At 31.1% G+C, this 72,089-nt stretch overlaps 3 protein-coding genes and 1 long non-coding RNA gene across 19 annotated transcripts; 1 reads left to right on the top strand and 3 right to left on the bottom strand.

Moving 5' to 3' along the window:
• Positions 1–25,553: 25,553 nt before the first annotated feature.
• LOC112797438 (sucrose transport protein SUC1) lies at positions 25,554–32,827 on the bottom strand. Of its 9 annotated transcripts, none has more exons than XR_011881423.1 (9): positions 32,278–32,819; positions 31,601–31,682; positions 31,395–31,485; positions 30,826–31,030; positions 29,845–30,487; positions 29,623–29,686; positions 26,261–28,320; positions 26,040–26,103; positions 25,575–25,745 (listed from the first exon to the last, which is right to left on the bottom strand). XR_011881423.1 is itself a non-coding variant. In XM_072236024.1 (9 exons), the coding sequence occupies exons 5-9, from the start codon at positions 30,283–30,285 to the stop codon at positions 25,684–25,686; spliced, it is 666 nt and encodes a 221-aa protein (XP_072092125.1). In that variant the 5' UTR covers positions 30,286–30,487; positions 30,826–31,030; positions 31,395–31,485; positions 31,601–31,682; positions 32,278–32,819; the 3' UTR covers positions 25,575–25,683. The 9 variants fall into 9 exon arrangements, 7 of the variants coding, with proteins under 7 accessions (XP_072092123.1, XP_072092122.1, XP_072092121.1 ...); XM_072236024.1 differs by having other exon boundaries at positions 28,286–28,320; XM_072236022.1 differs by lacking the exon at positions 26,261–28,320 and having other exon boundaries at positions 25,554–25,745; positions 31,601–32,133; positions 32,278–32,827.
• Positions 32,828–46,430: 13,603 nt separating this feature from the next.
• Positions 46,431–47,591, bottom strand: LOC112795254 (protein FAR1-RELATED SEQUENCE 5-like). The gene has a single exon (XM_025837193.1). It carries the CDS (start codon positions 47,589–47,591, stop codon positions 46,431–46,433), a length of 1,161 nt encoding a protein of 386 aa, XP_025692978.1.
• Positions 47,592–51,058: 3,467 nt separating this feature from the next.
• Positions 51,059–52,413, top strand: LOC112797437 (uncharacterized). Its single transcript, XR_003199775.3, has 2 exons — positions 51,059–51,488; positions 51,887–52,413. It is a non-coding gene; the product is annotated as an uncharacterized lncRNA (long non-coding RNA).
• A 2,550-nt stretch (positions 52,414–54,963) lies between these two features.
• On the bottom strand, positions 54,964–69,785 carry LOC112797435 (uncharacterized). Of its 8 annotated transcripts, none has more exons than XR_011881419.1 (4): positions 68,743–69,477; positions 68,568–68,646; positions 68,347–68,486; positions 54,964–55,289 (listed from the first exon to the last, which is right to left on the bottom strand). XR_011881419.1 is itself a non-coding variant. In XM_025840352.3 (3 exons), the coding sequence occupies exons 1-2, from the start codon at positions 69,158–69,160 to the stop codon at positions 68,573–68,575; spliced, it is 492 nt and encodes a 163-aa protein (XP_025696137.1). In that variant the 5' UTR covers positions 69,161–69,483; the 3' UTR covers positions 68,114–68,486; positions 68,568–68,572. The 8 variants fall into 8 exon arrangements, 2 of the variants coding, with proteins under 2 accessions (XP_025696137.1, XP_025696138.1); XR_011881422.1 differs by having other exon boundaries at positions 68,568–68,631; positions 68,743–69,466; XR_011881421.1 differs by lacking the exon at positions 54,964–55,289 and adding an exon at positions 57,946–59,848 and having other exon boundaries at positions 68,568–68,631; positions 68,743–69,785.
• Positions 69,786–72,089: the final 2,304 nt, after the last annotated feature.

Genomic DNA, 72,089 nt, shown 5'->3' with positions numbered 1-72,089 from the left:
TAAAGAATTAATCATAAAACATATTTATTTTTATATAAAATAATCTTAAAATTAATCATGAAAAATATTAGTACATAATATGAACAGAAATCAGTAAAATGCATATTAGACCCAGTGTACATGTATAAAAAAATTCGCAATACAAATTCATATATAACTTCATCAACAAAATTGCAACACAAATTCACATCTTCACTAAGTATAGATTCAATGAAATGCAAATCCAGTCATTCATAATGTGTGTGAGAGAGAGGGAAACTTACCTGTGGATAGAGAGATAGAGGAGGAAGACAACGACACACTTAGGAAAAAGGGGCTCCAATGACAGACTCACACAAAGCTGCATCGACGACCAAGTGATAAGTATGTGGAAGAAGAAGAAAAGAACTTAACAGACTCATAATGTGATGGGGAGAGAGAAAGGGAGAGGAATTTACCTAGAGAAAAGGGGCTCAACAGGAGGAAGGCAGCGATGGGTTTAAGGAATTTACCTAGAGGAAAGGGGCTCATTAGCCGAAAGGTAGCGACAGGCTTAGCAACTACAGTGGCAGACTCAGTTTGACAACTAGAGTTGTGAAGGTAGACGGTGAGCAGCAACGGCAATGGGCTCAGTATCGAGACAACAGGAGCTGTGATGGCAAAGAGGGTTGTGAGGTTTTCTATAGAGAAGTCGAGAAGAAGAAGACTCTGGGTGAGGATGATCGATCTCTCTGGCGTGGCTATGGAGTATGGACTGAGGCTATGAATCATCAAATTTGTGATATGAGGCAAATCATAATCCCTAAAAGGTGTTTATATGTTAGGGAGGGTATACCCTAAACCCGACCCGGTTTCACTCCATTCAAACACTCGTCCTAAATGAAACCCACCTAGCCTCGAGTCGGGTACTCACGGGTTTCAGTACTCTTGTTAAGTCTAACCACGTATTGATACTCCATTTATTAAGGGTCAACCACTAACTAATGAATTACTACGCATGCAAAGTGAGATTTGAATCCCCTAATACTTACGTACGTAAATGGATAAGTGAGTTGATCACTCAATAAATTAAATTCAAATTAGTTAAGATAAATAATAATTATTTTTAATATTAAAAATTCTTAGAGTTTGATTTTAATTATAACTTTATAAAATATTTATAATAATAATTACTATATATATTTTTTATTTAATTTTTTTAATAAGAATTTTTATATAATTTTTTGTATTATTCGTACAGGTACGACACTAGTTAAATTAAAGAGTCCGTTAACAAGTGCTTTAAATATAATAGTTAAGTGCACCAATAATAATAATTTTTGAGTTTACAAATTAAAAAAATTTTTATTTATTTGAAAATTTAAAAGATTTAAGTTTCTAATACATTTGTATTAATGAAAACATTTAAAATTTTTTACTAATGATAACATTATCATGTATTCTAAAAATACATGTTAGCTAAACTCATAAATTATTTTATATTTTTAGTGTATTTAATATATTGAAAGTACATTAATTTACATTTTCAAAAAAAATAACATTTTTATTTTTATTTTTTCTTAACTAGCACCCTTAAATTCAAGACCAAACCCTTAAACTAAAGACCTTAATCCTTTGAACTAAGGTAATATCGAAATAGATGCGTCTTTTGTCTTTATTAGATGAATAAATGTATACTACTTAGGTTGAAGAAAAAACTATATTTGCTAGTCTTCTTGGTTCTTGCCCCACTTTGGAGATAGATTGACTATAAGTTTAATTAACTGAAAAAATAGCTCCAATCATGCATGAAGATAATATTATAAATTTAGAAAATTATAAATTATTTTAAGAATATTAAATTATAAAAAACATAGTCTTTATAGATAGATAAGATTTTGATATTTTAATGATATACGTATTAAATATATCATTAAATATTGAAATAATACATATACATTAAAATTCAACCACTATATATTTGTATATATTTATACATATTAATTTATATATTTTTCAAACTAAATAATCCACTACCATAGCAATCAAACTTGTCGTAATAAAATAATCAAATACGTCACAGACCAATAATAATTAAAATAGTATATAAATTCTTTTATGCGATGTCCAATATGTAATTTTTATATCCGATGGCTAATTGATGATTGATTTTTTATTACATTATTTAGCGTGATATACTGATATCAATCTTTTTTTATATAAAAATATTTCATATTTTTATTATTAATAACAAATGGCCTTTATAAGTATAAGTATGTCCTAAAACATATTTAAAATTTAAGAAAAAGATAAAAAAAATTTCTCATCAAATTAAATTATAAATTTTATAAATAAGTCTTTTTAGCGATGATTTGAATTTAATATGAAAGAATCTATATGTTTCTCTCTTACAAGGATCAAAAACTTATTTGTAATTAAATTTAGTTAAAAATATATTTATTTTTGAGATAAAAAATTAGGAACCAATTTATTATATATTTTCTTAAACTTTTTTCAACATTTGTAGAAACTCTCGACCATAAAAAGATATAGCACAAAATAATTACAAAATAACAAAACAAAGAAAAATAAAAGGATAGAAGAAAAAAACTCTCATCGTATGACCCTTGAGTATTGTCATCACTCATTATGACGAAATTAGATAAATTCAGATTTGAAATTTTATTTTAAGCTAGTATGTTGTATTTTCTTTACACTTTCCTCCAAAATGAGTTGCATTACTCTTTTCACACCTTCTACTCCTTCCATGTGTTTCATTCCGTGCATTCACAAAATCACAAAACAGGAGAATTATCTCATTTTTATAGTCAAACGTATTTAAATTGAAATAAATATGTTATATATCGGTGTAAGTAGTAGAACTTTGAATTAAGATAAGGTTGTTAGACACATTATTAAACATCATCAAAATCAGTGTGAATTTAATAATCAAAGTCACCTTTATATATATATAAGCTAGCGATAGGATCTTACATGTTTATTAATATATGGTTACTTGGAAATTGGAATGACAATCAATCCCAACAACAACTGCGACTGAGGTAGGTATGCAATAATCTCAGTTCTATCTCTTATTATTGTTCATCTCTACGCGTTGTATATAGAATAATATCAAAACCTTGACCTAAAGCATAACATGTTATAGTCAGCAAGAGAATGTATGCTAATATAAGCCTGCAATTGGTTAGATTTATATGCTGAAAAAAAAGAAAAAGATAATGAACTTATAAGAATTTAAATTTAGAGATAGACAGAAATTTTTTTATATTTTTTTGTCCTTTTAAAGGTAAGAATACTATAAATAAAATTCGAGACAAAATATTTATTATTCTACTTTATAAAACTGCAGTTAGACCACCATTGTCAAACCTCTACCATTGGTAATTTTATTGGTGGTCGAGGAGTGTTCATGGATCGGATTCAATCTGTATATTCGCGGTGTTTATCCGAATTCGATATAAAAATTGTCGATATCGATCCGATCTAAAAAACTATCGATCGGATTGGATCTAATCCGAACACTAATAAAATTGGATTGTGAATTTCATGTAATTAGTATCCGCATATTCGCGGATCCACAAAAATAAACAAATAAATAAGTAAATATTTTTTTATATTTTATTTTAATTAATAATTATATATGATATATATTTATTTTATTTTATTATTTAAAAAAATATGTTTAATAACATTTTAAGAATAAACATGTTTAAAAGAGTGACAAAAAGAGAATTTGTTGTTATTTTTTAATTAAAAAAAGCTTTTTAAAATATTTATATATTTTGCAGATATATCCAAAATCTAATCCAATCCGCAAATGTGTGGATTGGATCGAATCGGATTTAAACTTAAAAATCGCAGATATTGGATCCGATCTGATCCGAAAATTCTAGTGTGGATCGGATTGAAATTTAGTTATATCCGATCCGATCTGATACATGTTCACCCCAACAATAACTATTTTGGTAATAGTCCAACTACATATAGTATTCAAATATAAGTTTCTAGAGTTAGATTTTTTTTTCCATACAACTCACACCCACTCTACTTAAGGGTTCATCTATTATCTTCATTGAAACTTGAATTCGAGTGTAATCTGTTGAGTTTAGAAAACAATAATTATATTTTTGGTGATAATAAACATATATTTGATTGGGTTAAAAATCTAAAAATTTGTTTAATACAATTCTTGATTGTGCATGCCCATATGATAGTTAAATTGACAAAATAGACTAAATTATTTTAGGCTAATTAAACATTGAATGGAGACACAAGCTGCTGTCTTTTCTGAGCTAACAAAAACATACATTGAGACTCATTGATGTTGTACTGTGTCTAAATTAGTTCGAATAGTGATAATTTTGAGAAACAAAGTTACTTATCTTTAACCAAAGAAAATAAGAGTTTTATAAATTATTGAAGCTAGAGTCTTACCATCTTAGGCTCATGTTTTATTGTGCTGCCCAAACAAAGAAAACCAACTGTCAAATAAGAAAAAATATGTGCATCCAAGGCTGTTGATTGAGACCAAGTCCACAACCTAGTTTACTTGTTTCAGAGTTATTCAACATCATCTCTTTTATGATCTATCATTGATTATTCTGTTTGTATGTTTTATCTTTTTTTCTTTTTTGTGTTCACTTTAGTGATAAAAGACATATATTTGAGGCCAAGAAAAAGTCATCGAGAGAAAAGGCAAAGAGAGGTGACTTGGAGAGAAAAGCCAAAAATTATTTCATATCTCCTTTGATTGTATTTCTATTTTGTATCTTGTATTTGAGAAGTATCTCTTGCTAAGTTGGGTGAGCACTTAGTGGTTGTATCATTATCTTGAGAGGATTCCCTTGTTTGCTAAGTTGGGTGAGCACTTAGTGATTAAAAGTCTAGAGAGTGAACCTAGTCAAATCAAATTTGGGTAGAAGTTTAGTTTGTCCCTGATAGAATTAGGTTGAATCCTTGAGAATTAGTGTATATAATACTTGAAAAGATAGTGAAAATTTCACCTGTGTTGTGATAAAAATTGGATGTATGCTATATTGCACAAGATAGTTAAACCAGGATACATGGCTGAGTCATTTTTTTTCCTCTGCTCTGTTTCTATTTTCGATTATTATGAGACAAAATGAAATTGTCTCCTACATAATCCATCTCGTAGTCTGAACAGAAGCTTAGTTTTATTTTATGGTTTGATGATTAATTAATCAAATTTAAAAGAAGGCCATATATTCAATTCCCCTTCTCTAAGCCATCAAGAACCTTCAATTAGTATCAGAACTTGGTCTCAAGAATCAAGTTTCATAGCTTGGAAAAAAGATTCAATAGCCAATAAATTGGGTGCAAGAACTACAACCTACATGCTCACTGAGGATCAATCCAACAACAGACCACCTTTCTTTAATGGCAAGAACTACATCTACTGAAAATAAAGGATGCGAATCTTTGTGCAATCTATTGACTACAATATATGAAAGATCATTGTAAATAGTCCTCAAATTCCAACAAGGCCAGTGTCAAATGAGTGATGTCTCCAAAAGAATAAGCCGAATGGAACAAGGAGACAAGAAGAAGGTGGAGTTAAATGCCAAAGTCATCAACATGATGCATTGTGTTATCAACTTCGAGGAATATCGAAAAGTATCTAAATACAAAATGACAAAAGAAATTTGAGATAAACTCCAAATCACTCACGAAGGTACCAAACAAGTCAAAAAAACAAGAATAGATATGTTGTAAAAAGAATATGAAATGTTCTCCATGAAAGAAGGAGAAGAAGAAGAACTTGATGAAAAACTTGATTGCGATGCGCAAGTGTACTTCATGGCCGACAATGAACAACTACAAGAGGTAAACTATTTTGATTTATCCAAAGAAGATTTATAGTTGATGATTGATAATTTAACTGCCAATGTTAGAAATATTTTAGAAAATATGATAAATGCATAGTTGAAAACAATGTCCTAAGAGCAGAAAATGATTTTTAAAGAAAAGATGAAGGAAACTGAAGTTGACTTTGAATTAGTTGAAAAAACATATATTTTAGGTTTGAAATTGAAAAGTTTAAAGACAAATGTTTGGTGATTAGGCTTCACTTAATCTTATTACAGAAAATGATAGATTAAATGAAGTGATTAAAAGTCTAAATTAAGATTTAGTACAATTTGCACAAAATTTTCAAATTGCTAACTAATTAAAGACTATTATTTAAAAAATCAGCAAATTTTCAAATTGCTAACTAGTTAAAGACTATTATTTAAAAAATCTGATTTGAGTAATATTTTCAAAAATAATACAGCTTTTGAAAAATTATTTATTAAAATCAAGACATCAACTTCAAGAACTAAACCCTCATTTGAAAAATTTAATTTGGGTTACTTTAATAAAAATGATATAGTTTTTAAAAAGTTAATTGTTAAAATTAAAACATCAACTTCAAGGACAAGAAAGTTCAAAACTTCAAATCATTTTTAAAAATCTACAAAAAACAATCATTGTTTCAATTGCAAAAAATACGGTCATTCATCTTATCAATGTTTTATTATTGAAAGAAAAATAAGAAACAAAGTATATAAAATGGTAAATAACTTCAATGTACTTAGACAACTAAAATGAATTAATATGAAAGAATCCAAATTGAGAACATGTAAAGTATGGCTCTTTTCGCTTTCAGGTTTTCATTTCTTGTTTTTGAAGCCAAAGTACCAATGTAAAGTATTATTTGCTTTGCTGAAATTTAACAAAAAGAAAAGAAAAGAAAAGAAAACTACAACCTTCATATCAAGTATCAACTAACAAGTAGATAGATTACTAGTATTAACTGAAAAGCTCTCAGGTACCTACATATTTGGAGGGTGAGGCCATTCTCGTTTAGTAACCTGGTTGCTTATACTTTGCAAACATCATAGCAAGTTTTTTTTTCTTCTGAAATGATTTGTTTAACAGTTCAAGTTTAAGGCAATGTGTGTTGGGATTTGGATCTTTTCCATTTCCTTAGAATTAATATTTATGATGTCAGATTTTATAAGGAGAAAATACAAAATTACATGCATGCATTTCCTCAGTGAATTTTCCATGGAGTTCTTCTTTCAGACTTTTAAAAGAGGCTTCTATTATCTGTGGCAAGGTTGAAATTACCAATTAAAGATACTTCCTCTAACTTCTCTTGGCTTGTAAACTTGCACAGTTGTTCATATAACAATTTTAAGTTCCCATCAATGCTTGCTTTGATTTTTTTTTTGTCCTTTTATCTGGTTTAAAACGTCTCTCAGCTGAATGAACACAGATCAGTTAAGAAATAATGCAAGACAAAAGAGAAATTAGCTATTACCATTAATTACAGTGAGTTATCATGAACGATCAACTTCTGCGGAATGCATTCCACTGAGTTGAAAGTGACAAGTTAAAATTATATAATTGTGAATCAAACTTACAAGTAACAGATGTGGCTGCAAAAATATACTTAGACTATAACTATTTGAAATTAGATTTAACTTGGTTAACCAAACAAAGTGCAGGTTGAGCAAACAGTAATTATGACTTTAAGGTAAAAATACAACAAGATATGGTTCCTTTTCTATTTATATTATTTTACTTGTATATTGAATATTCAAATACAACTTCCATAAATTTTTTCATAACATTAAATGAATCACTTACTCTCTAAATTATTTTCCTTTGTTCCTTTGTTTACTTGCATTACATCACTTTGAATAGAATCTAAATTAAAATCATTGCAAGCCTGCTCAATGAAGTTTCCATTATCCCAATTCTGTGTTCAAGTTTCTTCACTTAACTAATCTGCAAGAGCAAATAATGGATTCAGCTTTTTCTTCCTTTATTTAAGAACACATAAGCAAATAAAAAGACATTGACTTTTGGATTGATACCGTTAAACATTTCTAAGTCCATAGGCTAAGAATTGAGCTGTAGAAGCAAAACTCATACTTTCATGAAGTGCCCTTACTTTTAGGATCTGCAGAATTCTATCTAGACAAGAAATTGGATGAAGATATCAACTTAGGTTGTTGACTCTCTTCCTGTGAGTATGTGAGACGGAGTAAGCAATAATTTCTCCTGGTAGATTTTTGATGTTTTTGAGAAAATGCTCTCTAGTAGAATTAAATAGTACAACAACATAAGACTAAAACTATGTAATGTAAACGTTCTTGTTTTAAAAATCAATTAAAGGCAATAAATAAAACAAACAAACAATCTTATTTTACTTAAAAACGTCTAGTATCTAGATAGTGGTGTTAAACCATTGTTTTTACCAACCAAAATAATTAACATGGTTCTATACTTATAGCACGTTTCAAAAATCTAAATAGGATAAAATAAATATTGTGAAAGGATTTCATAAACAAATGTTAGTTTTAGAAAATATGATTATAAATTTATATGTCAGTATAATCTTAATTATTTTTATTGATGGTCCAAATAATATATGAATAAAAAGAAAATATTACATCCATAAATTAAGTATATTCTAAACTCAATGCTAAACCAGCTTCATTGAATCTAAATAAGAGAACAATACAAGAAAATACACCTAATAGAAACCACCGATGGGGAGAGCAGCTTTTTTAGCCACTTCTGATTACGTCTGGTTGCGTCGTAGAAGGTAGCAAAAAAATGACCATTATGCCGCCGATGTAAGCCAAACATCGGTTTGTAATTTCATAAAATAATTCCGTTGCAAGTATAGTTCTAAACCAACAAATAACCTGAATCAAAGTTTAATTTTGTTTGTCACAAGTGCAAATCAATAAAAAATACCGAGAGTATTAGATCTCAGGTTGTTCTCCTTAGGAATTGCAATCACTTACTCATCATTGGCTATGGGAATTGTGGTTTTAGATCACAATTGACAAGAAAATTAAAGGACAAGAAAATAAATAAGCATGCAAAGAATTAAACTCAAAGCAATTAATTAAGGAAAAGGAATTCAAATGCTAAAAAGAACCTCTTGACAAGGGTTAAGATTCAAGATTTTCTATTCTAGTCGTTGACCACAATCATGGCAATTATAAAGAATTAATCCTATTTAGTCAACCCTAACATCGATGATAAGTCAAATAAGCATAATTGATCTCAATCCAAAAATTCTAGTCAACTCGCTAATTAACTTAGTGAAAGACTAGTGTTAGTGGAAACCAAATCAACTAACAACTCTAAGTCACATTAATATTGGACATCAATGACTGAAGGTCACCTACGTCCTCAATCCCAAGCTAAGAGTGTAAAATCTACACTAAAATTAGAAGAAACATTTTATTGAACACTTAAAAGACATAACAGTAAAATATGATCAATTACAAAAATTAATAGAAACTATAACTAACCAATGCATGAAATCATTACCAACAAGTTAAGCAAACATATAAAACTCAAAACATCAATTTCATTAATGAAAATTCAAGATTCAAAGGTTCAATATTCATAAACTAAAAAAACAAAACAAGCTAAATAACACAAAATTCTAAGAGAATTAAGGTGCAAAAATATAAATTCAAGTATCAACACTATTATTAAACAAAACTAAAACTTAAAACTAATAAGAAAATAAACTAAAACCTAAGAAATTTTAAAGAGAAGTTGGAGCTTCTCTCTCTAGAATCCTTCTAAAACCTAAGAAAAAAATGTAAAATGTAAGTGTATATGTATGTCTTTCTCCTCCCCTCTTTGGCACTCAAAATACATCAGAATATAGCAATTGGGGCCTTTTGGAAACTCAAAACGAAGATGCACGTGTTTCATTAAACCAAGTACGTGGAGGATTTTAGCGCACACGAAATTGGCTCGCTCAAGCGGGAATTTCGCTTACGCGAGACTTCAGCAAACTCCAATCCAAATTGCATCTCGAACTCGCTTCTTCGCTCCATTCTTTTTTATCCTTTAAATCCAATGAAGCACCTTAACCTTAAAATACTTAAACAAAATTGATCACGATATCGAATGGTATAAAAAAGAAATTAAAAACTAATGATTAAGAGCATACAGAGCATAATTTTCACTCATGAGTTCATTGGAAGCAATAAATGAAAAACTCCATGAATTAAACCAAATTGTATAATTTGGTTGATAAAATTCATACTTTTCAATACAATTTATAACAATAAAATGGAGTTTCACAAAGGTGAGCAAGTTTCCACCTCCAAACACGTTGTTCTATGGCAGGTTAGTATTGCACTATAATATGCATATATCATACATATATATATTTTGCTGGCCAATTCAGTTATTCCAAATAAAAATTTTTTAGGAGTAGTTCTAAAAAAAATTTAGTATATTTGTCCTGATAGATTAATTAGCTTTTATATCAGTATTAAAAATATTTTCAAATAGATAACATAAATAATACAAATTAAGGATATTTACTTGTTCTAATTAATATATAAGTTATACAATTAATAAATATATTCTGACCTTCGAAACCCCAATTGCAAGATTGAGAGGTAAACTTGAAAAGTTTTAACATGAAAAATGCTTGAGTATGTGAGACGGGCAGGGACGGACCTATAGGAGGCGAGTAGTGGCCTCGGGCCCCCCAAAATTTTTAGAAACTATATTTATATATGAGATATGTATTTAAAAATAAAAAATATTATATAATTTAGTATTTTTATATGTATTATTTTTTATTATGTGATAGATTTATGTCTTAATTATTTAATTCACTAATATTTTCAGTTAACTAATTTAATATCATACCCTCAAGTCTTTGTAACTTTTAAATTAATTTTTATATAATAATCTCTATATTTATTTAAAAAAAATAATTTGTTTATTTTATATTAACATATTTAAAATTTATATTATTATATTAATAATAACTTACGTAATTATTATGTACTTTAGATATTCTTTTTTTTTATTTTTCTTCTAAATTACGTTGTTGGAAAAAAAAATTTTATAAAAATATCTTATATCTTGTATTCTATAAAGATATTGTGTCTTTCAAATAATTAATAATTTATCATTTATTTTTAAATTTTTAAAAATTTTTAAAAGAATTAATTTTAATTAATAAGATATGTGATCATTTTTAACTAAACACGCTATAAATTATTGGTACTTTATAATTTTATAATGTACTATTGATATTGTTATATATTTTTTTATGTAATTATTATATTAAAAATAAAATTGTAAAAAAAATTTACAATTATATATATATATATAGATAAATTTTTTAAAAAATTAACTCTAATAACTATATGTTAATTATTTTTATGGAATAAAAAAAATTATCTAAAATTTGGCCCCTCCATACTAAACTTTCTGGATCCGTCCCTGGAGACGGGATACGCAAGAATTTCTGTTGGCAGATTTCTAATGTTCTTGAGAACATCCTCTTTTGTAGGACTAAAATAGTACAATAATATAAGATCAAAATATTTTTGTTTAAAAAATTAATTAAAGGCAATAAATAAAACAAACAAACAAACTTGTTTTACTTAAAAACGTCTAGTATCAGGATAGTAGTGTTAAGCCAGTGTTTCTACCAACCAGAATAGTTAACAAGGTTTTATACCTATAGCACGTTTTAAAAAGCTAAGTAGGGTAAAACAAATGCTATGAAAGGATTTCATAAACAAATGTTAGTTTTAGAAGGTGAGATTATAAATTTATATTTTAGTATCATCTTAATTACCTTTATTGATTATCCAAATATAATATTAATATAAAGAAAATATTACATCCATAAATTAAGTATATTCTAAACTCAATCATAAACCAACTTCATTGAATCCAAATAAGAGAATCACAAGAAAATACACCTAATAAAAACTACCAATAGGGAGAGCAGCTTTTTTAGCCGCTTCTGATTGCATATGGTTGCATCGTAGAAGGCAGCAAAAAAAATGGCCGTTCAGCCGCTCACGGCGGCCGCCACTGCACCTACCACAAAGGTGGGTAGGTTTCCACCTCCAAACACGTTGTTCCATGACAGGCTTAATGTTGTCACTGTAATCTGCATACATCATACATACATACATCTTGTTGGCTAATTAAGTTATTCCAAATAAAATTTTTTTAGGGGTGGTTCTGAAAATAAATTAATATATTTGTTCTGATAGATTAATTAGCTTTTATACCAGTATTCAAGATATTTTCAAATAGATAACATAAATGACACAAAGTGAGGATATTTACTTGTTCTAATTAATATATGAGTTATACATTTAATAAATATATTCTGACTTTCGAAATTCCAATTGCAAGATCGAGAGGTAACCCTGAAAATTTTCAACACAAAAAATGCTTGAGTATGTGAGACGTAGTAAGCGAGAATTCCTCCTGACAGTTTTTTTATGTTCTTGAGAACATCCTCTCTGGTAGGACTAAAATAGTACAATAACATAATATCAAAACTATGCAATGTAAACATTCTTGTTTAAAAAATAAATTAAAGACAATAAATAAAACAAACAAACAATCTTGTTCTACTTAAAAATGTCTAGTATCAGGGTGACTAAGTTTTAACAATTCCAAACGTGGTTTCTAATCACAACCACAAACTAAAAAGAAAGATGTACAAAAGAAGATATGCAAAAATGTATAAAGAAAAATCCAACTAAAAATCCAACTAAAAGTATGGAATCTATCATCTAAAACATCTAAAAATATCCAAAAGCATCAAAATATCTAAAATCCAAAATAAGCAGTAAAGGTATCCAAAACGAACCAAAATAGTAATAGTATCCAAAATAAACTCAAAATGCATCAAATATATACAAAGGTATGCAAAGTAAGATAACTAGGAAAGTGGCCAAAATGTTCACCGGTCCTCTAATGATGCTACCGGTGACCTCCCCACACTTAAGATCAAGCATTGTCCTCGATGCTAAACCGGAGGATCAGGGGAAGGTACAACGGTAGGTGCTGACTCTGTCTGAGGCTATGGGACCGGCTCCTCATGTGGCTGCGGAGTCTCTGTGGCGTCAGGTGCTGCTGGAGGTGCATCCTGCTGAGTCGGCTCATCAACATCCTCCTCCTGATGATCCTGCTCATCAGAGGCTGGAGAGTCTGGGAGCGGAGGTAACTCGGCGCCCAGGGAGATGAGTGCCTGATCCATCCGATCCAGTCGGCGCCTGATCTGGCGCTTTTCGCGCTCCAAAAACCGAAACAGACGCTGAACCAGTAGGTAAGTCGGCTCAGGTGCTGAAGAAGGGGCTGTCGAAGAAGATGGAGCTGCTGCTGTAGAAGAAGATGGGGCTGCTGTCGAGGCTGAAGGTCCAGCTGTCCCTACCACTGCTCTAGCCCTAGATCGGCGTCTAGCCGGGGGCTTCTCGTGCACCCAACCACCCCAAGGAATAGTAACCTCCTTGTCATCGTCATCTGTGGGTGGTGGTATCACATCATCATCCAACCAGGGTACCTCAGCTAAGGCGGCCATACTGGTGACCAAGGTGGGGAACGGAAGTATGCCACGAATATGTGCTCGCCACATACACTGTCGGATTAATCGAGGAAAATAAACCTCCTTCCCTTCCATAACACACCCAATCAGAAGTAGCATCTCCATAGGGATCTCAGAGAAGTGAGTGGTGGGTAAGACATAGTGGGCAAATATCATCTGCCAAGTCTTGGCCTCTCTAGTCAAATGAGCAAAGAGCATCCCTTTAGGCTTAGTGTTGTTCGCATCCATGACCCAAGTGGCATCTGGTAAACCAATCACGTGCCTAAGCGCCTCATAGTGAAAGGTCATGCTGTGAATAGCTAACTCAGCCTGCTGATAAGCGCAGGTGCCATCAGGAAGATGTCGGCACTGCAATGCCTCCTCAATAGCAGTCTCAGTGATCATGACCTCTCTACCCCTCAACTGAACTGAATCTAAAGTGGGACGGAAGAAGTTGTAATAGAATTTCTTCACCCAAGAAATGTTGATATCTCTCAAATCTCTATCAACAAAATCCATACCCAATTCTAGGATCCGACTAGTAATTTCCCATCTCACATCATTGGGAAGGACAAGCTTCTTCTCATTATTTAGTTTCGTCGTCCGATACTTGGAAAGGCGAAGCTCACAGTAAAGATTAGGAAACTTGGTTGGATCGGTAGAAGGCAGCAACTAATTTTCCTTTTCCTCATCATTCAATGGATTCTTAGCATAATTCTTGTAAATGGAGGGAATAGAGGATGTAGAATGTTTTTTTTTTCTTGGAGGTAGTGGCTAAAGATTTCCCTTTATCCGACATCCTGAAAAGTATGATAGAATATAAGCAATGAAGCACTTAGCATGAAGCAAAGAAAGCATGTTCAGGATATCAATTGGCTAATAATCAATCATGATGTGAACTAAACTTGAAAAAAAAATTGGTGAACAGGTAAGCATAAATGAACAAGTAAACCAAGAATGCAATGTTCACTAAAGTCAACAACTCTTACTCATAAAGCAATAAAATCATCATACTTTTGAAAGAATGGTTAAAGAGGGTTAAATGTGAATAGAAGTTAAATGGTTAAAGAAATTGGTGAGTTAGAAAAGTAGATTAGTAGTATGATGATATTTAGGCTCAATAAGAGAGGAGTTGTGGCTAGACATAGAAATCATGTTCACAATGATTGGTGCAAATCCCGAAAGTCAAAAGGAAACGGAAAGTAGCCCAAATTTGCAATAGAGACTAAAATGAAAATAAATTTCTCGAAAATTGGGCAGCATCCCGGCTTAAAATTGGACATTCCCGGATAGCAAAATAGCACAAATAGCAAGAAAGCAACATCAATTAAGCACAGCAGTAGTAGTATAGCATTCAGGCAATAAGAAGTGCATAAAAAGCAGTCCAAAATCAGCATACAATATCCAAATAGACAAACAGCGAATATGCACAAACGGAGCACTTATTAGGCCTAGAATCCTCTATCCAGTCCTAGCTACCTAACAGCAATTATTTCTATCTATCCTAATATGCAACATTTCAATTCTAACTAACTAACAGAAACTAACAGAAATGAAAGATTAATAGAAAGCAGAGTTGGAGCAAGAACCTGGGAGCAGAGAAGAACTAAAAATGGAAAAGGAAATTTGGGGAGTATTGAAGCAGGGGAAGTGGGCTGGATGGAGCGCCGCCGCGGAGGGTGACGGTCACGGCGGAGCAGTGGTGGTGCTCGGTGGAGAGGAGGGAATGAGAGACAGGGGCGGAGTGGGTAAGTGAGAGAGAGAGAAAGCGAAGAGGGGTTGGCCGTGTGGTGGTGGTCGGCGGAGCAGAGGCTGAACGGAGGTTGGAGGAGGAAAGAGGAAGAAGATGATGGGGGAAGAAGAAGAGGGAGTGGGCGACTGCGCAATGCTCTTCGCGCCTTAGGGTTATCCTATTTTTGAATCGACGCGAGCGCGCACATTGCGCATCCGCGCACATTGGTGAAACTAGGGACCTACGCGTGCGCGTACAACGCGCTCAAGCGTGGATGGGGAAACTACGTAGAGGTGCGTGCACGTACAGCGCGCGCAAACGTACATTGAGTTGGGCTGCAGGCTTAGAGTGGGCTCAGCGCGCGCCCAACTCTCTGGACAAAGGCCTGGAATGACGGCATCAACTAGGGCGCGAACGCGGCAAGTGCGCGTCCGCGTACATTGGTAGTATATCATATGGCGCGCAAGCGCGATGCGTGCGCTCGCGTCTGTTCCTCCTTTTGGCATTTGGGCGCACACGCGGCGAGTGCGCATCCGCGCGAGTTGAATTGGGCTGGGGGCTTAGAGTTGGCCCAGATCCAGCGCAACTCTCTGAGGATTGGCTCAAAAATTGCAGCAGCAGATCGACGCAGACGCGGCAGGTGCGCGTCCGCGTGCATATCCTTGTTCTCGTGATCGGAGCGCACGCACGTAGTGCGCGTCAGCGTGGGTTATGTTGGGCTCAGGGCATAGTGTTTGCCCAAGAGAGGCCCAACTCTCTGGAATGTGGGTGATGATGCATCCGCTCAGGGACGCGTGCGCGTACAACGTGCGCGCGCGTCCACCCCCCGCTTTTTTTTATTGCCCTTTAAGCAGAAAAATTGTGCTCAGGTGCTCCCTATACTGCTCACAACTCTTTATTCAATCAACCATCATAAAAATCACAAAAATACAATTTGATATTATTCATCTACTACTAAACACAACATACATGTGACTAAGCTAACAATTAAGTTGTACAAACAAATTTTTATGAAACATTTACCTACAATGGCAACTCAAATCACTTATTAAGCAAAATTAAAAGAGAGTAGAAAGAGTTTACCATGGTGGGGTGTCTCCCACCTAGCACTTTTAGTTTAAGTCCTTAAGTTGGACATTTTGAGGAGCTTATTGTCATGGTAGCTTATGTTTGTACTCATCCTTGAATCTCCAAGGATCTTTGCTTCTCAATTGGTTGACAGAATTTCCAACCATTTTCATCAAGCTTGGGCAAAGTTCTACCCAAGATATGAGTCCCCATAGTTGGTCTTCACATAGCGAACCGGGATCCCATATCTTATCTTCACACCCGTCTTCGATTTGGTCTTCATACTCTTTCTTTCCGGGTGGTTGACATATAGAATTCTCTTTAACATACCAAGCCTTCCGTCGAGACCCTTGTAAAGTGGCATTCTTCCAATCATCGTTCCTATACCTTGAAGCTTTGACCTTAATGAGCCTAATTCCTAACTTGCAACCACTACACAACTCATTTTTGCTTTTAATTCCACAAAGAGCTCTAAGTTGTCCATTCGTTTCAATCAAACCGTATTCAAGCGAGAAAGTAAAGCTTATGGATAAGAATTTTACCCACTTGAATGTTGTGTTGAATGGTGACTTGGGAAGAGAGACTTCCCCACACTTAGACAATGCAAGGTCTACTTCCTTGTGCTCTTCTTTGTGTATTTCCACCTCTTGACAAATGTCTTCACTTTCAACCTTTTCCCTTTCATCACTCGGCTTGGTGTTATCTTCAAGAGCTTCATCTTGCCCAATCGGAGGTGAGTTAATATTAGATAGAAATTCATTGATGAATGAATCTATTTCTTGATCAACCTCTTCATATTCTTCAATTGCAATATACACCATGCCATTTTCGTCTTCCTTGGGAGGTTGTGCACACTCTTTTATAATTTCAACTCCATGTCCAATGGGAGAGAATTCCATTGTAGAGAGAAATTCATCCATGATTGAATCCATCTCTTGATAAGCTTCTTCCAAGTCTCCAACGATGGCATGCTTTGGAGGTTGCGCACCCTCCTCAACATCAATATCAAGCTCCTTGGAAGAGTTCTCCATGATGCTACATTCCCATGGACTTTCAACATCTCCTAAATCTTCAACCACCTCTTCCTTTTCTTCATTGATCATAGGCTCCTCCAATTGTTCTAACACAAAATTTGACTCCTCCTTTTTCACCGAATTTTCTAATTTCTCCTTCATACTTTTCTCTTCTTTTGACTTCTCACATGTGGTCACGGAAGTACCTTGAGTATTCAAGCATTGGTGGGCTAAAGTGTGCCCCGCCTTGGTCAAATTGGTCACAAACTCAAGTGTATCCCGCTTCATGGCTTCTTGTCCTTGGAGTAACAAAGTGAGAGGATCGTCTATTGGGGCTTGGGGTGAGTAGGAAGGTTCATTATTTTGGAGGGAGGGCTCATGGTAGGAAGGTGGTTCCTCTTGGTAAAATTGTGGAGAAGATGTGCATTGAGGTGATTCTTGGTAGTAATCTTGATAGGGTTGTGGTGGTTCTAAAGGTTCTTGCTCATAGTGATCACAAGGATGTGATATGGGTGATTGGTTATATGATGGATAAGGGTCACATAAAGGTACTTGGTAGAAAGGGGCTTGTGAGTATGGTTGAGCATCATGTTGAGGATAAGATTCATAGGCATATGGTGGTGGTTGATTGTCATAAAAGGAGTCACCATAGCCATTGAATTGACATGCATTAGGATGAGAATTATACCTATAAGTGTTCGGAGGTTGATGCCAATAGGAGTGATCAATTCCTTGAGGCTCCTCCCATCTTGGAGTGTTCCATCCTTGGTACATGTTATCATTGAAGTTCACATTTCCTACAACACAATTAGAGCCAAACTCATAGCCAAAGTGAGAATTCATTATGGAAAAACAAAATAAACTAACAAAATCTAGTAAACAAGCAAAAGACAAACTATTTATACTATTCACATATGTACAATAACCAATAACATAACACCATTGCAAATCCCCGGCAACGGCGCCATTTTGATGATTGGATTTTTGACGGTTTAGAATTTCACAAATGAAATCTCGTTGAAGTATAGTCTCTAAACAAACAATAATCCTCTCATACAAAAATTTGTTTGTCACAAGTACAAACCCCTAAAATCTATAAACCGAATTATTTAAACCTCGGGTCGTCTCTCAAAGGACTTGCAGGGTAGTGTTCTTGTTATTGGTTATGGACTTGTTTATTTTGGGGTTTTGGATGAGAAATATGAATAGTAAATGGTAAGAAAACTTTATTAACAAAATGGTCTTGGCAAGGTTTGGTTGTCAAGGGTCTTCATCATTATCACTAGCCACAAGTATGGTAGTTGCAAGGATTAATCCCACTTATTCATCCTTAAATCAATTAACAAAGGAAAGTCAAGTGAGTTATATCAATCATAGTCCATAAATCCTAGCTTTCCACTAATTTGATTAGTGAGGGCTAGAGTTAATGGCTATCAACTAGCAATCAATTGGACACTAGTGACTCAAGAAATCCTAAGTTACCTTCTCAAGCCAAGAACATAAAATTCTAATCTAACATTCTTCCAAGCATTTAATCAAGCACTTGAAAGGCACAAAAGAAAAGTATAGTAAATCACAACAAGAATGAATTCTAACTACAATTGAATACAAAGAATTAACAACAACAATTAAGGAAATCACAATTATCATGAATTATCTCAAATTGCATTATTAAAAGAAAACAAAGGAACAACAATCTATCCAAAACAAAATGAAGAGTTGCAAGAATTAAAGTACATAACTAGAAAGAGAAGAAGGAGAAGATTAAGAATTGATAAAGGAGAAGTGAATCAAAGCATGAATTAAACCTAGATCTAAGAAGAGGGATTAACCTAAACCTAATCCTAATTCTAGATAGAAGTGAGAGCTTCTCTCTCTAAAACTACTCTAAACTAAAGCTATGACTAATGGTAACTAACTTCTAATGTCTTCCCCCTTCAATCCTTGATCCTTTTATTCCTTTCTATCAGTAATTGGCACCAAAATGGGTTCAGAAACCCTTCCAAATCGCCAGGCACGTGTTGCTTTTAATGAAGTCATGTGCAAACTTCGACGCGTGCGCGTCCCTGGCTAATTCTGCGATGTGTGTGCGAGCGCCCTGTGCGCGTGTGCGTGCTTGACTGATTTCACTTCTTTGACTTTTTATGCGTCTCTCCACTTGTATGCTTCCTTCCTTGCTTCCTTTGATCCATGCCTAGCCTATTTCAATCCTGGAATTACTAGCAAACATATCAAGGCATCTTATGGAATCAAAAAGGAATTAGAATTCATCAAAATAAGGCTTAAAAGGCATGTTTTTACACTTAAGCACAAATACGGGAGAGATTACAAAACCATGCCAATTCATAGGCTAAATGCGAGAAAAGGTTATCAAAATACTCTAAATTCAATACAAGGTAAACCCTAAAAATGGGGTTTATCATTGGGCCACCATGGAGGAGCTCTCGACCACCAGAGAGATTTTGGAAGGATCCAGTGAGAGAACGTAAAATAAAAAGACACCATATCCAACTCAAAACTATAAGGTATTAAGTTAATGGGTCTCTCATCTTATAAACTCTACTTTTTTGCCGGAAAGACTTTCGATACTTCACCTTGAATACCCTTCAAAGCCACTTGTTTCAAAGGTACTAATCATTTTTATTTATTTGCAAAATATAATTGACAAATATTCCATAAAATTATGAGTAATTATTTCAATTGATTACTAAACTTTTAAAATTAAAACTTTCTTTCTAAGAAGACTTTGTGCGTTAGCGCATCCGCTGGGAGAGGAATTGTGAAATGCTCCTGGGGTCTCCGAATAATTTTTTTTGTGGTTCTGAAAATAGTTTAGTATATTTTTCCTGATACATTAATTAGATTTAATATCAATATTAAAGATATTATCAAATAGATAACATAAACGATACAAATTTAGGATATTTACTTGCTCTACTTAATATATAAGTTAAATATTTAATAAATATATTTCTGACATTCGAAACTCCAATTACAAGATTGAGGGAAAAAACCTAAAAATTTTCAACATGAAAAATGCTTTTGTATGTGAGACTGGTAAGTAGGAATTCTTTCTGGCAGATTTCTGATGTTCTTGAGAACATCTTCTCTAGTAGGACTAAAATAGTACAATAATATAAGATTAAAATTATACAATGTAAACACTCTTGTTTAAAAAATAAATTAAAGGTAATAAATAAAACAAACAAATAATCTTGTTTTACTTAAAAAATGTCTAGTATCAGGATAGTAGTGCTAAGTCAGAGTTTCTACCAACCAGAAAAATAAACATGATTTTATACCTATAGCACGTTTCAAAATGCTAAGAAAGGTAAAACAAATGCTATGAAAGGATTACATAAACAAATGTTAGCTTTAGAAAGTGAGATTATAAGTTTATATTTCAGTATCATCTTAATTACCTTTATTGATTGTCCAAATATAATATTAATATAAAAAAAATATAGCATTCATAAATTAGGTATATTCTAAACTCAATCCAAAACTAGTTTCATTAAATCCAAATAAGAGAATAACACAAGAAAATACACCAATTGGAAATCACCCATGGGGAGAACAACTTTTTTTGCCGCTTCTGATAGCGTATGATTTCGTCGTAGAATGCAAGAAAAAAATGGTCATTCAGCTGCTCACGGCGGCTGCCACTGCACCTACTTCAAAGGTGGACAGGTTTCAACCTCCAAACATGTTGTTCCATAGTAGACTTACTGTTGCCACTATAATCTGCTAGGGGTGGCAAAACAGGCCGAACCCGCCGGGTCAAACCGTCAAACCCGCCAAAAACGGCGGGTCGGGACGAGATTTTGAACCCGCCAAATTTTAGAAACCCGCCAAAACCGCACCGCCAAAACCGCACCGCCAAAACCGCAGGCCAAGGCGGGGCGGGACGGGCTGGCCCGGCGGGCTGAGATATTATTTTTTAAAGGGTAATTTCGTAATTTTGCCACTGATATATAAATAGAAAAAGTTTCCTTCCCCTCCTTCCCAGCACAAACAGCCGGCCCTAACTCTCTTCCCTAACCCTAACGGCGCCTAACCCTTCCTTCAATCTTCATCCCTTACTCTCCGTCTCTCCCTTCCCTGACCCTGACTCCCTAAGACGCTGAGACCTCAGACCGACGGACCTTGACCCTTCCTTCAATCTTCATCCTTCAACAACTCAGCTCCCTCGTCTGTCCTCACTCCTCGGCTTCGCAGTTCGTGGCGGCACGCTCCAGTTCGTGGCGGTTCGTGGTTCGCCGGTTGCTGTTTCATCTCGCCGGTTCGCGATTCGTGGCGGCACGCTCCAGTTCCGGCAGATTTCGGCGGCGCTGCTCTCTCCTCCCCTGCCTCTCAGTTCGTGGTTCGTGGTTCATCTCGCCGGTTCGCGGTTCGTGGCGGCGCGCTCCAGTTCCGGCAGATTCCGGTGGCGCTGCTCTCTCCTCCCCTGCCTCTCGACGGCTCTGAGCCAGTAAGTAAATATTTTTATTTTTTTTAATAAGGAACTGTGAATCTGTGATTTTGGTTGTGGACACTGGACAGCTTCTTTGATGCTGTTGAAAATTAATGTGGATTTGTTTATGAAATTTGGTTTACTGGTATTTGTTTTTAAAATTTGTTTATGAATTTTGAGAGTAGGCAGGAAGGATTTTGAAGTTTGTTTTACTGGTACTTGTTATGCAGGCAGGAAGCATTGATGAATTTATAAATTACTGTGAATTTGTTTATGAAATTTGTTTTACTGGTATTTGTTTATGAATTTTGAGAGTAGGCAGTAAGGATTTTGAAGTTTGTTTTACTGGTACTTGTTATGCAGGCAGGAAGCATTGATGAATTTATAAATTATTGTGGATTTGTTTATGAAATTTGTTTTACTGGTATTTGTTTATGAAATTTGTTTATGAATTTTGAGAGTAGGCAGGAAGGATTTTGAAGTTTGTTTTACTGGTACTTGTTATGCAGGCAGGAAGCATTGATGAATTTATAAATTACTGTGGATTTGTTTATGAAATTTGTTTATGAATTTATGAATTTGTTATAGAAGCATTATTTGTATTTAGATGGCCGTATATATATAACATAATTCTGCTATCATTTCATTGTTTTGCCTCTCTTGAAATTCACCTATGAATTGAAAATGTAAGCATAGTACTAATCTGAACTGAAGGCCTATGTTCATTAATTTATGGTGCAAAGCTTATGATCTACTGAAATAGTCCAGAAAAAAAAAGAAAAGAATTACATCAATTACACCAGAAATTATAGTGCTATTCTGCTATTCATCTTATTTCTTGCTTATCTTTTTGTGGCTTCTATTAGAGTATTACTGATTTACTGTATTAGTATCATTTTAAGTATGTAACTTTAGTTTGAACTTTTACTTTGTTGCTTTCTGTGATGCTTTGCTAGTTTACTTGGTGTATGTGTTCTGACTTCTGATGCAACATTATTGATTTATTGCTCATTTAGATATTGTTATGTATTTGTGTTATTTAGGTTGAGTTGTTGTTACTGCAATGGATGATTCTATCTCTATGGAAGTTGATGGTGGGAACATAACACAAAATCCTGAAAATATGGAAAGATCTGAAATGGAAGAAGATATTAAAAAGAAAAAGACAAAGGCTGTAACATCTGATGTGTGGAGATATTTCACAAAGCTTGGACCTGGTGATGATGGAATAGATCGTGCTCAGTGTGATGGATGCAAACAGAAGTTTAAGGCTGGTGGTAAACAATATGGGACATCGTCACTTAAGCGTCATTTGGACAGGTGCGTGAAAATAGATTTTGAGGATATTGGTCAAACTTTGATAGAAATGCAAAATAAAATGGGGGCTCTCAAGATAGATAATCATGTGTCGCGTGAGATGTTTGCTGCCTTTGTGATTGATTGTGATGTTCCCTTTTCTATTGTTGATAATAAGAAATTTAGAAATTGGGTCAAATACATCAGTCCAACTCTAGGCCTAATTACTAGAAATACTCTTAAGGAGGATGTGTTGAAAATTTACTCAAGGGAAAAAGAAAAACTTAAAAGTACTTTATTAGCCATTCCTAATAGAGTTTGTTTGACTTCTGATTTGTGGACATCCATCACTACAGAGGGTTATTTATGCCTAACTGCTCACTTTGTTGATCTGAATTGGAAATTGCAAAGTAAAATTTTGAGTTTTTGTCATATGTCTCCTCCTCACACGGGATTTGAATTGTCTTCCAAGATTTTTGAGCTTTTAAATGAATGGGGAATTGAAAAGAAGATTATGACTCTTACACTAGATAACGCATCTGCTAATGATACATGCCAAGATCATTTGAAAAGTACATTAAATATGCATGATTGGTTGTTGTGTGATGGAGAGTTCTTTCATATTCGTTGTTCTGCTCATATCTTGAATCTTATTGTGCAAGATGGATTAAAAATTGCTCATGATGCATTGGATAAGATTAGGGAAAGTGTGAAATATGTAAGGGGATCGGAAAGTAGAATGATAAGGTTTAAAGAATGTGTTTCAGCGATTCAAGGTTTGAATTTTACAAGTGGGTTGCATCTAGATGTTACTACTCGATGGAATTCTACGTACATTATGCTCGAAAGTGCTATCAAGTATCGGAAGGCCTTTGAGTATTTGAAGGCAACCGTTCATGCTTATAAGTATTGTCCTTCAGTTGATGAATGGGGGAGAGCTGAAAAGATATGTGAATTTTTATACCCCTTTTATGAAACTACTAATTTGATTTCTGGCACATCTTACCCTACTTCGAATTTGTATTTTCTACAAGTCTATCATATTCAATGTGTTTTGATGGGAAGTTTGAGAAGTGAAGATGAGCTTCTAAGGAGCATGGGAGAAAAGACGATGAACAAATTTAAGAAGTATTGGGAAAAGTATAGTGTCATTCTTGCATTTGGTGCTATTCTTGATCCTAGACTTAAGATTTCTACTTTAGAGCTTATGTATGATGAGATTGATGCTGAAACTGCAAAAGGGAAGGTGGAACATGTGAAAAAAAATTATACAAACTTTTTGAAAAATATGACAAGAATTCTCTTCCAATTGTTCAAGCACAAGGACATAGTATTCAATCTTCATCCATGGCCCATACCCCTGAAAGTGCAACCAAGAAGCGACTCGCAATTGTTGGTGTAAGTAATGTTTAACATTTTTAAATTCTCTTATTAATTGTCATTATTCTACAATAACAAGATGTGATTATTTCTATTTTGATAGAAATTGATGAAACGTAACCATCAAGCTGAGGTCTCTAATGGAAAGAATCCACTTGATACATACTTGGAGGAGCCACTTTTGTCAAAGGATTGCTTTGAGGATTTAGATGTTTTGGAATGGTGGAAATTATATGAGAGTCGTTATCCGAAGTTATCAATCATGGCACGTGACTTATTGAGTATTCCAATTACTACGGTTGCATCGGAATCTGCCTTCAGTATTGGAGCTCATGTCATTAACAAATATAGAAGTCGAATGTTGCCAGAAAATGTTGAGGCTGTGATTTGTACTCGCAATTGGAATAAAGGCTTTGTTGATGGTAATTACATTGTTATTTACTAATTTAATATTTATAAGTATTTATATCTTGTTCTAAATTTGGGTATTCTTCTAATTGCAGGTGATGGCGAAGGTGAAGATGTGAATCCTCAAGGTGTTAGGAGAGGCGGTGTTTCAACTTTTGGATCAGATTCAAATTTTGTTGATTTAGAAGTTGATAATTAATTTATGTGTGTTGATGTAAGGATTTTTTTGGGTGTCTTGTTGATTTATGAATTATGTTGTGTTTTGTTTTAACTTTTAATTATGGTAGAATTTATGTGTGGATTATGATTTATGTGTTTGTTTTGTTATTATTATGCACTTATGTTTAAGATTTTGAGACTTATTATTTGTTATGTGATGTCCTATTTTTATTATTGTTAATTTCAATCAAAAAAATTATTATGGTTGATTATAATTTTTTAATCGATTAATAATTAATTAAAGATATTATTCTATATATTAAAAAACAAATTTGATGGAATAATTTTATTATAAAATAAAAATTTGGTAAATTGAATTTTATTGAATTTTATCATAAAAAAAATTTAGGTAAAAAAAAAAGGCGGGCCGGCCCGCCAACCCGCCAATCCGCCCTTTGGCGGGGCGGGCTAGCAAGTTGAGCCCATATTAGTTTGGCGGGGCGGGCCAGCCCGCCCCATATTTGGGCGGGCTTTGGCGGGGCGGGGCGGGGCGGGGCGGGCCAGCCCGCTTTGCCACCCCTATAATCTGCATACATCATTACATCATACATATATACATCTTGTTGGTTAATTTAGTTTTTTCAAATAAAAAATTTTTAGGGGTGGTTCTGAAAATAGTTTAGTATATTTGTCCTGATAGATTAATTAGCTTTATATCAGTATTAAAGATATTTCCAAATAAATAACATAAACGACACAAAATAAGGATATTTACTTACTCTAATTAATATATAAGTTATACATTTAATAAATATATTTTGACCTTCGAAACCCCAATTATAAGATTGAGAGGTAAACCTGCAAATTTTCAACATGAAAAAACGGATCAACTTTTTCACTATAATTTTTTGTATAAATTGACAAAAATTAAAAATAAAATAAAAAATACTCTAATACGGTGGTTTTGACTAAAAGATAATTGGTTTCTAATTTTTTTTCTCCTAAAAAAATGTCAGTGAGTTATATTTTGCTTATTGGTCATGACTTATCTATAAACAAATTATATTCTACTTTACTTTTTTTAAAAAGTGGATGTCATCCTATTTTAGTATAATATTATTTGTAGTGTATAATTAACGGTGAGTATTATACCTTTTCCTGCACCACTCTCGTTTGAGTAGATGAATGCAAGTGCACGCGCGACATTCAATGTAATCTGAAATCCAAATAAGAGTACGATTAAATGTCTAAAAGTAAGAAATTCACATGGTCAACTTAATTGAGGTCAAAATGAATAATCATTTAAGACAAGAATATATCCTAATATGGCATAAAATTTATATCTGATACGATAAAAAGATATTATTAATTACCGCAAGGAGAATGCCGAGAATGCCGGAAAAATGCAAAACCCAAGCCCAAATGCCATTGTAGGGTTCACGAGTAAAGGTTAAATCATTGTGTTCGAGCCGCTTGTCCTTAGCTAGCTTGCTGATGTAAAGCGTCATAGCCAAGCCACCAGCAAGAATAAAATTTTCAGGTGTCCAAAGGTTCTCGGTGCCATCAAGCACTCGCCCAATGGGCTCCACAGCAAAGGACATAAGATCCGTAATTACCCAAGTTAACATAAGACATCGAGCTCCATACTAATAGCCTATGGTATATAATGGTATTGCAACAGAGTAAAGCTTTCCATACTCTCCACCGTACACCTCGCTCCCCATCCAATCAGAGATGACCAGAAGAACCCGAATAAGGCCACTCAGTTGAATGCCACAACCGTCATCAGCCATAATATCGGTTTTTTCAGCCCCTTCATGGTCCGAAATATTTTCGGAAGCATTTAACCACTGCCCATCTATCATCTTCCTCTTCCCTCTCACGTGACTCCTCCTCAGGTAATGCCGGCTTGTCCTGGATACAGGACAGAGCCACAGCCATCAAGAACAGTAGTAGAATGATCGAGAAAATTGATAAGGTTTTTACATTTGTGCAGAGCCCATGGCTTGCTTTTATCACCGTGAATGGCAACATATCATCGAATCTCCTAAAGAAGCCGGCAAAGTAACTCAGTTCATTTCCCACTGTCATGAAGAATGAGAAGTATGTGTATGCCAGTCTAATCGTCTGTTGGTCTCTGCTGGCAAGGTCATCAAGGAAGTCTTTGCAGTGGGCATTGATCATGTTAATCGAAATCTCCAACATCCATAATCCAATTCCAAAAATGGCTAAGGCACGTGGCCAAGTTCTCTCAGAGAGGTTGTCTCCAAAGACGTAGCTGATGTCTACGGCAAAGCCAATTGTCAAAAAAGCTATGATGACAGCAACGACACCCGCAAAGATGAAAGGACGGTGCTACCCGAGTTTACAGGTTGCTCGGTTGCTGTAATAACTGAGGATAGGATGGAGAACAGAGCTAGAAATGGTGCCAACGAGTCACACCAAAGAGGCCCATATATCCAGTACTCCGTGAATCACGTAGCCCGGTATTAGCCATGCTATCTGAACAGCGTTGACAAGGTGGATCCCAGTGGGCATAGATGCCACCATAACCAGCTTCTAGAGTGGGATCTGCGCCGGTGTTGAGCCCGATTCCAACTATGGCGGTGAACTCATGACCATTAGATAGCTTTTGAGGGAGAGACTATGCGGTGAGAGAGCTTTCGAACTAGGTAAAAAAATAAGGTATTGTAACTCCAGATCATAACTAGCTTTCAATGCTTCACCTTGAATACCCTTTAAAACTGCCAGACCGATTAATCATCATCTCTGATACCACTTGTTGGGTCACCACCAGCTCTGATACCACTTGTTGGGCCACCATCGGCTCTGATATCACTTGTTGGGACACTGTGGAGGAGCTCTCGACCACTAGGGAGATTTTGGGAAGGAATCCAGTGAGAGAACATAAAATGAGAAGACATCACATCCAACCCAAAACCATAAGGTGTTAAGTTAATGGGTCTCTCATCTTATAAACTCTACCTTTTTGTCAGAAAGACTTTCGATACTTCACCTTGAATACCCTTGAAAGCCACTTGTTTCAAAGGTACTAATTATTTTTATTTATTTGCAAAATATAATTGACAAATACTCCATAAAATTATGAAAAATTATTTCAATTGATTACTAAACTTTTAAAATTAAAACTTTCTTTTTAAGAGGACTTTGTACGTTAGCGCATTCGCTGGGAGAGGAATTGTGAAATGCTCCTGGGGTCTCCGAATAATTTTTTTGTGGTTCTAAAAATAGTTTAGTATATTTTTCCTGATAGATTAATTAGATTTAATATCAATATTAAAGATATTATCAAATAGATAACATAATGATACAAAGTAAGGATATTTACTTGCTCTAATTAATATATAAGTTAAATATTTAATAAATATATTTATGACCTTCGAAACTCCAATTGCAAGATTGAGGGGTAAACCTAAAAATTTCAAACATGAAAAATTCTTTAGTATGTGAGACGGGTAAGTAAGAATTCCTCCTGGCAGATTTTTTATATTCTTGAGAACATCCTCTCTGGTAGGACTAAAATAGTACAATAACATAAGATTAAAACTGTGCAATGTAAACATTCTTGTTTAAAAAATAAATTAAAAGCAATAAATAAAACAAACAAACAATATTGTTTTACTTAAAAATGTCTAGTATCAGGATAGTGGTGCTAAGCCAGAGTTTCTACCAACCAGAAAAATAAACATGATTTTATGCCTATAGCACGTTTCAAAATGCTAAGAAGGGTAAAACAAATGTTGTGAAAGGATTACATAAACAAATGTTAGTTTTAGAAAGTGAGATTATAAAGTTATATTCCAGTATCATCTTAATTACCTTTATTAATTGTCCAAATATAATATTAATATAAAAAAATATAACATTAATAAATTAGGTATATTCTAAACTCAATCCTAAACCAATTTCAATGAATCCAAATAAGAGAACAATACAAGAAAATAAACCAAATGAAAATCACCGATGGGGAGAACAACTTTTTTAACCGCTTTTAATAGCGTATGATTTCGTCGAAGAATGCAGGAAAAAAAATTGTCATTCAGCAGCTCACGGCGGTTGCTACTGCACCTACCTCAAAGGTGGACAGGTTTCTACCTCCAAACACGTTGTTCTAAGGCAGACTTAGTGTTGTCACTATAATCTACATACATTATTACATCATTCATACATACATACATCTTGTTGGTTAATTCCGTTATTTCAAATAAAAATTTTTTAGCGGTAGTTCTAAAAATAGTTTAGTATATTTGTCCTGATAGATCAATTAGCTTTTATATCAGTATTGAATATATTTCTAAATAAATAATATAAACGACACAAAATAAGGATATTTACTTGCTCTAATTAATATATAAGTTATACTTATACATTTAACAAATATATTCTGACCTTCGAAACCCCAATTATAAGATTGAGAGGTAAACTTGCAAATTTTTAACATGAAAAAATAGATAAACTTTTTCACAATAATTTTTCATATAAATTGACGAAAATTCAAAATAAAATGAAAAATACTCTAATATGGTGGTTTTGATTAAAAGATAATTGGTTTCTATTTTTTTTCCTAAAAAATGTTAGTGAGTTATATTTTGTTTATTGGTCATGGCTTATCTGTAAACAAATTATATTCTACTTTACTTTTTTTAAAAAGTGGATGTCATCGTATTTTAGTATAATATTATTTGTAGTGTATCATTTACGATGAGTATCATACCTTTTCCTGCACCACTCTCGTTTGAGTAGATGGATGCTAGTGCAAGCGCGACACTCAATGTTATCTGAAATCCAAATAAGAGTACAGTTAATATGTCTAAAAATAAGAAATTCACATGGTCAATTTTACTGAAGTTAGAATGAATAATCATTTAAAATAAGAATATATCCTAATATGGCATACAATTTATATCTGATACGATAAAAAGATATTATTAATTACTGCAAGGGGAATGCCGAGAACGCCGAAAAAACGCAAGACCCAATCCCGAATGTCGTTGGAGGGATCACGAGTAAAGGTTAAATCATTGCGCTCGAGCCGCTCGTCCTTAGCTAGCTTGCTGATGTAAAGCGTCATTGCCAAGCCACTAGCAAGAATAAAATTTCCAGCTCGCCCAATGGACTCCACAGCCAAGGACATAAGACCCGTAACCGCCCAAGTTAGCATAAGACACTGAACTCCATACCAGTAGCCTATGGTATATAATGGTATTGCAAAAGAGTAAAGCTTTTTATCCTCCCCACCGTACACCTCGCTCCCCATCCAATCAGAGATGTACCAGAAGAACCCGAACAATGCCACCCAGTTGAATGTCACAACTGCCATCAGCCGTAACATCGGTTTCTTCAGCCCTTTCATGGTCCAAAATATTTTCAGAAGCATTTAACCATGCCATCTATCATCTTCCTCTACCCTCTCACGTGACTCATCCTTAGGTAATACCGGCTTGTCCTGGACGCAGGACAGAGCCACATCCATCAAGAACAGTAGTAGAAGGATCGAGAAAATTGATAAGGTTTTCACATTTGCGCAGAACCTGTGGCATGCTTTTGTCACCGTGAATGGCAACATATCATCGAATCTCCTAAAGAAGACGGCAAAGTAACTCAGTTCATTTTCCATTGCCATGAAGAATGAGAACTACGTGTATGCCAGTCTAAAATGTTTAGAAAAATTTTGGCAGAACTTCCCCTAAAACTTGGATATTTCCACCGTCTACGGTTTCAACAAAAACAACCAATTCACAACTTATTTCTCAGCCAATACACAACCAAAATTATCAAACCAAATAATAGGACATTTGTCATTTCTCAACCATGATACAAGTAAAATGTCATAAATAGATCCATATACAAATTAATACTAATAATATAGGAATCATCTAGGAAAATGTATTAAAATCATAAGCAATTTTAGGAGTACCTTTAGGGTCTAGTTTCTTTTATTGTCAAAGCGCGCTGTGAAAGAGTTCACAACGGCTTGTTGAGCTTCCAATTGAGCTTACATTAGAGCTAATTCTTTCTCTTTCCGTGTTCGTTGCTCTTCAAGTTTTTCTTTGAGCACATCTATTTCCTTTGTTAGCTCCTCACAGTATTGCATTGCCTCTTGAACCATGAATGATAATTCTCTATGCAAGACATAGACAACACAAAACTACTATATATGGCTTCATTTGATTTCAATTCATTCTAAGTTTAACTTTTTCCCCAATAAAATTAGTTCAGCTAGCTGTGTGACGCGAGTAATAACAGAATCTCCACATAAGTGTGAACAGTATCTCTCTTGATGAATGGAGATAAAAGTTTGTCCTAAAAGCTAATAGGACGATACTAACTTGATTTTGGCATAGCCGAATCAATGTATTGATCTAGTGAACTGTAACCTAGATTACTATATTTCTATCTCTCATGAAATTAAATGACTTGTACAAACAATATCAATAGAACTTTAATTTGATGAATTTTTTTATTTTTGAAAAAAGGAAAGCTTACCAAAGCAAAGAACACCGTAGAGAGGACTGACTTGAGCACAAAAAGCAAGAGAGTCAAAGCCATAATTCCAACAGAAATTCTTGCTATTGGTCTTGGTACAGAATTGTATCATCAAGTAACAGAATCAAAGAAAAGTGAGATGTAAAAAACATGGACCAAAATTGATGAGTGAATGACACAAGGTTGAAAGGGCAGTTCTGACTTACATGAACTAGATTAGCACCTGCCTAAATTTCATCCCTACCGACATTCCATGCAGTCTGCAGAACTACCTTGCAATCAACATGACTGATTATAAAAGAGTAACAATTAGACATCTTGGACAACCTAAGAATGTGGCAAAAGGATAGTTTAATTTATAAATATTTTCAATACTGAGGGAGATAATATATATAAATATTGGAAGACACTTGCAGCAAGCAAAGACCCTAAATCATAAAGTGTTATTTTTTCTCTCATGAACAAAGGCATCAGAGATTATGGGCACCACAAGATTTCTTGAAATGACTAGATTTTTTTAAATTGAAAAAAAAAAACCTAAAGTAGTGGCACAAAAAATATGAGTTGGTAATTATGTTGCAAACTTGAAAAACTAGTTTGGTCACAAAAATATTTAGAGCATTAATGCAGCAGAGACAGTAATCATTGAGGAACTGATTTAAGGGTTTATTCTTAAAACAACAGAAAAGAAAGAAAATCATCTGAACATCGTGTTTAAGATGCAATTTAACGCAGTCACCTGTGAAAATAAAAAGCGGGTATCATTCACTTTAGTTTAACCAACAAAGTGGCAAAGTAGATAAAGCATAGAGTAAATATCTTTTCCTCTCTCAACATAGCAAAGAAACAAAGTTTAAAACAGAATAAGGGTGAAAGGGGTTACGGTTTTGAGAATGGGAATCGGAACGACGATCGTGGTAGTAACGGAGGAGACAACCGTGGCAGAGCTTCCTTCGGCGGCAATGGCTAAGAAAACACCCACCAGTGTTCTTCTCCTCTTTCTGGTTGTTCGTATTTCCCCCTCTGCCTGCCCTAACCGACGAGCGACTTCAGAGATGATGGTGGAAGTCTCCATGGTGACGGTAGCTGCGAGCTTGACGGCAACACCCAGGCGCGATGGCGGCAGCAGCAGGACACTAGTGCGCTGGTGACGACTGGGCGCGGTCTCCCTTTCTCTCCATGCGCAGCAACCTCGGTTGATGATGGTGGCAGCGACGGATGCATGAGGGTGAAGAAGTCGAAGCCTCCTTAATCATCGCGGCGTCTTCCTTCCCTTCCCTTGCTCCCTGACTCTCGAGCTCTCCATCTTCCCCTCTCGATTTCTCCTCTTCCCCGTTTATCCCCTTTTTCCCTTCTATTTTCCTCTTTTCTAAGTGTATGAACCAGGTTGATTTGTGAAATTAGGTTAGAATTAGGTTTTTATTTAGTAACTTAGAGTTAGGATAAATTTTATATGAGTAATATAACAATTTTATAAAATATTTGATATAAAATAACAATTTGAGATTTAAATATAATACTATGAAGATTACTTTCAAAACGGATAAGATTCTATATATCAATCTGTTGATGAGCTCAAATAATTATTTTTAATTTAAATTACAAAATGAACATACTAATCATATTTTATAAAATATGATTAAAACCCGAAATATTAATTATTTTTAAATTTAATTATATCACCTTTCATTATTTTTCTATCACAACTTTAATTTTAATTAATATAAAATAATTAATTAAAATAGAAATTGTGCATAACTATTAATTATCTTAAACTTAAAGTATTTATAAAAATCAATCTAATCATTTCTAACAAATTAATCTCTAAGAACTCAATTTAATAAAACAAACCGTAACTCAATCATAATAAAAATTTCTTAAATTAAATTTTATAATACTTCTATTATTAAATTTTAATTTCAAATAACCAATTATAAAATTTGTACAAGAATATTAATTAATTTAATTCTAAATATTAATAAAACTAATTTAATTACTCTTAATAGATTAGTTTATAAAATAAGAAGTTTAAATTAATAATAAGTCATAACTTTTTCATGATAAAAGTTACTTAAATTAAACTATACAATTCTTTTTTATTTTTAAATTACTAAAATTACGCAAAATATTCAATTATAATAAAATTATTTAAGAATCTTAATTGATTTATAATGAAATTATCTCCGAATCTATTTAAATATTTCTAATAAAATAATTTCTAAAATTATAAAATTTAAAGTTAATAATATAAAATCACAATTTATTTATATGTAGATTTTCAAAAATACAGGATGTTATAAAATAAAATTATTTTAAACTATACAATTTTTTCTTATTTTTAAATTACTAAAATTACGCAAATTATTCAATTATAATAAAATTATTTAAGAATCTTAATTGATTTATAATGAAATTATCTCCGAATCTATTTAATTATTTCTAATAAAATAATTTCTAAAATTATAAAATTTAAACTTAATAATATAAAATCACAATTTATTTATATTTAGATTTTCAAAAATACAGGATGTTACAAAATAAAATTATTTTAAAAAAATATATACACAATTTTTTTTACTCTTAGAGTGTTTAACAATTTGAAAAAAAAATTGTTATAAAATATATTTATATTTTGTGACAAATAATTAACTTGTTACAAATAATATTGAATTTTGTGACAAATTAATTTTTTGTTACAAAATAATTTGAGTTTTTGAAACAAAAAGTTGTTTTGTTACAAAACAATTGGAGTTTTTGAAAAAAAAAACAAAATTTATTACAAAATATTTTAAATTTTTGCAACTTGTTTTTTTTTGTTATAAAATATTACAATATTTTGTAACAAAACACCATCTCATTACAAAAATTAACATAATTTGTAACGGGTTTGTCTAAAATCAGCCCACCTCTTATGAGCTTATCTGATGCACCATTAGATTCAAAGCGTTAGATTAAATTGATAAACGATCTAATGGTTTATATTTAAATCATTGTTAATTTATTAAAAATTGCATTAAAAGATAACAACTCTTTTAATATTTTAATATTGCCCAATATAAAAATTCAGAACTAAACCCTTGCTTGCTGCAGCTATGCGCCCCTGCCTCTTCCCTCCACCCACTTCCTCTGTCTTCTTCATCAAACGATGAACCCCGTTTCTTCTTCTACCCCCTCTTTCCTCCGCTTCTTCCTCTACTCACTGTCCACCGAAGAATTTTCTATCCTTTCTAAGCCTTCTGGCGATGCGAATTCAGAGATTGTGAGCTACCAATTCACACCCGAGCGCGAATTTCAGTTTGAACCCTATGAACAACTCGTAGCGGTCTCAAATCCTACAGCGATTCATGAAGAGGGGAGATGCTACCAGTTGCAGCAAGGGTCTGGGGAGAAAAGGCCGTCTTCCTCATCATAGGGTTGCTATGATGGACTCTAAACTCATTGCTCCCCATTTTTACCGATGGGAGACCCCATATATCAAAATTAGTAAGATTATTAGGTTAAGCCTTCTTTCACAACGAAAATTCGTAGGGTTTTGGTCAAACTCTGTTGCTCGGCTTTCGTTTATCTTCTCAAAATTTCGAATCTTTTGTAGGGTTTTGCTCAAAAGAAGTTGATCTTTAATGGAGCCTCGAGTTGGAAATTAGTTCTGTATCGGTCGGAAAATTGGTAGCGGATCCTTAGAGATCTATCTCGGTGAGCTTTCTCTCCTCTCTCTTTTTAATTTTTTTTTGTGCATTATTGAACTTCTAACTTCTGAATTTTCCGATTAAATTTTTCCGATCAGGGAAGTATTCCATAGAATTGTGAGAAGCAGAACAGAAGGGCGTGATTCTCTTGGAAAGCAAAACCTTGCTAATTAACCTTTTTATGCATACCCTTCAGTTTTCATTGTTGGATTTTGCTTCCTTAGAAGCCGAGAATGGAGATCAGAATTGAAAATTAAGCCAACAATAAAAAACTTAGAGGGAGGATTCTTGTATCTAAGAACCGTGTAAAATGCATAGAGCTTAGATTATTTTATGCGGATCTTTTGTGATGTCTGGTGCTTTTTATACTCTTGGTAGTTGTATCGCTATATGTTGAAATTTGAATTAATCTTGCATACTACTGTTTCTTTTTTTTACTTGGAATTCTCTCATGCTTGTGTAGTCATGCACACAAATTCTCTTGTTATGCTGAGTTTCGATGGCCTTAAGCAGGCTGTTGTTGTATTTCTATCCCATTGTTGTTGTCATAGAAAGACCTTTTCTGTGCAATTCATTATATGTGATTCTGACAGGGGATTAGGAGACCGTGGAAAGGTGTTCTCATGTTTGGGCCTCCCAGAACTGGGAAGACAATTCTTGCTAATATTTAAAGCAGTTGCTACTAAATGCGGTACCACTTTCTTTAATGTTTCTTCCGCAATTTTAGCTTCCAAATGGCGTGGTGAGAGTGAACGCATGGTGCGGTATTTGTTTGATCTTGCAAGAGCATATGCACCAAGTACAATTTTCATTGATGAAATTGATTCTCTGTGCAATGCTAGGGGGTAAGCATTTGCTGTTCTTTTCCCTACATAAAAATCTTGAGTTTTGCATCATGTATGCCATATTTTTATTTGCGTTGAGGCACTGAGGTTTGTATTTGCTTTTCTGCATCCTTTTCTTATACTTCTTAATGTGCATTGCAAGTGATAGAAGTATGCGATGAATTAGTTATATCTGTCGGAAACCACTTTTAATGTGCATGTACTGATACAATGTAATATGTTGATGCAAATCAAATCAGGCGAGGGCTGGAAAAGCGTATATACATTCCTCTTCCAAATTTTGAGAGTCGTAAAGAGTTGTTGCGTATCAATTTGAAGACTGTGGAAGCAAGTTAGGATGTTGTGATTTACCTATGACACTATCTTAAAGATATTATTATTATGTATTGCCTTTAATTGATTTCTTCGATGGATTCAAATGAAAGACATTGAGCATCTAACAAATACAAGATTATCATGTTTTGCCTTTGCACCAGGTGGCCCCTGAAGTCAATATAGATGACATGGCTCGCCGTACAGAAGGCTATGGTGGAGATGATTTAACAAATGTATGTCGTAATGCTTCCCTGAATGGTATGAGGCGTAAGATAGCAGGAAAACACGCGATGAAATCAAGAACATGCCCAAGGATGAGATTTCAAAGGATCTTGTTGCTATGTGTGACTTTGAGGAAGCTTTGAATAAAGTCCAGCGAAGTGTTTCTCAGCTGACATCGAACGTCATGTTTTATTACAATGTTTTATTTTCTTTTCTTGTAACCAATGACCATTTAAAAAGTTCAAGATCTTAAAGTTCTTAATTCATATATATAACCATATTGCTATGGTAAATCCCAATACCACGGTTGACAGCACTGTAATATACCAAGACAGACAACAACTAACTAAACTGATAGCGCCACAATCATTATAATGAGCACGAGTCTAATTAATCTAATACACTAAGTAATTTAAGATTAATTAATTATCATAAGCTTCTTAGTTATTGTCAAGTACTTCTGTATGAGTAATTATTCTCACGTGTTATCTACATGCTAATATTCTAGATTTCTGTTCTTCAGAGAGATGCAAGATTATTAGTTAATTACTAATTTTATGTTGAGAAGATAATTCTTTATTTTTTGACCATGATTTTTTCTTTTTTAACATTTTCTCATTGTTTTGTACTCAATAGATCAGAGTGCATGCATTAACTTCTTGGGGGAACAAAATAAAGTGAACAAAAAATTATTTGTCCTTTAAATTTTTAATATTCCCTTATTTGAATAGTGCTTGTTGTTAACAGCATGGAACAAATAATGGTGTTGCCAAGATCAAACACAAAACCCAAACATAACATCATTAAATATTCTTTGGTGCCAAATAGATTGTCGGCTGGTTCTACTATGGGGAAAGTATAATGTGGTCCTCTAAGAACCAGGGTAGTTTATAAAATTTTAAGAAGTTTGTTGGTTCATTTTTAATATAGCAATTCATCATAAATTTCTATTGTCATCCGCAAGAGTCTCCAAAGCCCCAGATCATATCACGTAGCAATATTTATATTTTGTTAAAATTAAAAAATATTGTTGTAGTCAAATTTGTTAAAAATTATATTATTATATAATACAATTTCTTTATTCAAATACTTGCAAACATACATTTTATTTTAAGATCTTTTTCTTCTAGATTAGACTATTTCTTATTATATATTACGTTTTTTAAATTATATTACATAACCATTTTTATTAATATATAATCTAAAATATTTAATTAAATATTATTTTATATTTAATTTTATTTTATTATTATTTTATGTTAACTTTTTTTAAAATTAATTGTCTTTTTAATTGTACAAAATTATTAAAATAAATATTAAATTTTATTAAACATTTATAAAAATAAACAAAAATAATTTTATTAATCATATAGTATTTACTTTTTTAATTTATAGATGTTTAATAAAATTTAGTATTTATTTTTTTATATATATAATTAAAAATAATTATTTTAAAAATAGTGAATATAAAATAAAAAAATTAAATAAATATAAAAGTAATATATAATCGAATGTTTTAAATGATATATTTTAATTAAAAATATAATATATGGTTATGTAATATAGTTAAAAAAAAACGTAATATATAACAACAAATAACATATTTTAGTAGTGGTCAAGTTGTCTCTCATCTAGTCATCCCTAAATTTTGTGTTAGAATCCCAATCCAGTATGATGACATAAATACTATAATGTTGAAGATAATTATATTTTTTAAGGTGTAAAAAATGAGATTAAGTAAGTGTTGGGAGTTCAGATCCGTGACAGATTAGTAAAAAAAATTAATAAAATTAAAAAATATAAGTAAAACAAATAGAATACAAATTTTAGTAAATACATATGCTATAAGTAAAACAAATAATAAAAATATATTATTATTATTTAATTGATCTAATTATTATTTATACAATTTTATTAATTAAGTAAATATAGTATAGCATTTAAATTTTTAATATATGTAAAAATAAAAAAATTTAATTTTTTCATTTTATTTTATAAGAAATATTTGTAGAATGACTAGTACATAAATTTTATTATATATATATATATATATATATATATATATATATATATATATATATTGTAAGTTTATGTACTAGTCATTCTACAAATATTTCATGATAACTACAAATTTTTAAGAATAAAATTATAAAAAATATTATTTAGAATGGAAGTAATATGACTAAGTATAATTTACTTAGATGTGATTAAAAAATAATTGAATACTATGTACAGTAAAAAATTAATATTATTGAAGGATAAAATTAAAATTTATTTCTATGTATCGTTTTTGTTTCTAATGTTTTCGGTCTATTTAAGTTTCTAACATTTCAAAATCGTCTCAATTTTGTCCCACCATCAATTCTGTTAACGGATCTCTAACAGCATCACAACATTGAGTCAATTTTAAAACGTTAGGGATTTAAATAGAACGATTAAAACGTTAGAAACAACTTTAAAATTTATCTCAAACGTTGAAACAAAAACAATACTTTACTCAACTCAAAATATAATTAATCCTAAAACATGCCCCTTAAATAATTGTTATATGTTTTGGCTGAAATTAATGCTTTGCTGAAATAATTAATGTATATAATAAAAGATTATTAATATTATTATTATTGATGACACTTTGCTAGTGATTTTTTTTTCTTGTTTATGCTTTGCTTTGCGACAATTAAACTATTAACATAACAAATTGTTTTTTACCGGTGTCCAATATAGTTTTATATATAGAGCTGAAACTGTAGTTCTCTATATGAATGTCCATTAAAAGTCAAAATTGCAAAAAGCCCATACACCTAATCTTCCTCTAATTACATTTAAATAAAAAGGTTTTTATTAATGATTCAGGCCTCTTTGCAATTATTATAAATTTTTGGTGAGAATATAAATTTACATACTCACTTGTACGGATTGTATAACAGCCACACGTTTAGAATCATTATGAAGTATCTTTAAGGACTACTTTATACTTTCACCACCGTAGTCAAATCCTAGATTGTCACACTCATTTTGTTTTCATCTGTTCATTTTATTCTTCCAAAGTGTGCTCCATTTGCATAAGCCGTCTGCACTATACGAAGACAGGCTTGAAAACTTGAATAAAAATTTTTATTTTATTTTATTTTTATCAATTCCAGGATACAAATTTATAATTTTCAATAAAATGAATAAAATTTGAATTTTATTATAATTTTAATGCATTTGAGGATTTGCCCTGATATCTGTTAAAAAAATCAGAATGAACAATTAAAAAAGAGGACAAAATTTACATATTAATGATTATGCACTAAGAATGATTCAATATCATAGGTTTTGATTACTTATTACAAGTAATGAGATCATTTAATTAAAGCACATAATATAAAGTTAAAATCAAATCCAACAATACACATCAGATATTATTAAAGCGTATGATACAATAAATGATATTTATTAAGATTATTTTTTGAATAAATGATATAATAAAATTAAATTAATTAGTTGGTTATCTAACTACTTAAAAATTAATTAGTGTCATCAATGAGATTCCTGCCTCTACTGCCACTTTGACCCAATGTTTTGTGAGTTCATAAGGGTTGAATACTGCAGGATTTCCATGGCCTGTTTTTTATTCTCTATCTGTGAATGTGTTGACTTTAAAGTGGAGGAACATTATGATCTCTTTTTGTTGTCATTTTAACTGTGAATATGATGGGCAGTGGCAGAATTGACAATGATGGTAGTGTTAGTAGTTTATGAAAAAAAGATGTAATAATGCTGAGTTTAATTATTAGAAGGGACAGACCTACATAATAATAATAATAATAATAATAATAATAATAATAATAATAATAATAATATATTATTATTATTATTATTATTATTATTATTATTATTATTATTATTATTATTAAATTTGGGTTAGTATAATAATAATAAATAAATAAATAAATTCAAAATTAGTGATAATTAATTTTATTATATTAGTTAATTAGTTGATAATTAAATTGAAACTTAATTTTTTAATTAAATACAACTTAAATTTTTAGTGATTTTTTAAAAAATTATTTAAGATAAAAAAATATATTATTTACATATTAATATATTGTATTAGTATTCATTATTAAAATAGTCTTGATTATAGTAATTATTTTCGTTAAAAAATTTATTTATACCATAAAGATTATACTAAATAGACTTAACAATTAAATATGAAATAATAAAAAATAAAATATTTTTTTAAGAATATATATAGAAAAATAATATTGTTATATTAAAAATAAAAAGAAAGCCAATATAAATTATTGTTTTTATTATTTTGAATATTATATTGTGTGTAAAATTATTTTTTTATTATTTTAGATATTATAATAAGTGATTGTGTGTATATTTTTAGTCTTTATCAATATGTATAGATAGTTATAATTTAAAATTTTAAATATATCTAAACCAATTTGGGTTGGTCGAGTGATCAGATTAGTCATTGTCCGCTTAAGCAAGTGTTGAGAGTTCGAATTTCATCTCGTATGTGTAGTAACTCATTGGCCAATTGCAGACTCTTAAATAAAATTCAAATTCATAACGGATAAGTTCTTAACTTGTTGGGTATTGTAAAATTCCAAAAAAATATATCTATTTACCTAAATTTTATTATATTATTGCCCCCATTGTAAAATTTTTCTGGATCCGTCACTGATTATTAGTGTAACTAAGAAAGAATAGCATCATGGTGTTCTGTCTAGGCATGGTGATATTGATGATTATGTTGTATCTGTTTTTTTTTTTTTTTTTGTAGATTTTGTATATAATTGTTATGGTTGTAAGGATGGAATTGAAGAATCATGAAGATGGAGGTAAGTATAAATATTACTAAACATGTATAAATAATAAATATCAATATTTTATTTATGTTACACTCTAGTAATTTTTTTTATGACTATACAATATTTATTAATATTATTTTCTAAATAAATACATGTAATATACACTAATATAATAATATTAAATTAATTAGTTACTCATTAGAATACAAAATAGGTGCTTAACGTTAAAAAAAATAAAAAATTTGTACTATAGAGAATACTGAAAGTTTATCTAACTACTTAACAACAATCGATTTATAACCTGTTGATTGTAATTTGTTGAGACTTGATTGTTCTTAAGATATTAGTGAATGTATGTTATTTTAAACAACTAGTAAGTCGTTAACTACTCGATCCGCTAAGTTCATGAGTTCGAGGCAACTTTTGAGCTTTCAGTCAAACTTGACCTTGGTTTGGTTTGGCTTAGCTAAAATTACTTAGCCTAATATAACTTTTATTATTAGTCTTTCATGTCCAAACAATTGACTTATCTTGTGAGCTTTTAGTGAGTTAATGTTGAGTTTGGTCTATTTTATCTTAGTTTGAATTATTTCTAACTTTAATTATCAAATTTTCAGAGCTGTTAGTTCGAACGTATCAATGTAACCCGCGCACCTCAATAGTGCACTATGAAAATGTATACGAGTTATCTACTAGGTCAGTAGTATAAATATTTTATTTTTCCGTTTTATTAAGAAGTTGTAAGTATAAGTACTGTTGAAATAAATACAAAAGTACTTGTATTTAGGAAAGAAAATTAAAAATAGAAAGTTATTAATAATTTTTTTTAAAAGGTTTAATCTTTAAAATATTGATATAATTTTATTTATTATGAATCTATAATAATAATTGCAAATATGAAAAATCAAAGGATTAAATGATGTTCCATTTATTGATAATAAATAAAATTACGTTATAGTTTATAGGTTAGTAATAATGCATATATTCGATTTTGAATTTTGAAAATTAAAAAAGCAGTGTGCTTTACTTGTTTTATTTTATTTTGGGGGTCAGGGTTTGCTTCTCACTCTCACGGAAGAAGCTTCGCAAAAGGGAAAGAAGATGCCCAACATAGATGATGTGAGAACAGAAGGGAAAATGGGAAGCACCACAACAATGGAGAAGGCCGGCGTGGGAGATGGCGCCACTGCAACTCATCATCGATGTGGTGCATGCCCTGTTAAGTAATTACATCTTCTCATCTCCTTTAATCACGCATTCATCTTCTTCTGTTATTGATTGATTACCTTAATTAGAGAAGATTTTGAAAAATAAATAAGAAAGAGAATCTGCATTTAAGAAATCAAATCAATTTTAATTAATGGATTAATTGTGTCATATCTCTACTGATATTGAAAAAAAAAATCGCAGAGATGATATCGATGGATTAAAGGAGTGTATGTGACGGGATCTTGTAAGAAAAGAGTCTGTTCAGAAGAAAAAACCTAAAGGGAGAATTGCTCTGATTAATGGCAACCAATAATAGTCATGGGTAAAGGCTACACTCAATTCATTACGTTCATTGTTATTTTTGCTACTACTATTGGTTGAATTATATCTTACTATTATCATTATTGGTTCAGTTTACCCAACACATGTGCACCACCAAGTGTTCTGATGAACTCCTTTGAGAGAAGAGTTATGGCTGATTTAGAGGTATGTAAAACCAACAAATATTTGTGTCCTATTTTTAAGTTTCAATGCTGTTGTATTTTAAATTACCCATGTTGTATCTGTTATCTGCAGGACATCAAAAGAGCTAACAATAGTATACGAGAGGAACAAATTCTATTGAAGTCCATGATTGAACGCATAAATTCCATTTATGTCAAGCTTGAGTTGAAGGAGAATGAAAGACTTCTGAAAAACAGCAAGACCAATCCTATCACCACCCCTCATAAGACATGCAAAATTACGGAAAATATCAAAAAGAGTGACAGCAAGTCAATATTTAATATGGATTTGGACCCAAATATATGTCTTGATGTGTCAGATGATGAGGATGATGTCATGGAACTAGATCGAACAACCATAACCCGCCAAGATCCACGCAAAGTTGCTGTCCAACGGAACATTCCCTCTATCAAACGCCAGAAACTGTCACCCTAGCCAAATGGAAAAGGGAAGGTGAAACCACTATCAAAGCCATGGTTCCCTGGACCTGGTGAAAGGAGAACCAGGTTCCAAAATACAGTTGAGGTAAAATCTTTGCACAACCATATGCATTTACATGTTATTATAAAAGGGATAGGTTTATAATGCCCAAATTTCGTATGTAGGCATTCAGAGGTGTACAACGACCGCGCCGTATGTCAACTTCTGAAATGGATGCACAAGAATCCCGTAGAGAAGCAGTACGAGCATCAAGCACGTCAGTTGCTGCACGTGTACGTGCAGAATCGAAACCGCTATCTATTTTTGGACAGCAAAATTTGGTAGTGCAGAAGAAACCAAAGGTCACCAGTTCTTTTTTCTTCTACTTTTTGTTTTGTCCTAACTATTGTGGTTAATAAATTAGAATTTTTAACTTTGAATGATGCAGAAATAATGCTTTAACAAAAATTATTTGAACTCGAACAGGGAATAACAACTTATTTTAAAATAGGTGGTGAGATTAATTTGACTAAGGGACAAGTAGAGATGTTTGCATATGTTTTTGATCCGGATTTATTACCAAGGTATAAATTTTTTCATGTTCTTAAATAAGCTCAATATTCATTCACGGCTGATTTTCGCATTGAGTCTATGTTCACTTGTTATCAGTGAGCACATTGTAAAGATAGGAGGTACGTTCGCAACACGTCAAGAACTTTTTTGCTTGAGCAAGGATCATACAATTACTGCCAAGGTAAAAGTGATTATCTATCAATCTAACTTAGTGCATGTTTGGGCGCCATTATTTTGTTAAAAAAAGATCTTTTTTCAATGAAAAAATATCTTTTTTAATTTTTTAACGTGTTTGGCAAATTTCTAGTAGTAAAAGTAAAAGCACTAGTAAAATCAAAAAAAGATCTTTTTTGAGAAGCTGTAATTTACATCTTTTTTTAAAAGATCTTTTTTCCTTAAAAAAAGATGTTTTTCATGTAATAAATAAACAAAAAAGTACTTTTATATTGTTATACCCAAACATAATTGATAGATAAAAAGATATTTTTACATGAGATATCCAAACATAAAATTACTTTTACTTCTCTATAAGATCTTTTAAAAAAAGATAACTCGAAAAAAGATCTTTTCTTAAAAGCTCACCCAAACAAGCCCTTAGTCATCTATATGCTCAAAAACTGGATAAATACCTAACCATATCTATGCTTGAATTAGATTATGGAGCTTTGGGCTAGGAAATGTACTTGGGACCAAAGAATCATTACTCTGAAGACAATTTGGTGCCTTCCTCCCTCTTTTTCAGTACGTTTTGTTATGGTTATCAAATAAGAAAGCTTGGATTGTCATATTTTATTCTATACTTCTTTATCTACATAATTTATGACATATAAAACAGGTTGATGTATTTCAACATCTCCAAATAGAAGAGTTAATTGATAAATATGCAGATTATATGGAAAAATACCCTTCACTTGAATATGTAAGCTCTTGTCCTTATCTCTTCAGTTAGCATACAATTATGTATATCTTTTGACACTTCTTTTGAACAATGCATTGTATTCAGATTTATATACCCATTCAAGATAATGATCACTGGTATCTAATGGTCATGAGTTTAGAACCAAAAATTATTTTCCATTTGGACTCCAACCTGCCCCATGAGCGCAAGGAACCAAGAACTGAATCTACTAACACTCTGGTATTGTTCTAAACTGTTTCAATTGATGTGGTTATGTCCCTATGATATCTCCTTCCAAATTATAACGCTACTCGCTGTTTGTAGGCTGTTGTTTTGTCCCAGATTATTTCTTCAGCACACTTTGAAATCCATTGAATGCAAGATTGAAGTTCTTGAAATTTGGACACAATTTTTGTAATATTGCAATGCTTAGACACAATTTTTGTTCAGTAGACCTTTTACTAAAAGCTCTCCCAAACTACTCTTACAACATTGACTTTCAATCTGTATTTTTAAGTAGCAAGTTTCTAGCAAAATGAGTTCTAAGAAGAGTATAAACTTGTATAGTCCCTAACAAATATATATACTAAGCTCTCATAGTAATTTACTAGTTTGGAGCTAGCAAATATGACGAAAGCTTTGATGAATGGCAAACAGAAGTAAGAACTAAGAGCCAGTATAAAGGACAAATTAATTCTTCCACAAACCAAAATAAGAGCCAGTATAAGAGATAACTAGTGTCAAATAAAGATAAATCAATATAGCTTATGCTCAAATAAGGATGCAATGAAGTCAGGTCACAAGCATGTTGCAGATTAATGAGGGAACAGCAATCCCTTATCTAAATGATAAATACATGAATGGATCAAATGTCACGAAGACTTTCTACAAATTGGACAAACTAATGTTGATTCATATTGAAACTAATGTTTAACATCAATAAAAAGCATTCTTGGCTGCAAACACAAGCAGCAACAATCATCCAAATATAAGTACATTCACAAAAATGAAATGAATAACTCATTCTCCTGTTCTAAAGTATTTAAGATTCAGAGTGATGTAAACAAGTTCCAAAAGTATAACTAATAGAAACAGAAAAAAGTGCTCTTAAACCCGTCTTTGATTGTTGCAACGGATGGTTCACAACTCTGCCTCATCATCATCATTTGCCCCTAAAATTTAAGCGACATATTTTTAAGTTTAAAAATAGTAAAATAAGTATAACAAAAAATAAAAATAAAATTTAAAACATTTTATACCATCAGAATCGTAATCGATTGAGGACGCAGTCTCGTCACCACTCTGTTCATAATACCTTGAGAAATTTAAATATTCCTGGATCAAAACAGCAAATAGGAAGGCTTATGAACTAGCCATACAATATTATATGTAACAAAATATACTTGAACTTAAATTTATTGAACTTACATCTTCCTCCTCAAACCATTCAGTGTGAATATACTCATCACTTTCAGCATCTACGAAGGAGTAGTCCTCACCCTCAATATTCTCCTCAGCGTCATCATCAAATTTGGGAGTCCTTTCATCCATTTTCTTCATGGAACACGTAGCAATGTTATGCCCCCCTTGCGACAGTAGCTGCAACGCTTAGCCTTCCTTGTGGTCTCTATCTCAGTACTTCCATTCTTTGCAAGGTCTTCATACATGTATTCTGCATGCTCCTCCATCATGTTATTGTCCCCGCTATGAGCCCTAATACATGAAAGTATATTTACCAATGCATCTCGTGATTCATTAAAAATATCCCCTTTTAGGCACCCTTCGTTCATAATTTGTTTACACCAATGTGCCAAACATGCACGCCGATTGATAGCCAAGGAATCCTCCATCAAGCCGCCCATGTCATCATACCCACTAATGCCTTCCTTCGCTTTTCTAGTCCATCTTCGCAGCACTAATGATTTTGGCAGCTCTGCAATGTCTAGAAAACCCAAAACAGCAAGTATATGACTACATGGAATACCTATGGAGTCCATTCTCATGCATGAGCATTTAAATTCATCTTGCTCTCCATGAAAAGACACATGCCATATCATGTTAGGCTTGTAAAATTTTGACACCTGATAAATCTTGCAAGAACTCGTTTCCTCTTCATATATTACCTTCAATGTGCTGGCCTTGTTGAGCATTGAACGGAACAACACAAAAATTTGCCGGGTATAAATGGTAGCTGCTGACCTTTCTAGTTGTTGAAAGTGTGTCTGCATCACAGGTTGTCCAGTTGATGATTTAAAGTCTGCCAAATCCTCTCTGTGCCGCATGTAGCTCAAACAACGCTGGAAGTGTTGAACAAATTCTGTCAAATTATAGCGTGATTTAATATATCTTTTGAGGACAGCATGTAGACTTTCACACCTCGAAGTCGTTCTAAACCCAGCAAAGAATTTTCCTCGGATATGAGTGGTAGCCCACATGTTTCTTTTTTCATACATATCTACTATCCATTCCCGATCTTCCACTCCAAAGAATCCAACCATTTCCTCCCACTTTTGTTCGAACACACCAACTTCGTAATCACCTAGCATTAACTTTGTAAACATTTTCGTAAACTGAGGTTTGTGAATATTGCTTGTTGCATTACGCATCAAGTGCCATGCACATAACCTATGATGTGCATTCGAAAACACTTCCTGAATAGCGATAGCCATCGAGTGATGACCATCCGTAATTACTGAAGTCGGTGTCTTTCCCTTCATTGCTATGAGAAGCTGTTTTAGTAACCACACTAGGTGCTTTTCCTCTCATTCGAAACTATCGCAGCACCAAATACAACTGTTTGATTATGGTGGTTAACTCTCGAGAATATTACCACCGGCAATCTGTATCTATTCTTCTTATATGTGGCGTCAAATGCTAGCACATTCCCGAACAGATCGTAATCCAACTAACACCGGCCATCACACCAAAAAATTTGCCGAAACACTCCTTCTCTACCCTTTTCAACACTATAGAACAAGTTTTGATCCCTTGCTGCTAGCGTTTCCAGGTAAGCCATTGCAGAGGTTAAATCATCAGGTAATTGTCTTCTTTGCTTCGCAACTTGATTGTGCATATCCTTAATTGAAAAATTAACGTTCTCGTACCCACCACACTGGCTAGCTAATGACCCAAATATGTTTGGCATACTGATCCCCACCTCTTTCATATGGTTCATTTGACTAATGTCAGGTTCAGTCATTTTCTTGTGAGATCTTAACATTCTTGCTAACTTTGGAACAACAAGCTCATGGTTGTGTTCATCACAAAAATCTCTCACTACCCAACTCTCAGTTACCACATTGAAGATAACATGAAGTTTACTCATACAACCACATCTTGTCTCTGGTTTTGGCTCCCTAACTCGATTTTTCATATGGTTCCATTTTTCTAATCTATGCCCTTCACAAGAACAAACATATGTTTTTTCTCTAACTTTTTCATCAACTATTCTACTTCTACTCTTTCGCACACTGAAGCCCCTCGTCTTGGCATATGAATTATAAAATTTGAATGCCAAGCCAAGATCAGCAAAGTGCAATTGACAAATATTTTTCATAGATAGACTTCAAAAATCAATCTTACCAATATCTTCCCAAGAGTTTATGCGATATTGATCCATATCCACCGCATTAGAAGTTACATCTTCATCCACATGATCACTAACATTATGCACATTTTGATCACTTGTGTGTCTTTGACTATTTGATGCTTCCTGCAATTTATAGTGACTAACGTTAATTACCCATTAAAAATAGCATAAATTAGGTACAATTTATAATAAATAAGCAAAATTAACCAAAAACCATTGAATTTTCAAAAAGAATCACAATACTAATTTCTGAATTTTCTTATGGCAACTTAAACTCTATCTCGTCTCATATTTTGGTGATTAAGATCAATTATATAGATTCATATAGGGGTGGACATGGTTTGGATTTTTATAAATCCAAACTGGATCCACTTCAGAACCAGTTTTATGGTTCATGAAACCAAACCAATACTGTGAACAAGAGGGATTACGATACAGCATTTTTACATGATCATTTCAAGTTAAATAAAAGATAGACACAACCAAGTTTTCAAATTACACCTTAGAAGCTCCACCTATTTAAAGTACATTATCTATCTCCCTCCCTTAGCATAAATATTCATGGCTAATCTTAAAACAAACATGAAAGGGTAGCAATCCAAACAACACTTATCAGCTAAGGTACCTTAACCTGTCACGAAAAGTGCATTGATAGCAATAACTAATTTGCTTAATTGAAAGAGCTAAAGAAGTTGCATTCTTGAAAGGGTATCAATCCAAATAACACTTAAGTTCTTGCGCAATAAAAGAGCTTCCATTGAAAGCAGCTGAATTGCTACATCTAAGGTACCTTAACCTGTCTTTCAATCATGAGCTAAAGAAGTTGCCTTCTGCAATAACTAATTTGCTTAATTGGCAAACTTCAAATCTTAACGGATGTGATACTCTTCAGAAACTACTAAAAAATGTAGGAAAATTAATTTGCAATAAGTAATTTGCTTAATTTTGCACTGTTGTGAAAGAAGCTGTTTTTTTAAAATTTAAAATAATTTTAAAAAAATTAGCTAATTTTCTAACATTACTCAAATCTAAAACACTCACTTTACAGACACTTGCTTAGTCAACCAATAAAATGCAACAATTCATCATAAGCTTTAAGCAAAATGATACTACTGAAATCCAAATTAAAAGCCAAGGGCATATATATGCATGTGCCTAATAAATATGATATATAATCATGTATCAGAATTTAGGTAAGTTTCCTTATTTCACAGTGACATAGTCATTTCATTTCACTATCATGTTCTCAAACATAATGTAACACTAGTCAACAAGCATTCAAAGGTTTCCTTGAGTCAGGTGTTAAACTCATAATAGAACCATTAATGTAAACAAAGAGTAGAGCAATTTTCAAACTAAACTCAACAACTCCGCTGTTGTAGCCTCCAAAAGTAATGAAATAAAAAACACAACATCAAATAGCTAGAAATCATAACTTGTTCAATACTTCTATAAATAGTTTGGCATAAGAAAAATCATGATCTAGATGAACTATTTTCTTTTACTCATTTCATTAAAAAAGAATCATCTATAAATAGTTTGGCATTCTTCTTTTAATGCAAATTGCATAACTAATTAAACATTGGTTACTCAAAGACAAAATATAAGAACAGGTTAACTAAAAACCAGAACATCAAAGTTTGTTACATCACTAAAAAGTAAGAACCGAAAAATTTACTTCTTACGCAACCACATCCATTCTCATACCATTGTTTGTAAAATCCATGAAGCCTCATGCCTCACTATGTTAGATACCAATATAACAATAATGGAGAATTACAATTGCTACATATGATTACCAAATTGGCATGAATCTTAGCTACACCAACATACTTGTAGCAACAAACAGAACAAATATAGCCTACAACCCGTGAATCAGAACAAATAAATAGAACAAAAAATTGAATGAAATCAACGAAAGGAAGCAATACAACAGATTCATATAAGGAGTGGAGGAATACAACAAGAAGATAAAAGGAACAAAAAGAAAATTAAATCAATGAAGTAACTTCATACCTGAGTCTGAGGCTCCATTGTTACTATGGAAGTGGAGGATGTAGGGGGAATGGAGCACCACAGCGTTGACAACCACTCGACGAGAGAAGAGAGAAGAGAGAAGAGAGAATAGGAGACGGGGAGGGAGAGCCTACGAACGACGTTGTTAGATGGATTGGACGGCAACGGCGACGGCTTGGCTGGACGGCGACGGTGAATGCTAAGACCAGCGGAGAGTTGAGTAGCGGCAACTGGTGAGTAAACAAGGGAAAGGAATTGGGAATTAGGGTAACGTATGATGAGTTTGGAGGTGGGCTGAATTTGGATTAAGGGTTTTGTTAGTTAAAAAATAAAAAAATTATTATTATTATTAAACTCCATGTGGGGTATATTTCTAATTTATATTTTGTGCCTATTAGAAAAGCTCAAAAGGCTTGAGCTTACCAAAGACAGACTCAATTTGTAACAAAATAAAACAGGTTGTTACAAAATATTATCATGTTTTACAACAACTTATAATATTGTTACAGAACATTATTCTTTTGTAACAATCACGGATCTGTCTTTAATAAGCTCAACTCTTTTGAGCCTTTTAAAAATGCACAATAACTAATTTATAAATATAACTCATATGGGGTTTAATAATAATTATCAATTTTTTATATTTACCACATATATTTTTAGAATTCATAATAGATAACCCTTATTTTACCTGTAACCTTCGTTGCCTCTCTACCCACTAATCACCACAACCTACTCCACGATTAATCTGTTCTCTGCCGTGCATCAAGCATTCGTTGCCGGTTTCAGGCCCTCACCCGGCGTCAGTATCATCCTCTTTCTCTTCTCAACCCAGCACCTCATTGTCTCATTCATTCTCAGTATCTCTCTTCTCTCTTCGCGTCGTTCGTCTTCAGCCTCAGAGCGGTGGCGTGGGTCTTGGAGAGTCAATATCGTCATCTGCGCCGGGGTGCTCCGTCTCCCCCTTCATCGCTCCACTTCCAGTGTTCCAATGGATCCTCAGCCTCGGGTATGAAATTTGCTTGATTTAGCTCCTTTTTTTATCCTTTTATGTTCTGTTGTATGAATCTGTTTTGTTGAAGTCAATTCATTTCATTCAATTAGTTGTTTTGTTTTGTTTATTTTGAAATTTTTTGGGTTCTCTTTATGAGGGTTAAAAAATTTTGGTATTTGTTTTTATGATTTTGATTTCAATTTCTGAGTTTATGTTTCTGTTCATGATGTTATATTTTTTATTTGGTATTGCTGTTTGATTTCTGTTCATGATTTCAATTTCTGGGTTTATGTTTATGTTCATGATGTTCTATTTTTTTTTGTTATTGCTGTTTGATTTCTGTTCATGATTTTAATTTCTGGGTTTATGTTCATATTCAATTTTGGTACTTGTTTTTATGAATTTTTCTGAAGCTTAAATTTTAGGGGCAAATGATGATGATGAGGCAGAGTTGGATCTATATCAAAGAATCTTGAATATATATGGTTGATTGTGCCTTAGGTATGGAAAAAGTTGGTGTTGATGGGAAACACAAGCTTGCAGATAAAGGTTTTGCTAGTGTCTTCGAATCACATTTGAGGGAACTTAATGCTCCATTCATGAGGCTACTCATAAGGTTGGCTGGTTTTTTACTACAAACGAAGCAATCAAGTTATGGCTGCAGTCTAGGTGTTCAACTAAAATAGTTGCTGCTTAGAAACTTCAAGGTTTTTTAGGTGTTCTAACAGTGTCTCCCTCACTATTGATGGTGTTACTTTAGGGAGTCATTTGCCAAGTAGTTTTTATGCATTTTCCTATCCCCTCTGCAGAAATTTTGTACTAATAGATTAGAAAATTAATATCTTTTAAATAAATTTTTGGATTTATTAGAGAAAATCAATGTATTTGAACAATTCATATATTAATTGAAAATACAGATGATAAAGTATTTTAGTGTCAAGAATGAAGTACAAAAGGACTTCTGATTTTAATGCCAAAAGGGGCTTTTAACTTTCTGTTAATAATAATATTTGAGAAGTAATGGACTTAGAACTTGAAATCTTATCTAAAGAAGCTCTCATATATATATATATATATATATATATATATATATATATATATATATATATATATATATATATATATATATATATTAGAAGTCAAAATAAGAATGAATTGTGTGTGATGGCATGCACGTTAAGAAGACCTTCAACCAAAAAATTGACCTAAAGCTCTTTATATAAGGGAGAGAGCTTTTGTTCATTTCATCATGCAGAAAGCACTATGGGAAAGTCTTGTATAACGAGATTGCAGAAAATGGCTGCCTTCTTTACCAACTATTCCTGAAGGGTAGAACTATTGAGTTTTTGTAATTTTGGTCAACTATTAAGTTTTGAAAATTTGAATGATTCATTGACACATGTATCAAGTAAAACATACTGAAACCCCTATTGCAAAAGCTTCTTTGCTTTAATTTTTTTTCCTGGTATCTGTTGGCACTCATGATAATAGTGCAAAGCTTATGTCTCATACACGTAAATTGACCTGGATCAAATTAGACCAAACCATTTACAACACAAAACAGAGTTTCTATTACATAACTTGGAACATTAAATTATGAGTTTCTACTACAAGGTCTCAATTCAAAATCCTTCTGCAAAAGCCACCATTGGGATTCAACCTTCACCTAACTCAATTACTTTCATGTGACTAGCACAGTAGGAACACCAGAAATTCTCAGGTAAGGTTCATTAGCTGGAATATCACCCATGGAATTTGCTAAAGTCAATGTTTGATTGAAGCCTGACCACTTTAGTTGCATGAATCTACTCTTCTTCCATGGACCAATGTGCAGTTTCTTCTCTTTCAATGACTTTTTGGCAGCTTCACACATAACTCTACGATGGCAATTAAGCATTCTGGCTTCCTGACATAAAGTTCCGGCAAACAAGATACAAGAAGGATGGCCTTAGAAAAAACCAAAATAAGAATCTCTATTTTCCAAACATCAAATAGAATTATATAAAAAATGAAACTTCATTAAAAAAAAATTAAAAAAGGGGGTAAGTAGCTGTTTGCATTCCCTGAACCTAGGAGCAGACTCATTGAAGTTTGGCCTTGTCCACTGCTTCCTCCACCACCCTTCTCTTCCCCATTGCCACCGCAGCTACAACTCCTCCTCCACCACCATCGCCTCCTCCTGATGCTGAAGAGGTTGCTGGGACTCCACTTGCCACCACAGCATCCCATTGGCAAAAGGCTCAGTCACGGAGGAAGATGAGCCTTCCACGGCGGACACCTGCGGGAACTGATGAGGAACAGGATGAAGATTATAAAAAGGAGCAACAACGGTGATGTCATCATTCGTGACGGCAACGTTTTTTTAGAGGAAAGCCTCAATGGTCATTTTCTCGAACAGGCGGTGATTAGATTGCGGTGAGTCTCTGTCACAGTGGGTTAGGTTCATGTCTTTTCAAACATCATCGACGGTTTTGGGCGGAGGAGGAGGGGACGAAGAAGGATTTGAGGGATGAGAGGTGGTCCTTGTTGTGGTGAGGCACTGCAAACAATTCAAAGAAATTTGAATGAAATTGAGAATTTGAGTTGAAACATGAAGGTATCTGGTGAAGAAGAAGGTAGGGGAAGAAGCGGAGGATAATGGCCAGGAGGAAGAAGGCAACAAGCAGTTAAAATTAGGGTTTAGTTCTCAAATTTTATATGGGGAGAATTTTAAAATATCAAAACATTTGTATCTTTTGATGTAATTTTTAATAAATTTAAATAAATTAAATATAAACCGTTAGATCATTTATTAATTTAATTTAATGCTTTAAATTAAATGGTACATCAGATAAGTTTAAAAGATTTGAGTTGATTTTAGATAGATCCTTTTTTATCTATTAATTATATTTGGGTATAATAATATAAAAGTATTTTTTGTTTATTTATTACATGAAAAATATTTTTTTTAAGGAAAAAAGATCTTTTAAAAAAAATGTAAATGACAGCTTCTCAAAAAAGATATTTTTTTATTTTTCTAATGCTTTTACTTTTACTACTAGAAATTTGCCAAACACGCTAAAAAATAAAAAAAGATATCTTTTTAATAAAAAAAAGATATTTTTTTTAACAAATTAATGACGCCCAAACAAGCACATAATCTTATATAACTACTAGTTATGGCCACACACCTCAAACCTATTAAGCATAAATTCTATGTGTACATGATAATGATTTAGATATAGTTATCTTGGTGTAAACCTGTTAATTGATAATTATTAAATAATTTGATATGTTTAATTAAATTGTTATTTAATAATTTTAAATTATTAATTTTATTATAAATATATACAACTGCATATAAGTTTTTATTATATGTATATACAAAATTAAAAATTAAATCAATCATCAATTATTTATATATAAATAAATATATTATTTAATTTATTTATTTTTAAAATTTATTTTATATTATTAAATGTATTTTATACATAACTTATTTAGTGATTGATTTTTATATTAATATAACGTGAATATTATTATTATTATTATCTATACCAATATATAAAGCCAATATCAGAGTTTGGTGTCCAATTTTTATAGACACCATTTACCCTCAAATAATTTATTTTACAAATCAAATTTATGGACAAAATAGTAATAATACATTTTTGTTTATAATTAACAAAAAAAGTCATTAACTCATTAAATAACTGCTGCAATCGTGAGGAAATTAAATAACTGCTCCACTTATAAATATTCCTCACTGTTGTCGATCCTTTTTTCTGCATCTTGCTATCTTTTGGTTCTGACATGCATTTACTAAGAAAGGGACCCCTGCAAATCATTGTGAGAGGATTTGATAAGGAAATTGATACAATTTCTATGCCAATTCCATTACCAAATACAGGTGCCTTTTGAAAAATAATAATAGACGTCATGATAATACAAGTGGTTGGTATTTTATATTTACGGTTTATTTTATTTTTGAGTATTAATTTTTAATTTTTAAAAAAAATTCAAAGGACAAGTACTCTTTATCTTATTCCATTTTTTCATCTAAAGTTTATATTTTTTTGTATAATTATAAATCGAGCACTACTATTCAAATATATTCTGTAGTATTAAAATTTATCTATAAATATATTCTATATTTATTAAAATTTATCAATATTTTTTTTTGTATTGTTTGATACGTATTATCAAAGTCTATGTTTATTAATTGATACGTATTATTAAAGTCTATGTTTATAATTTCCTATAATATATTTGAATAGATCGAGCACTACTATTCAAATATAGAATATATTTATAAGTTTGTAAGGAATTTAATGAATAGCTTAAATATTCAGCTTATAAATATATTGGTTGAGCAACAACATAGTTCCAAAACTTTAATGGTAAATTGCTTTCAAAAATTAAGGCTCCAACCGTATTATAAATATTCCAAAACATGAATAGCTTGAGTAACAACATAGTTCCAAAACTTTAATGGTAAATTGCTTTCAAAAATTAAGGCTCCAACCGTATTAAGAATATATTGGTTGCTCTTTACAATGCCATTATTTTGTGGGGTTTCCACGTAGGAAGTTTGATAAATTATTTCTTAAGAATCATAAAAGGACTACATAATAAATTCTTTGCCATTATCAATTCTCATACATTTTACTTTTGTATGAAATTGAGTTTCAATGAGTTTTACAAAATGTGGAATCAAAGTAGCTACAAAAATATATTTTTCAAACAAAAGTAGAAATATATTCTATATTTGAATAGTAGTGCTCGATCTATTCATGTTTAGAAATATCTAGAAGTAGAAATGCTCCGCCATAACCGTTTCTTTTAATTAGGTATTGAAAAGTGATCTATTCATGTTTAGAAATATCTAGAAGTAGAAATGCTCCGCCATAACCGTTTCTTTTAATTAGGTATTGAAAAGAAGAGTTCGTAATTGTAAAGAAGAGTTTGCGAGTTTCTGACTGCAGGTATTGAAAATGCTCTGCCGCTACGCTATCCACAATCTCCGCCGTAACCGTTTCTTTTACTCCACCGTAACCGTCATAGTACCCCACCCCAAGGACGTTGAGTATCTGAACGCCACCATTCCGAAGCGTATCAAGATGTTCGAGTCCATCCAGGCCGAGCAGAAAACCCAGCGCCTCTCACTGGATCCAATCAAGGTCACACTTCCCGACGGCACGGTCAAGGACGCCGCCAAGTGGCAAACGACGCCGTTCGATGTGGCTAAAGAGATTTCGAAGAACCTCGCCAACAACGCACTCATCGCGAAGGTCAATGGCGTGCTATGGGACATGGCCAGGCCTCTCGAGCAGGATTGCGAACTCAGGATCTACAAGTTCGAAGACGACGAAGGCCGCTACACTTTCTGGCACTCTAGATCTATTCAAATATATTACCCTTCCTAATTAACTTTGGTGTTCAATATTTCTTTCCAATATTACCCTTCCTAATTAACTTCTGCACTTAACGTCAGTTATTCAGCTCTACAAAACTCCCACCAATTTCACTCACTTTAGTATATCTTTGATGTAACTTTCACGAGTTATCTTTCACCTCTTACCTGTTTCTGTCTTCTCATCTCATCTCTTATTAGTATTATTGAATACAGATAAATTTTTTTTATTTTATTTCATACCCAAAATTACTTACCTTCAATATTTTACTTGAAGTACTCTATCTAAATTAATTGTTATAAATTTATAAATAATGTTTTTTTCGTTTAGATATATATTTTGGTTATTACTATTATATTGTTTTACTTTTAACAACTATGATTTATATAAGAAATTATTTTATTTTTGGTAGAATTTAAAATACATTAATCTCATACTAATCATATATTTTTTTTTAAACATTCAAATACTCATAATAACAGTAGAATTAGTCCAAATCCAAGTAATAGATGGAACAGTAATAATATTAGTAGATATAAATTATCATTTTTTAAAAGGTTTAACTCATACTTAGTAAATTTTCAATTATTTATAATATAATATGTTACATATATCTATAATACACTTATGATTGATAATTATTCACTTAAAAATTTACGCTATTAATTTAATATTTAAATTTTATTTATTATGGTACTATTTTAATGTACTCTAAATTTTTATTGTGTGTTTATAATTTTAATGAAAATCATTCTTAGAAGAAATATTAATCTTATTTCTTAATTTTTTTGGTCCAGACAATATTAAATTATCTATATTAAAATATTTAGTTAATTCAAAAAGTATTATTTATATGTTAATAATTTGTTTTTTTTTATATTGAAGAATTAGAATTTGTCCAAATAATATACCAAATAATGATAATATTGGTTAGTTGTGTATACATATTCTATTAGTTTGTTAATTTTATATTTTGAATTATTTTTCATTATTTTTTTGTTAATCAAGGACTGTGGAGTGTGGAGAGTGGAGAACATTGGAAAGTTAAATCTAAGTTCTTTAATTTCAAGCATTGGGCCTTGAGACAATATCTATCTATACCAATATATAAAGCCAATACCAGAGTTTGGTGTCCAATTTTTATAGACACCATTTACCCTCAAATAATTTATTTTACAAATCAAATTTATGGACAAAATAGTAATAATATATTTTTGTTTATAATTAACAAAAAAAGTCATTAACCCATTAAATAACTGCTGCAATCGTAAGGAAATTAAATAACTGCTCCACTTATAAATATTCTTCACTGTTGTCGATCTTTTTTTCTGCATCTTGCTATCTTTTGGTTCTGACATGCATTTACTAAGAAAGGGACACCTGCAAATCATTGTGAGAGGATTTGACAAGGAAGTTGATACAATTTCTATGCCAATTCCATTACCAAATACAGGTGCCTTTTGAAAAATAATAATAGACGTCATGATAATACAAGTGGTTGGTATTTTATATTTACGGTTTATTTTATTTTTGAGTACTAATTTTTAATTTTTAAAAAAAAAATTCAAAGGACAAGTACTCTTTATCTTATTCCATTTTTTATCTAAAGTTTGTATTTTTTTTGTATAATTATAGATCGAGCACTACTATTCAAATATATTCTATATTTATTAAAATTTATCAATATTTTTTTTGTATTGTTTGATACGTATTATCAAAGTCTATGTTTATTAATTGATACGTATTATTAAAATCTATATTTATAATTTCCTAAACTATCTAAACTATTAATTATGTAAAGTATTGAATTTGACATTTACCAATTTTTTAAATTATTGCAAAAAGATTAATTAATTTAATATTATTCATCTGTCATACGATTGGCATATAAGAGATGTAAAAAAATTTATACTTACCAATGGTAGAATGAAAAATCTCTAAGTATATTTTGTTAATTTTTTTCTTTATTTTTAATATGTTCTATATTAAAAAATATTATTTTTTATTAATTATTAGATTGACATATAACACAATAAATATAATAAATATAGTAAAATACGAACTTTGTTAATTGATTTTTTAAATAATCTGACAACTTAAGATAAGAACTTTGTTAATTGATTTTGTTAATCTCTTTCTTATTTTTAATCTATTTTACATTGGATAATATTATTTTTTATTAATTATTAGATTGACATATAACATTTAAATGTGTTAAGATAAGAATTGTGTTATATATTTTTCGTTATTTCAACTTTCATGATTATTTCGTTCTCTTTATTTTTCTGTCATAGGTCAAGTAAGTTTTAATTTATTATTTTTCTTATATATATTCTATTTTAAAAATTATTTTATTTTTTTAGGTTTTCTAATATGTTTTATTATATTTTTCTTTTACTTTAAAAATTATATGGTCTGAAGAACTTTGTTAAACGATTCTAACCATATGATCAAGGAAGAAGTTTAAGATAATAAGTTTGAATTTTGGTAATTTATTGAGTCTAATTGAAATAAACACATTGAAATATAATAAACAGAATCATTAATGCAACATTTATTAATGAATAATTACTAAAAAAAATATTATCTATACCAATATATAATGGAATATGGAATTGTGGTATGCAATTTTTTCTTCTTATTTTACCCCTGTTTTCTTTTTATTAAAAATTGGCTTTATCCTATGACAGGAATTAAAAATAGATTTCAATAAAAAAAACTGCTACTACGTACTCAATTCTTTTTATTTTATTTTATTTTTTCGAAAACTGGCTTTAACCCACGACAAATTTAAAACTGATTCACTTTCAACCCACGACAGAATTTAAAGTTGATTCACTTTCAATAGAAAAAACTATTAATACGTATTCAATTTAAATACCGATTCACTTTCAGTACTTTACTCAAGAGAGTTAAACATCTGTTTCACTTTCAATCGTGCTCTTGCAATCATTTTTCTTCTGTGTCTTGCTACCTTATGTTCTGACAAATATAATTAGAAAATTCAACGAATCAGCAATCATATTATATCAACTAATATAATTTCTATTCCAAATCCATTGTCAAGTACAGAATTAACTACAATCAGACAAATGATAAGAGCCACCCATCATCATCATCATCATCATTTTGTTTCAGGTAACATAAAACTTAACATGTATAATGATAATTTAATTTTTTCGGCTATAAATTCAATTTTTGCTTAATATTTTAATTCTACTCTTTAAAAAATCTAGAATTGAAAGCGCGTGATAATGGAGTTGGTCCAAATAACAGACGTTATAGTAACATAATTGGTTAGTATTCTATAACAAAATTAATTAAATTAATATACACTATTTATATATTTCTGATGCTTATTATTTAACTTAAAAAAAATTACATATATAACAGAACACTCTTTAATAAAAAATACAAAAAGTTACTAGAATTTGGTGTCCAATTTTTTTAAACTTCGTATATCCTTACATAATTTATTTCATAAAATAAATTTAGTAGACAAAATAATAATTTTTTTAATATTTCATCTTTATCATATAGTATATAAATAATTAAAAAATTAAAATAAACAATGTATTCATAAAACTAATAATAACAAATAGAATAAAGAGAAAAAATATTATCATATCGCTTATTTTTTGTCATGTGTATTTTTTAATTTGAGTGATTAAATATATTTTACAAAGTAATAACTATAAAATAAAAATAAATTTATTGCTCTAAATTATTAAAAGAAGTATTGAGTACTCTTTAATTAAAATTTTTATTATAAATTTATTACAAAAAAATATTTATATTTCAAATTAATGTAGATGCTTGGGATAAAATATTAAAAATAAAAAAAATATGCATTTGCATTCTCATATTAAAAAAATAAATGAAGTCATTTTAAACAAAAAAAATACTACGTTATAAGATAATTATAAAAAGTTGTCAAACATAATAATTTTATTATCAAAATAATATTTATATATTGTGTTAAATTAATGTAACATAATGATTTTTAATATACTTTAATTTAATTTTTTTAGTTTCTATTTTAATTTATATATTTTCATATTTTAAAATTTTGGTAATAATATATATTTTTTATAATTTTAAAATAAAACCAGGAGAATTCTGACTTAAATACAAGCATAATGATAGAAGAAGAATACAAGAATATTGATATTTCATCTCATGTATTTAAATACATGGCATAAATAAAAATTAATCATTCTTATTATAAAATTATTTTCCATTTAAAAATTTAATAAATGGCAAAATTTGATCACAGTAAAATGGGTCATAATTTTATAAAAAATCTAAATACTATATTAAATATTATAAACAGTGATTGAATATATAATTTTCAAATTCTAAAATTAAAAACATAGATAAGGCTTTACATATTTATATGAGTTACTGAATCAATTTTTATTGAATAACTATCTTAAATATCAATTATAAAAAAATACTACTATATCAGCCAATAATATAATAATCATGAGACACGTAACATTATTTATTATTTAAAAATATATTAATTTAATAATATTAAATATGTAATAAATTCCTAATGTGAAATGTTAAAATATAAATACAAAAAATAAAGATAAATTAGAGTATAACAAATAAACTATTTTTTAAAAAATATTTCTGCAATTTTAACGGACAAAATACTCATCATATTGTTAATTTATCATAATAAATTAATAAATAAATTTAAAAATGTCACAAATTAATGGACGATATTCAAACTTTGAAAAAAATCAATAAAAAAAATATAATAGAAGAATATTATTTTTAAAATATTCTCTGTTTCAGAATAAAATTAAACAAATTTAAAATAATTAAAATCACCTTTATACGCGACATAAAAGTTAACTTTAATCATGATAACTAATTTTAATCTTATGAATTCAAATTATGCTTTTTATCTGTATTGCTCTTTAAAAATATAGGTCTGGAATCACATTATAATGAAGTTGTTCAAGTAAAAGATGTGGTGATGTCCTAACTGGTTAGTACCCTATATATTCAAAACATGTAATAACGTCGTTTTAAGTCATTTTGCCTATACATTAAATCTTAATATAGAAGATCAACAAAATTAATTAACTTAATTTACGTGATTTGATTTGGTTTCTGAGAACTAATTTTTAATTCTTTTAAGATAATCTAAAACATATTAAGTTTGTATTTTTTTTGTATTAGTGTAGGTCGAGACATACACCACTGCTACTAAATAATGCCTCAATCAATCTCTTATAATGAATCAGTTACAAACAATACTAAAAGCCATGCAAATATGAAGTTAGTACTCACTTACTCTACTTATATTTTTAATATTTTATCTTCATCGCATAATATTCATTTAAAATACTTTTTGTATTGAATAAATTAAGAGGTTTGATATTGTGCACTACTATATAAAATGCCTTCTGTTAAACAAAATTATGAATTCTATAATAAAAAAAATAAAACAAATAATTAACAAATATTATAAATTTTAAATAGGCAATACATTCATAAGACTAATAATAACAATAACTTTGTAATAAAATTTTGGTAACAACATATATCATTTAAAATTAAATAGTAAAATTAGAAAAGATCTACCTTAAACACAAAATAACAACTATTGTAAAATAGTACAAAAATATGTCTTATTTTATCTCATGTATTGTATAAATTATATGGATCCTTTTTATTATAGAATCTTTACCCAATTAAAAATTTAATAGATAGTAAAATTTGGTCATGGCAAAATGTGTTCTAATTTTTTAAAAAATATCAAAACACTATTAAATATTATAAGTCAATAGGTAACTAAACTAAAAATCCTCAAATTAAAAATATAGATAACATTGTATATATTTTTATGAGTTACCGGATAAATTTTTGTTGAATAACTAATTTAAGTACAAACTAAAAAAATGCTATTACAAATATTATTTAATATTATTTAATGGCAATAACCATAATACACATAACATCATTTAGTGATGAAAAATAAATCTTAATTAAATTACAGTAACTAAATAATAAGTCCTTGATGATAAAAAAATTATCAAATTAAAATTTAATAATGTATGAAATATAACATAAACGCCCAAAAAAAACAAAATAAAGTACAATGAATAAACTAATTTTTAAAAATATTTTCGCAATTTTAGCGGACAAAAACTTCATTATATCGTTATTTTGTCATAATAAATTTAAAAAATTAAATTAAAAATATTATAAATTAATAGACGATATTCAAAACTTTTAAAAAAATACAATAGAAAGTCACAAAAAAAAAAGAAATACAATAGAAGTATTATCATTCTGAAAATACTTTTTGTATATTTTAGAATAGTTGAGAATAAAAATTTATTCTATCGAATATTTCACCTCATATATTACCTAGAACTTTAAACTATGATGATTTTATATTACCTCTTTATTGTGTGATTTTATAATTTAACATTTTAAAGTGTTTTATAGTAATTTTAATTTCAATAAAATATGATATAAATTAGATAGCATTCTAATTACCGCGCAACTGGGGACTTTGAAAAGGATGTAGTAACCTTTAAAGACAAAATTTGTTATAAGAGGATGAGGAAGCCACAAGGATTTACTGCCAACATACCAAGTGTCAATTACTACTTCAAAGGAGGTGCTCATCTCGATTTACCTCCTCAAAATGTTTTTGAACAGAAACTAAAACGGGACACAGAATAGTTCTGTTTCAACATTGTCCCAGACCAGCAAGTGAATCTCTTGGGTGCCTACCAACAAGCTGACTTTAAGTTCATTTTTGATACCAAGAAAAATAAGCTGCAGTTTGGTCTAGAGAATTGTGCTCAAAACAGTTAATTAAATCAAATAAGCTGACTTTATGTATATGCTCCAGCTTTACCACTAATTAATAAATAAATCCATTCTCTAGTGAAAATTCAACGATGAAACAAGACACGAACGGAGGATGTATAGTCGTCAATATAAGTTGAGACATGAGTGAGCGATTGAAGAGGGATGATGATATATCAAGTAACACTTAAGTTGCTAGCTAGAAATAATGCAATGCATTGCTGTCATATATATATATATATATATATATATATATATATATATATATATATATATATATATATATATAAAAGATTGGATTTATTTATTAATTAGTGGTAAAGCTGGAGCATATACATACAGTCAGCTTATTTGATTTAATTAACTGTTTTGAACACAGTTACCAAATTGCAGCTTATTTTTTTGGTATCAAAAATGAACTTAAAGTCAGCTTGTTGGTAGGCACCCAAGAGATTCACTTGCTGGTCTGGGATAATGTTGAAACAGAACCATTCTGTGTCCCGTTTTAGTTTCTGTTCAAAAACATTTCGAGGAGGTAAATCGAGATGAGCACTTCCTTTGATGTAGTAATTGACACTTGGTATGTTGGCAGTAAATCCTTGTGGCTTCCTCATCCTCTTATAACAAATTTTGTCTTTAAAGGTTACGACATCCTTTTCAAAATCCCCAGTTGCGATAATTAGAATGCTATCTAATTTACTCACAAGTTTTTCATGGGCACCCATAAATGAATCAGTGGATTTCCAAGCCTCCTCCGATCAATCTGAAGCCTCTTGTCGTTTACTCCATCCAGTTGCAGAACAAAGTGATTTTTAGTTGCCTTAGTCATAAGAAGATCCACCGTCTGAACCTTGTTAACGGCTTCACTTCTGAGGCAAACCTCAGATAGGTTGGAGGAGGGTTTTTCACATGGCGCGGAACCATGCAGTATGAAAATTTCTTTGCTCTATATTGGCTTAGAAAAAAAGGGGACCAGGACTCATGCCAAAAATCACTGCTATCTGATAAGCATCACCAGCATTACCGTCAGCATTACCGTCATCGTCATAGTTCTTATAACCGCACCCGAAGACAATCCCTTTCACCTTTTTCCGTACCACTTGATGACGAAGTAGAGGGGAATCTGAAGGTCTCACTGGAAAGCACGCATGTGCTGTTGATGGATCCAGTTTTGTACTTCACCGTGTATATGCAGTGGCCTTTTTCATCGGAGCGACTGGTTTGCATAGGGGGTGACTTGAAGGCAGAGGTTGGTAGGTTCTTGACTTGCTATCCGAAAACGGTTCTTCTTTCTGAGGATAGCACCTATGGTTTTCATCTTGAATCTTGCATTTCTCACACTGAATCCATATTAAGTCGGATCCAGTGTCCAATGCTAACAGATAAGATTTGTAAGCGACATCACCCTCGATGTCGATGGTACCAATACCAATCTTTACTACCAAGTCTTGTTTATATAGGGAAACCAAGGGATTTACAAGGTTAGAATAATAAAATAGAGATTTTAGGGAATGGGATGGGATGAGCTCGAAGGACAAGCCATCACATAGTGACGATGGTGGTGGAGGAAGGGGTGATGACATTGATGATAAAACCATGAGGAAGAGGAAGAAAGCTAAAATCATCATTTTCATTAACAGTGGCGATGCCATATATAAATTAGGTATTGTTCTGCACGTATATAATAACCACACTACACACATATATATAGGCAAGCAACATCATGGTATCATATCAATTACAATTTTACAAGTGTTTTAATTAATGGTAAGGACTAGGACACAAATTCAAAAACTGGTGTGACATTTATGATTTAACAATTCTTTAGCTAATTATTGAAAAAATATGGTAACCAACTAATTTGGTAGCTGAAGTCATCTAATATGTTCATGGATTATTTTTAGAGTTATGTTAGATGGCCAATAATTTGTTAGCCAATATAGTCACTACTTACTTAAGGGGGATAAAATATAAAAATTTATTCAATCATGCTATTAATAAGTATTTGACATTTTATACAAAAGTTTATTATATTGGTATAAATAAGTTTGATTATGCATTTATTATATATTTAATCGATTATTTTATTATGACATATTTAATTAATTTAGTGATTAATTATTTAATTGAAAAATGTATAAATTAATATATAAATATATATGTTTATTTGATTATTGCTTTTTAATATAAATATTTTTTATAATGCATTCTGATTGTTGCCATTATTTGAGGTTTATCTTGGTAAAATATGTACTTACTGTGTTTGTAATACTTTTAGCTTACCTTGATAAATTAATTGATGTTGGATTTATTTTTGGCAGTTCCTATGTTTTAAGGATGAAAGTTGTTGTATTTGGAAAGATTATATCATGTTTGAAAAATATGTTTCCTACCATAATTATGATTGCTCTGATTTGTTAGAAAATATTCTTTTAACCAATTTGAACAGCATGTCTTACTTCAAAAATAAATCTTTGATTGATTATAAAAGATTGAGTAGAAAATAAGTCTATGATATCAAATGAGTTTTTTTATTATCAATGTAAATCTGTTCATAAATCAAGCATTTAGCATCATGTAATATGTTAAATAACATTGTTACTTGAAGTTTGATTAAAATGTTACAGGTTTGTGCTTTCCTTGGTAAAATAACATACATCAAAGGGAAGCCATGTAACATTTAAAAAAGGAGAGAAATTCAATCTTCAAAGGGAGTACTCATACTCAAATTTTTAGATTTCTTTCCATTTCAATTTTAATAATGTTTGTCATCAAGGGGGAGATTGATGAGTTTAAAATTGATGAATTTGGAAAACTCCAAGCTAATATTTGTGATGACTAAATATTATTACTTTGATAAATAGTAAAAATATTAATTCACATATGTTAATAAATTAATATTTCTGCTACGCAGGTATATTTGGACTGATAATAAAAGAATTCTGGTGCAAATCCAATTGTAACATGAATATTCAGCCTTGATGTTGTGATTATGTTGGCTGAAAACATAGTTATGATATTTGGGTCAGAAATTGTGATCCAAACCCAATTGGTTTAATATTTCAGCTGTGGTGAAAGAGCATATAATGAGTATGGCTGAATTGATTATTATGTTACTTGGATCAAATTGATCCATTATTACTTCAAGCCCAAATTTATTATGTTTATACAAAAATTTTAGTAAAACATACAAGCAACTATCTATCAATAATAATAATAATAATAATAATAATAATAATAATAATAATAATAATAACATTAACATTCACGTTATATTAATATAAAAATTAATCACTAAATAAGTTATGTATAAAATACATTTAACAATATAAAATAGATTTTAAAATTAAATAAATTAAATAATATATTTATTTATATATAAATAATTGATGACTGATTTAATTTTTAATTTTGTATATACATATAATAAAAACTTATATGCAGTTGTATATATTTATAGTAAAATTAATAATTTAAAATTATTAAATAACAATTTAATTAAACATATCAAATTATTTAATAATTATAAATTAACAGGTTCACACCAAGATAACTATATCTAAATCATTATCATGTACACATAGAATTTATGCTTAATAGGCTTGAGGTGTGTGGCCCATAACTAGTAGTTATATAAGATTATGTGCTTGTTTGGGCGCCATTATTTTGTTAAAAAAAAATCTTTTTTCATTGAAAAAAAAAATTTTTTTTAGCGTATTTGACAAATTTCTAGTAGTAAAAATAAAAGCACTAGAAAAATAAAAAAAGATCTTTTTTAGAAAGCTGTAATTTATATCTTTTTTTTAAAAGATCTTTTTTTTAAGAAAAAAAGATGTTTTTCATGTAATAAATAAACAAAAAAATACTTTTATATTATTATACCCAAATATAATTGATAGATAAAAAAGAATCTATCTAAAATCAGCTCAAGTCTTTTGAGCTTATCTGATGTAATATTTAATTTAAAGCATTAAATTAAATTGATAAATGATCTAACGGTTTATATTTAATTTATTTAAATTTATTAAAGATTACATCAAAAGATACAAATATTTTGATATTTTAAAATTCTCCCCATATAAAATTTGAGAATTAAACCCTAATTTTAACATATAAAATTTGAGAATTAAACCCTAATTTTAACTACTTGTTGCCTTCTTCTTCACCAGATACCTTCACGTTTCAACTCAAATTCTCAATTTCATTCAAATTCTTTTGAATTGTTTAAGACATTTCTCAAATCCTTTCTCAACCAATTCCAAATTGCAATCACTTTTCAAAATTCAACCAATTACAATATCAAAGTATTTTCAAATCAGACCAATTCCAATAATAAAACTCTTTAAAGTCAAACCAACTCAAGTATTAAATTATTTATAAAATCAGACTGACTCAAAATCAAACCACTTTAACTTCAATCCAAGAAAAACCACTTTTCATAATAATCAAGTAAATGACTTTTCCAAATCCATTTCTTATCAACAACCATACTTCACTCAAGCAATCAAACACCCAATAATTCAGTCCAACAAGCAATCACATCCACAAGACAAATATAATCACAGAAATATATCTTTTTGCATCAATATCTATTTATCACGACTCTGTAATGTAAATTAGATTTTAAGAAAAACTCCTACCTCGATTGCGATCTAACTACCAGACATAAACTCTTTTTCTTTCGGCTCGCATTCAGCGGCAGCTGCATCCGCAGTTCCGATTACTTTCACAGCAAACAAAAACGGCTTTTACTCCAACCATGCGATTACCGAAACTCGACCTAGAACGTCAATATTACGAAATTCTCAATAATTCATAGCAAAATAATAGCAGTAAGGATATCAAGGTTAAAATAACTTACTGCAGCTATAGAAAACACAACGATGGAGCAGCAAAGAACATAATCAGGGACCTATGCATCTGTCCTGATGGCAGTAACACTATTCCGATTGGTAAGGCAGCAGGGATATCAATAAAATCAGAATAGCGGAGCAAAATAGAAATAGAACAGATTCAAGAAAGGAGGAAGCAGTTACCGGTAAATCTGGCCTGGTTCCGACAACAGCGTATAGCCGAGTAACTTGCAACAACCAAAATCCAATAAGACAGAGGCTTCAGATACGGTCTCCGGCGGCCACGGAAACGGTTGCGCGACTCAAAACAGAACCAGGTAGAGCGGCGGTAGCCTCCAGCAACTCCGGTGAGCTTCTTCAACGACGGTGATGGCAAGAGCTTCGGCGGTGCTAACTGAGGCTGGACGGCGGCAGGAACGGCGGCGGTAGCTTCACGCAGCACGGCGGCGCCTATCCTTTCCCCCACCGCGAGCTCTCTGTCTCTCTCTCGCCCTCTGTTCCGATGACAGCGACGATGGCTCCCTTCGGCGACGACGACGGCGCGAATAGTAACAGCTGCGGCGGCGAGCTTCATCTGCAGCGAGGAACGGCGTAATAGCATCGTTCTTCTTCTCCTCTGGCTCGTGGTCGGCGGCGACGGGCGCGAGGTCAGTGGCAATCCGCGATGGTGGCGACGAGCTGGAGGACGAACGGCGGCAGCTGTGGCAGCGGTCTTCCTCTCCCACCAACGCTCTCTCTCTCTTTCTTGGATCTCCCCTTCTCTCGATTAGCAGCGGCGGCGGCGGTGGCAGTGACACCCATCGCGCCGCCTCCCTCTTCTCTTCTTTTCTTTCTTTCTTTCTTTCTTTCCTTATTTTCTTTTGTTTTCCTCTGCCGTGGGTGTAATAGGGGAAGGACAAATGGCGGCTAGGGTTAGATACAAGGGGAATTAGGATTTAATTTGGGGCAAATTAAAAAAATATATAATATTATCTAATAAAAATAACTGTTAAAAATTATTTTATATATTCTGATATTTAAAAAATAAATTTAATTTTAATATATTGATAATATAAAATATTTTATATAATATACTATTATAATTATTTTTTAATAATAAATTATATAATTAAAATATATATGTAAAACAATTTTTATATTAAAAATACATTAAATTTAAATTTTTAAAAAATTAGTATCCAATTTTAAAAATTTTAGTAATTAATCAAGATAATTATTCATAATTTTATGAAAATAAATTTTTTATTTTTAATTTAAAGAAAACACGAGATTTGTGTGGGTTTGGTGGGTCGGCCACGAGATTTGTGTGGGTTTCGTGGGTCGGCCACGAGATTTGTGTTTGCGTGGAGTTCACGCTTCATAAAACTCATGCTTGCTTTCCAACACACTAACTCACCTTCTAACATCTTTTTCACATAATTTCATGAAAAAAGTATATGGGTACTGCAAGGAATTTAAGTAAGGAAAATTATAAGGTACAGATGTTAATTGGTATAGAGCTAAAGAGATTTCTTTAAATACAACGATAGATTGACACGTAGTGTCGGTGAATAGCAGAAGTGTCACAGAAGAAGCAAAGGAGATGGCTCATAGCTGTTGAGCCGTGTAGCGCCTGAGCTCCGAAAATCCGTTACGGGAATGGGGTTTTTTAATTATTTTTTGGCCAGTGTTACGGGAATGCTATTGGATACATTGTTGTCGTGTTTCGGGCCTTTTGGATTTGAGTTTGAAGAAGTTCGGCCTCATTTGTTTTTTCATTTGTGATAATACTTGTTTGTTGAGAAAGGAATAAAATAAAAGTGGGCCGTTCAGGGCAAAGGATGTTAGGAGGGTAAAATTCTAAGGAGTAATACTATACTGAAGAGTTTTCTAACCAAACAAAAAAAATTATAGTAAAAAGTGATGATTTTTTGAAAAATAAAGATTATGTTTTTATGTAAAAAGAAATCCAGATTTTAAAAAATGCATTGCATATTTTTTTTTAATTTAGTTAAAATATTTATTGTTCATCTATTTCTATGCTTTATAAAAACAAAATCATTAAGATATTGGGAATTGCATTTTCAAAAAAATTTATTGGAATAAAAAGAAAGAAAAAAGTTAAATGAGATAAATTGAACCAATAATTAGTACAGATAAGCAATGTTATTATTATTATTTGTCTAATTAATCCACAATAAAAATAGAAAAAAATTTTAGTTTTCTAAAACTTTAAAAAATATAAATGGAGTGACCTTTGAATTACATAACCTAAGATTCAAAGGTGATTTTTTAAATGAATATCAGTTGATAAGACATTACATTCTTATAAAATTTTAGTTATAAATTTAAAAAGAAAGTAACAATTATTTTGATATCCATGTGGGTAATAATTCTATTGCTCTATCAACATAGATTTAGCAGAGAAATAAAAAAAATTGTATTTTTAAGATATAATACATATTTTTATTATATTAACAAAAAATGTAATAATAAAAGCTTAAAGTTATATCATTTATTTTTTAACAAGGACTTTTATTCAAACGATTTTTTGTTTTTTTAATTAAATATTTTATATTTTTTTAATTTGAGTAATATGAGTTGTCTTATTATTTATTTATTTTAAGTATCATATTTTTTAACAGATTTTAGACTTGGTCAATTTTTTAAAAAAACCATAATTAATACTCAATAAATAGTTACAAGATTGTTGACTTAGCATGTTTTGGGTGATTTTTTTTAATAAGAATACGGGTATATTTATTTTTAAAATGTAAATAAATTGATAAACATAGAAATGTAAATATAAATTCTATTAATCTATTTATTTAAGAAAATCGCCATAACAAAATATTTATAGAATTATATTTTTTAAATATGTTATATGTATATGAAAAATCAATAGCAGATTATTTGAATAAAACAAATTTTGTCTAATATTATTCATTTACAACTCTCTTAGAAAATTTATATTTCTTTTCTGTTTAGTTTTATGTAATTTTTTGAGCCTCTAACAAATTCAATATATATAAATAAACTATAGAACTCTAGCATGATTTACATATAAAGTAAAACACAATATAAATTGTGCTAGAGTTTCATAGTTTGCATGTATATTCAAATTTTATTAGAATCTACAGCGAATTACATATAGTTAAAACAGAATTGAAGTATAAGCTTTTTAAAAAAGTTATAAACGGATAAAATTAGATATATTAGTCTCTACAATATTAAATTAGCTTTTGTTCTTTTAGAATATTAGATATATTAGTCTATAATAAAATGTCTTTTAACTGTTTAACTCTATTTGAGAAGAGAAAAAATTAATGTCTTTTTATATTATTTAAAACTAATTTATTTAATAAAATATCATGAATTAAAATTTTAACTGTTTAATTCTATTGATTATTATTACTATTTGAAATTTGAAACACAATTAAATGTGACCATAAAAAAAGAAAAAAAATTAATGAGAACACCGAAGAAAATAAATTTTGAAAGATCAAAGAGTAATAAATTTTAGTCAAAAAAAAAAACAATAATATATTTTG

Source organism: Arachis hypogaea, chromosome 4 (assembly GCF_003086295.3).
Source record: "Arachis hypogaea cultivar Tifrunner chromosome 4, arahy.Tifrunner.gnm2.J5K5, whole genome shotgun sequence".
NCBI lineage: Eukaryota > Viridiplantae > Streptophyta > Magnoliopsida > Fabales > Fabaceae > Arachis > Arachis hypogaea.
This window is presented reverse-complemented; position numbering and strand designations above follow the sequence as displayed.

What these genes read in the sequence shown, in the direction of transcription:
- LOC112795254 (XM_025837193.1), bottom strand. Translation starts at nt 47,591, where the DNA reads ATGAAGGGAAAGACACCGACTTCAGTAATTACGGATGGTCATCACTCG.
- LOC112797435 (XM_025840352.3), bottom strand. Translation starts at nt 69,160, where the DNA reads ATGCTATTACGCCGTTCCTCGCTGCAGATGAAGCTCGCCGCCGCAGCT. An exon ending in GAACCAGGCCAGATTTACCG is followed by an intron (nt 68,647 to 68,742) that starts GTAACTGCTTCC and finishes CAATCGGAATAG; the next exon opens with TGTTACTGCCATCAGGACAG.
- LOC112797438 (XM_072236022.1), bottom strand. Translation starts at nt 30,285, where the DNA reads ATGCTTCTGAAAATATTTTGGACCATGAAAGGGCTGAAGAAACCGATG. An exon ending in TTCTCGGCATTCCCCTTGCA is followed by an intron (nt 29,687 to 29,844) that starts GTAATTAATAAT and finishes TTTGGATTTCAG; the next exon opens with ATAACATTGAGTGTCGCGCT. An exon ending in CGAGAGTGGTGCAGGAAAAG is followed by an intron (nt 26,104 to 29,622) that starts GTATGATACTCA and finishes TTTGGATTTCAG; the next exon opens with ATTACATTGAATGTCGCGCG.